Source organism: Trifolium pratense, linkage group LG6, assembly GCF_020283565.1.
Source record: "Trifolium pratense cultivar HEN17-A07 linkage group LG6, ARS_RC_1.1, whole genome shotgun sequence".
Lineage (NCBI taxonomy): Eukaryota > Viridiplantae > Streptophyta > Magnoliopsida > Fabales > Fabaceae > Trifolium > Trifolium pratense.
Window position 1 is genome coordinate 26,386,672 of NC_060064.1, and position 72,089 is coordinate 26,458,760.

Consider the following 72,089-nt stretch of genomic DNA (forward strand, 5'->3'; position numbering starts at 1 on the left):
TCGTGTTTATCAGGTGAAGCTCCGCTCTGATTGAGACACGGGAAAAGAGGTTTTATAATGTTTATAGAGTTCCCTAGTCTTAGTCATTTTGTATAACGAATGATGCAATATTGATTCAAAATTTGTATAAACAGGTAGTCTTACTAATTAATTAAATTAGTATTATTTTAATGAAGAATATAATACTCGAACCATGACTTTTATAATATCAAACATTACTTTTCCGTTGCGTATTTTGAAAAAGATTCTACTAAAGGTAGAAATATATTAAATAATAGGTTTGGATATTACAGATTGAACCTTGAACCAGTAAGCATGCCGGTTCAATGACCGGTCCGGTTTGACAACCTTGCTTGTTATTGATTCTTGATGATTTTTATGCTCATGTTATTGTAGTAAAACCTTGAGGAAGATATTTACTTGATTAATTAAATTATGACAAATGTTGATAATGGTGTATAATGCTATTTGGTGATGAATTTGGTTTGATTTGATTGACACATTTTTTGGTTTGAAGTGTCAAATCAATATGTGTGCTATGTGAATCTCATACATTCATGGTCGAGTCTATTGGTCAGGTCAAGTCAAGTTGTTATGTTGATGTTATTTATTAGTGTCTGATATTCCTTATATTAAGTCATTGTTATGAGTTTATTCTTACCATCTATTTTGTGTATGTGTTGGGTTCTTGGGAGCTCATATTCTCAGGTTGTGTGTTTCTTGATGTTTCAGTTATTTGGTGAAATTTCGTTCTGATTGTGACACTAGGGAAGAGTTCATGGATTCTTTCTTTCTGTTGTTTTATTTAATTAAAAATCGATGTATTATTTTAGAAAATGATTTTTATAGAAGTGATGTTTACTAATTAATTATATTAGTAATGTATATAGAAGAATGTAATACTTTGAACCAATAATTTTATACTTCTAGTCTTAATTTTTTTTTTTATCTGGGTTTAAGGTGTTACGGTCCCCAAACGAGACAATCTCCGCGTGATTCCCAATTATGGATGAAATTTACATCCCTAATCCCTAATGATGTAAAAAGGTATGACATGAATAAAATGGAAGTAACAATTAAGTAGTGAACTACTGCAAAAAATCAGCAACTATTCTATTATTCTATTAATTATAAAGCTCTCAAGCAGCACTTGTTCAATAGCATAAAATTAATCATTATATAAAGATCATAATTACTATCCTACAACATATAATCTGGATAACAAATTTGTTAATAACAACATAAATGTAAATAGATAAAACTTTCTAACAAATTTGGTAACAAAATGTAACAAACTTGTAACTAGTGGGCTTAACATATTGGATTGGTTCAAATATCTAAGTAAAAATTAATATGAAACGAGAGTGTGCTCTCTAGTCTCATGCTCTTTACTCATATTTTTTTATTATAATTTATTCGACTAGTTGGCTACCAGTGGCCATACGGATTAGCCCATATTTAAAATGGGTTGGGCTAAAAAGTTCTTAAAAAATTTGGGATGAAAATTTAAGGCCCAAGCCCTATGTTTTTTTCGGGTTTAGCATGTCAGCGCATGCGACTAGCCCATCTTAACAACTCTAAACATTGTCCTTGGACTTCAACAATAAAATTTTATTGGTAATTTTTAACTAGGTCTCTCCTTCTAACCATATTTTATTTAACAACAAGATACAAATATGAGACCATTAAGATATGTGGATCGAGTTCTGCTAATACCAATACATGATTTTTTTTCCCTCTCTATTACGAAAGGCTAAATATAAGAGATAAAAATAATAATAATGAAAGGCTGGTAAAACAAAAACGAACTCCACAATTACATATATAGTCATTCAGTGAGATCTATTTTATGAGCTAAAAGGACAAATATTATTCATATTGTACTTTAGAGATATTCGATAATTATTATTATTTAAAAAGAACTTATTGTAACAATATCATCATTAAAAATGATGTAACCATATCAAGAGGTTTTTACTATATAAAGTACTTAAACCATTATATATTTTTGTGTAAAAAAAACCATTTTATGTTTTTTACATGCAAAGGTGAAAAAAATGGCTCACACTCTCAAATTTGTTTATATTGTGATCTTTTTTGTTTCTCTTTTTATCATTGCGGTCGTTGGTCAAAGTAAGTTCATTCTCTTAATATTTTTTGTTTATTTTATACACAACCTTTCACCCATTTTTTAGTAATATTTCCTTATACCTTATTGTACATTACAGCAAAGTGTGATACCGACTACGACTGCTATAAATTAGATCCAAGTGAGCCTCATGGATCATTGACGTGCTATGGAGGTTATTGTATAAGCCTGATAGAGTAAATCTTATTTCTCTATTTTGACATTCCATTTTGTTTGCTTATCATATTGTTGTTACTCTTATAACTTCTTTATCCTTTCATATAATATATTAATAAATGATAAAAATAGGCAATCCAACGGATGCAACAATAAGTAGAAGAATATTTAATACTCCCTTCGTTCCAAATCTTTGCTCATTTTATTAATCTTTATCATTTCTTAATCTGCGTGCAAAACTCCATGTTGTGAATTCGATTAAATCACACTAATAATAATCTTGATGTGTGGAGCAAATACGATTAAGCAATCAAAATAAGTGAACGGCAATAATAATCACAAATAATAATAAACGGCGAGAAAGAAAATGACACAATAAATTGTTTACCCAGTTCAGTCAATGTGACCTACTTTGGAGGAGAGAGCAGCTCTCCGTTCCACTATCAAACTTTGTTCCTTGATTACAATGAGATTCTCGAAAGAGTTACAAGAAAATAGAGTTATCCTATTTCTACCCTTTTCCCAAATCTCTTCCCATGACCAAAAGATTTCAATGAAAGTGTTTCCCAAGGTGATAGAATGATTACCCAACCCTAGAGTCTTCACAAGATGTTTCTCTTATAACCCTAGTCTGTTTGTTGGCCTTAGAAACCCTAAAAATCTTTTTAAAAAAAAATCAGAAAACGCTTAACATATATATAGGCTCGCAGGCGCTACGTCTGGGCGCAGCCTCCCACGTCTGGGCGTGAGCAAGCAGAGTTCAACCCAGTTTTTCACGCCAGGGCGCCAGTTCCCATGCCTGGGCATGAGCAGGCAGAATCTACCAAAACATAATTTTCTGATTTTTACATTATTTCAAGGCAATTACAACATACTAATATTTTGGGATAGAGTGAGTAAATTATGAAATGTTTGTTATCATTATTTGTTAGGGAATTAATGACGTAGATATTTTTAAAGATAAATTTGATCTATTGAGTTATAGAGTTCAAAAGAGGATAGAAAATGATTGACCTTTACATTTTAGGGTATTATCTCGATGATGTCTTGGTACAACTATCAGCTAATAACATTATAATATCATCATAGTGAAGACGTGCTAATTTCTATAAAAAAACATAATAATATCACCCTCTTTGAAAAGTACATAGGAAATTACAATTTTAAAATATACATTTTATAAAAAACATATAGGTGTTTGCATATCCTGTGTGGATACCGTGTAATGTTATACTGTGGAAGGAAGTTATAATTTAAACTTTTTTTCATAATTTTCTTTTTTGGTTAGAAATATAATATTTCAGATATAATCCAGCACTTTATTTTATTTCATATAAACATTATTAAATTTTTAATAATTCCCTCTTTGACAAAATATAAGATTCATTGCATAATTGATGTATCTTTGACAAAATATAATATTTGAGATATTTGAGAGTTTCTATCAAAATTATCTTTTTTTTTAAAATATTCTCTCAACTCCCTTCCTGTCCATTTACTTCGAACCAAATAGATCCTTAATTACTATGTCATCCTAGTATAATATCATGAGTTTGAATTATTGGTACAACATATTTTGTACAACTGTATGTTCAAACCTTACATGGTTTGGATTTTAAAATAGACTTTTGTGTGTTTGTTTCAATCCATTATAACTGTTATACCACTTGAAGTGATTTGATTTGTAACTTATCTCAGACCATGTTTTCTAATCATTTATCTTTAATGAATAATATGCAGTTTAGAGTGAGATTGAGTAGTAGTATCAAGGTGGTTGTTCATGGGAATAAAGTGGAGCATTATTCTCTCAGCATATGCTAGGGTGTTCTATAAAGTTTGTTGGTCTCAAAAATAATAGTGGGATGCTATACAGATTTCCCACTAATATATGTAATGTTTTTTTTTACGAATAAATTTTGTCTTTTGTTTGACCACTGCACTCTTTTTCCCTTACCTGATATTCTTCTTTGAGATTTACAAGATTTTTAATGAAGCAGTTGTCTTTTTTTTAGGTACTACTGGGATTTTGGCCTAATCCCACAAGTTTTGTATTCCAGATTTTAATTTTATGTTATTGTGAGTTAACTTGTTTTTTAAGTTGATCGAAGGATTTTCAACCTATATATTTTATTAGTTTATGTTGTATTTATGTGACTATAGATGACTGTTAAGCGTAAGTTGTAACACCCAAATCCGTTATTTAAGTTTTTTTTTGTTTTTTTTGGTAGAATTATTTATTTCTACTTTTAAATACGCAACGGAAAATCAAGCTTTGATATTATAAAATCATGGTTCAAGACTCGTTTAATTACATAAGTCAAGTTTATACAAAATAATGATATTAGTATAAAATCATGATATTCTTCTTCATAATGATACTAGTATAATTAATTAGTAAGACTCGTTTATACAAAATAAATCCTCTTATAAAAGATACATTTTTCAATTTAAATACATAAGTCACGAACGACTCAATGTACTAAATACAACCCTTTTTCCCGTGTCACATTCAGAGCGGAGTTTCACCGACGACTCGACATCGATAAATAGTGACAAGCGATGAATTAATACGAATAATCTCAACAGTATAAATTCGAAACAGAATAATTAAGCATCATTGAGAATCAAAATTCATACAGATTATAGAGAAACAAAATTGACACAAGAAGGAAATAAACATATAAACGAAATTGCTATTAAGAATTGAACCTCAAGAAGTCATGAACGATGTTTCCGTATGCCAATGGATCAACCTAGGATTTAGCTCTCCATGAGAATGAAGCAGCCTTTGTTTTCTATTTTGCGTGAATCAGCCATATCAGACCTAGGCTGTGTTTTGCTATTTATATTACATAGGAAAATTGGACCGTTAAAGAATCGGGCCGAAAAACAATGTTTAACCCGATATTAATTATTATTATAAGTCTGGAATAAAAACGTAAATAAATGACTCCTTTGTGCTCCGAACTGGCTTCTGACCTTAACATGAAAGTTGTAGATCTTTCTCTTAGCTTTCTAACGCATATTCGCACACTTCAATTCGATACCCGTAGCTCAAGTTATGACCTGTAGAGTGAGAAGGATCAATATGCAATTAAATCCGAAAATTAATCAAAGAAATACATTAGAGCTCAATTATGACCCAAAGTTTAGAAACATGGTAAAAAGTTAATATTAAGCTAGAAAAGCTTCCAATATATCAAAGTACAAAGCCATAAAATATATGTGCCAAAATGCACTGATCATACAACTCATAGATTATATATGTAACCAACCCAATACTGACAACAACTTGTGATTCATAAGGCATGGAGTCTATGTTAGTGCTAGAGTCAGGTTGACTCTGCTAGGATATTAAGCAAGAATATAATTTTTCATGGTAGCTTACTAGGTATAGTTATTCTGTATCGATGCAAAAAAATCTCTTTGTAGATATCTTGATCATTGTAGTCTGATGATATTATTACAGTGACTTGAATTCCTTTGATGGATAGAGGGCAAAATCACTCTATATGGGGTGCAATGCAGTAGCTAAATATTTTGATGGTGAACTAGTATAAAAATTATCGTATCTTGCTTTTTCCTCTATACTATTTATATCTTACTATGTTGATATTCTTTAACTCTTGTGTTTTAAATGTTTTGCTAAACAACATTTTATTAACCCCCTACTTGTGTTTCATCACCAACTCTAGTTCTAATTTTGAACCTTCATAGAGATGAAAGCATCATTTCTCATAACACTAGCTCGCATTGTGACTTGTCTTGCCGCGTTGTAAGCCCGACCGACAAAAATGCATTCGCAACTAGTTTAACTCCATTTAGACATCAATAATTCTAGACGTATATATTGAATTGAATGTTTCACACTCTCTCTTGGAAGATACTATTAATGGTTTGTCCAAAGTGCATAATACTAAGGATTAATGATTTTTTGTCCAAAGTAAAAAGATACATATCGATAATTTTGTCAACACTCTTCACTGTAATTTATCTTTTATGATTTGTCTTGTCTTTTTTCTTCATCTTGATACAAGTGAAAAGTATTTGTCATTCATTAAGGATTAATGTCAACTAAAGAATCATATTGTCAATCTTTAATCGGGTCTCCCATGTCTTAGTTAAGGAAAATGTTAACATGTGCACCAAAGGCACATGTTAAGGAAGTAAAAGTAGAAATAATATATTGAAATATGTGCATTTAACTTCTTAAGCATTAAATTTTTTTCTAACATTAAATGTAATTTTCTATATTTAGAACCTTAACATGTGTCTTTTATGCACATGTTAACATGACCCTTTATTTAATTACAAGATTCAAATGTGGGTCGAGTTCCTCTAATTCTAATACTTGAAATAATTTTGGTTTTATACCAAAAGAAAAATGGTTTTCCTCTCACCCTCTCTCACTATTATGAAAGGCTTGATAAAAAATAATAAACTCTATAATTACAAGCAAAGTTATTTTGTGGTATCTATTCGATGAGCTAAAAGGGCAAATATTATTCATCAATGTACATTAAATTTTTTTAATAATTATTCTAATTTTAAAGGACTTGTTGCAAAAACATATATAATCATTAAAAACTATTTATTTGATGCAAACATATAGCAAGGGGTTTAACTATATAAAGTCACCAAACCAATTTATATTTGTACATGCAAACATAAAAAATAAATGGCTGAAACTCTCAAGTTTGTTTATATTATGATACTTTTTGTTTCCCTTTTTATCGTTGTAGTTGTTGGTCAAAGTAAGCTCATTATCATAATATTTGTTGTTTATTTTACACAATTTTTCGCCCACTTTAGTAATATTCTTTATTCTTATTGTACAATAAAGGAAAGTGCAATACTGATGAAGAATGCTATAAAAAATATCCAGATGCTGCTCCTGGGACAATGACGTGCTTTGGAGGTTATTGTAGAAGCCTAACATCGTAAATCTTATTTCTCTATTATCATTTACCATTTACGTTGCTGATCTTAATATTACTCTTATAATAATTTCTCATATACTTTCATTTATTTCTCCGATCTTGTAATTTCTTTGACAACCTTAAAAATATATGTGAACTTGCTAATTTAGACTCACTTAAAAGAAGTTGAAGAACTAACCTTGTTCCAACAGGAATTAAAACTACAAGCATAAAATTTTTATAGGACCATAACATATATGCCCCTTTTTATTAGGACAAAAAACAAAATTTGGTAATTTTATAGGGACTACAATGGATGTCCACGAGTGCGGGTTTGAAACTACCCAAACCCACACCCGAAATCACCACTCGAACCCAAACTCAAATGTTGTTCGGGTAGGAAAATAAAATTGACACTGATACCCGATGGATTCAGGTTTTTTCACCCAAACATGCATAATTGATTATCTGCTCAAACCCGACCCGAATTATATTTGATAAAATACAAAATGTAGCATAGTTTGATAATATAGTTTGCAAATCATTTTAATCCTAAAATTTTATAGATTATTTTCACTAGACTTCTATATTGAATTAAATCATTTTATCGATGGGTATAATGTTTTTTTTTTTTTTTACAATATTGATGGTCGTGAGTGGAGGGATTGGCCTTGAGATTTGCGTTTATAAAATGGGTTATGTTAACTTGTGTCCTAAGGGCACATGTTAAACTACCTAAAAATAAAAATATAGCATTTATGATAGAAAAAATTTAATGTTTAGAAAATTGAATACACCACAAGTTCAATAAATTTTTTCCACATTTATCTCCTTAACATGTGCCCTTAAGGACACAAATTAACATTCTCCTTATAAAATATGGTTGGTTTATACATTTAATGGAGCCCCTAAATTAAGCACAAGGCCTCTATGGGTTGCTAGTTACTAAATTCACTTAGTTGTATACTTATTATATATTATTATATTATTATAATATTATTTTTATTTTTGTTTGGTACATTATTATTATTATTATTAATTAATTGTTAGTTTTATATTCTATAATTAAACGATTAATAGGAATAAGAGAGAAAAAAGTAGAATAGGTACTTGATATTTTAACGAGGACTGTTCAATTGTAGTTGTTAGTAAAAGAATTGAATCACCATTTTGATGTAATTAAAAGGTTTCCCTTAAGGATATATGTGTTGTGTATAATTTTATACGAACAATATTGAGACCAATCACCATGCTTAAGAGAGTCGTGGATGGTTCTCTAATGATACTTTATTTATGACTTACCTAGCTTGTGAAGGTGGGCAGTGGCGGAGCCAGCAAGGTGGGGGTGATATTATCTTTTTACAAGAATTATATGATGATTTTTGTTTATATGCTTCGGTATGAAAACCTTAAAATTAGTCATGTCGATCCTTCGTTGTTATGACATATTTATAAAGTCGGAAAACTCTAATTAATCACCTAACAATATCATAGAAGTGAACGTGTGATGTACACTTAAATTAACCTAAAAGTGTGTTATTCTTCTTCTAATTACTAAGAGGGTCTGTTTGGCAAACCAAAAAAGTTAGTTTTTAGTTTTTGTCTTATGGCTTATGAGCTAAAAGATCTGTTTGTTAACAGTCTTTTTAGAAAGTGTTTTTAGCTTATTTTACTGATTTTTAGCTTCTTTTTCAGAAGATATTTCAAGTAGCTTACGAGCTTATAACTTTTCATTTTTTCTTCCTCTTTTACCCTTGCTATTTTAACTAAAATCCACATTTACCCTTTATAATTTGTTATCATTAGAATTTAAAATAAAATAAGTAAATACATGTTTTAACGTTGCTTTTTTTAAAATCACATGTATATAGTATGTTTTAATGTTGTCTTATTATCTATTATCAAATATGAAGACTGAAGCATATTTTTTTATTTATCATTTCATAGGTACATACATTACTATAATTTTTTTGAAACAATGTACCTTACTATAGTTAACCATTATACTATATTGTGAATATATTTTGTTGTTATTTTTTCATAAAGCATATCAACCGAAATGAAAATAATATTTTTTTTTAAAATTCAACATATAAAAATTAGTTTAATAATAATATTTGAAAGATATATTTATTGAATTAATAAACTTAAAATATTGTACCAAAAACATAAAATAAACTTAAAAGATTAAATTCTAAATATCTTAAATAGTATTAATTTGATAAAAAAAATTATTGAATTAAAGATGTCCTTTTTATATGTCATTTTATATATATCAGTCAGTTGAACCGTTAATTTTACCAAATACTTCAATCAGCTTATCAGCTAGAAGCTATCAACCATCAGTCATCAGTAATCAACTAGCTTATCAGCCAAAAGCTATTTTTGGTACAACTGTTGTAATTTATGAGCATTAATTACAAAGAGTATGTTCAAAATGACAAGAAAGTGAAAGTGAGGAAATGCTAGTGTTTTTGAATTTTGAATTTGAAAGTTGCAACACTTCATGAATTGTTGCAGAATGAAAACATGCAACTATTGGATATGTTGCTATTGCCAAACATTATAACTTTTGGTAAAAGGAATTGTTTCACCAAGGGTCGCTACCTTGTGAAACAACACCAATGTAACCTATAAATAATTCATTCCGAATTCAGAAATTCATCAACAAAATGACAAATCCTCTAGAACACAATTCCAAAACACTCAGAGATGTGCAAACTCGAAAAAGCTGAATTATCCTGAATATTCATTAAAGTTTATTGGATTATTTTTATGTTTAAATTGAGTTGTAAGGATTGGATATTTTGACATTAAATTCAGGTTTAATAATATGGTCTTGAATTATATTGTTGGATCGTGAAAAAATATCATGTAAGTTATTTTGTTAAGAAATTAATTGTAAGGCTCTATGAAGTCAATACATTTTATTTTAAATTATGACATGGAATTTCGATTTGTGATGATGATGTGATATTTCATAATACATGACTTTTTTTTTTTTGGTTACTAATACATGACATTTATTTATGCTCATATGAAAAGAAAAAAAATACCCTAAGTTTGTTACTAAAAGTCCTAATTATAAGAAAGAAATAAAAGGATGAAGTAGAGATATGGTTTTGTCCGATGCCTCAATAAAATATACATATATATACCCCATTTATTTGGTCTCAAACATTTCATCTTCTAGTCCTCATACATGCCCATGTCCAAAAGAGGTATTTTCAATATAGAATTATCTCTTTTGTTACTTTAACTAGTTCTAGAGGCACTAGTTTGTAGACCCCAAAAAATTAGCTAGGGGATAGACTTCCACTGCTCACCTTTCAAGTCTCACCATGTGTGAAAAGGAGAAGAATTTTCCCTTCAAAACATAAAATTTAAAATAAAATGCTACCGCAAATTGTGGAAATAACCACCATTTGAGAAGAGAGAGAGAGAGAGAGAGAGATTTCAGTGAAATGTATGTGAAATTGTTTCTCTCTCAATAATCATCCAACGTGCCAAATGGGAAAATAGTGTATTCATCCCCAACAGCTACAATAGGTCTGAAGTAACAATTGACTCATCCAACGGTTGTGATTGGCCCCGAATCAACCCGCCACTTCATTAAGATAAATGGGATAGAGATATTCTTAGAGGATCATGTGACCAAAAAATTTACCAAGTGTGACCAAATGTAAATCTAACAATGGTAATTGTTTGTAATTCAAAGTAAAATATGTTCTTCTTAAAATTATTTTCTATTATTTTCTATAATTTTTAATCCGAAACATGCCACATTTATAAAATGATTTTGTCACTACCAACATCACTCACATGCCAAACAATTAATACTGAAACAAATTTAAGAACTTTGTTATTTGAACATATCCTTTTTATACTCTCCGGCACGGTATTGTATTTTTGTCTATGAAAATGTGTTCTCATAACATTATTGCAAATTTAATTACAACTATCTCAGTTAAAGATATTTTCCATAACAATAACATCATTCCAAAAATGAAGGGAACATAATAACCTTAAATAAAACCCTAAGCTAATCTTGAAAGACTAAAGCGGGGATGACTTGGTACCAAGGACTTAAAGTCGGTCATGGTATCATAACAAGAGGGGCGGAGCACTCATTCGAGAAGAGAGAGATTTTGGAGGAATTAGGTATGAAAGGAATTGTGAATGAGCTAATTTTTTTTGAAAAGGTTGTGAGAGGCAAGATGTGAAAGAATGCCTAAAAATCTAACTTGGAACCTACTCAATGACTTCATAACTTTGACTACGGCCTAATCTTCATTTTTATATACTCCCTCCGTCCCAAAATATAAGAAAAAATTGGTCAAAGAAAGTTAATGTATTTGGTTAAGAATTTGGACTAATTACATCAACTTTGTTTGACTAATTTTCCCTTATATTTTGGGACGGAGGGAGTATGGTCCAAATGCATGAATAAGTTGAATTGTGTACTTTTAAAGCCCATTTTGATGACTTTGGCTAAGGCATTGCATGAAGACATTGGGACATTCTTCATGAGTTGCTGGTGGAAATTCATTGCATATATGATATATTCGTGATTTATGGCAAAAGAACCATTATTAAAGGCTTAAAAATGTGAAGAGACAAAGTTTCAGCACGACCGTGCCTGGTTGGCCACGACCGTGGCACCCTATGCTGAAACGAAAAATCAGTTTTGGCTTTTTCTTTTCCCACAATCGTGCCTGGTTGGCCACTATAAATTGCACTTACTCCCTTGCCTATCCATTTCCACGAAAGTTCCAGATGTTATGCCTATATAAAGCCCCCTTTTTCTCTTGTAAAAGCATCAAGCTTTCATTGTAACAAATTCCTACTTATCAATAAAATTATTCTTAGTTATTTTTCTGTTTTTGCTCTTTGTTCATAGTTAAGATTAGTTTAAAGGTTGCTCTTGCTGTCTAGGTGTGAGTAGTTCACTATACCTTGAGGTTATGGAGAGTAGTCCATAGAATAACCTTTTCATTCCTTTCTTGTGTGTATTTGTTGATTGTGATTACTAGCAAGTATATACCATATGTTCGTAGATGTTCTTATTGCTTATTACGTTACTAGGTTGGAGAAGTCAATGTCTCGATCCTCTATAACTATGGCCAGCGTATTTCGTTAATCGTGTGTCTAGAGGTAAGCGAGAGCGTTGTGTTGCAGTCAAGAAATCCGTATTAAATACTTGTTGTGAGTGACTGGTTGTTCCATGGCGTCACATTGTCTATATCTTGCTTTCACTACATGAAAATAAGCACTTTGTGATGGTTAAAATTGCAATTTGCAATAGTTGAAAGTGTCTCAATTCCACATCTGAGATGGTTGCCCAACAGTTGATGATTTGTGTGTCGCAAGAGAACTCTGCGACAATTTTGAAAACCGTTATAACAACTGTCGCAGTTGCAGTTGTCAATTTTCCTGTTCTATGAATTGTGTTGGGATCTGGGAATTTGCCTATGGCGTTAGTTCAAGTGTCTGGGTGTAGCTGGTGTGTGTTTTCTTCTGGTTTGCTCAACATCAGGGGCCTTCCGTTTGGTTTTAGCCTGCGGTTTTGTTTGTTTTGGTGGTAGCAGATTTTTCTGCTGGTTTTTAGTCATCTTTCAGTTTCAGGTTGGGTGTGTGGTGGGGTTTTGGTGTTGCATCAGTCTTTTGGCCTTTGTGTGTCCTTGTAATTATCCTAAAGTACTTCTTGTACTTTCCCTTTCTAATAATATTAGGCATAAAAAAAAATCATAAATTTGAGCTCATGTTGAAGTTTTTTTTATGAAAAAGACTAAATTTTATTATAATCAAAGTAGAGTACAAGGGCACCAATACAATGGACGCTCAAAAATCAAAAGAACAGCAACAAAATCAAAAGCACCAAGAAGAGGTTGAGGTTCCAAAATCAGAAAAGCAGAAACAGCAAACTAGATGAAAGCAATGAACCTGAGATGAGAGCAACGAACTAACTCTTCTTAACATGAGAGATTAGAGCAACGGAACTGAACCTTGGATGAAAAAACAACTCGTTTGAACACTTGCGATTTAGGGGGATTTAGCAAATTAGGGAATGAAGAATTGATTTAGGGTTTAGGGTTGATGAAGAAAAGGAGTTAGGGATTAAAATTGTGATAGGAATCTGTGATGAAGAGATGGGTTAGGGTCAATGGTCGGTGAAGGAAACAGAGGTGATGGAAACGGCGGTGACAAGGGAGATCGCTTTTGTGTTTTCTGACAAACAAAGAGGTGTTTTTCAATTTTTTAGAGTGTTTATCATTATTGGTAGTGCCTTTGTCTGAGTGGGGTTCCAATTTTTTTATTTTTTGGAAACAAAGGGATTACATTTTGACAAGGCGCTAAGATGAAAATTTTCCTGCATAGATAACAAAACACCGGTTATAGAAACCTTTGCAAATATCGTTAAAAAATCACATTGCGACAGTTTTGTTTAAAGTGTTGCAATAGAAGTGTCGTAAAGTGCATATTTTCTTGTAGTGTTTTTTAAAAAGAGGTTTTACATGACAAAGGTATTTTTGGAAGGGGTTGGTATTTTGTGCTTGTGATGAAATTCATAACTTTGGGGTAATTTATATTATAAGTATATCTTGTGTTGCTTGCTTGATCAAATCTTCATGAAACCAAGAACACATCTCCAAATATTCTCTAAATTTTTATTATATATATTTCGCTAATCTTGTTATGTCTTTTAAGTAAAGTTCAACCTATCTCTTATTAGTCCCTGTGGATTCGATATTCTTTTTATTATAATGACATACTCGTGCACTCGCAAGCGTGTCAGTTAGTACAATACGGTGAAAGGACAAATGGTAATAAGTTGGAACAAAATTGGATTTGTTAATCACTCTGAGGATTTTGATGATAACAAAGTATTAAAAGAACAATTGGTATTACTAATGTATGCTCAAGTGTGCAGGACTAAAAGATAAAATTTATGTTCACTATAAACATGCCTAAGAGAAGCTAAACTGAAATCTGAACATAACAACCTCTGCAGTGTTTTAGAAGTTACAAGCTTCAGATGCTGAAGAGCATCAGAAGTTGCCATCTTCAGATTCTGGGATAGTCAGACTTTGGACAAGTGTTGACTAATAGGAAAGGATAAATGACCGGCCCTTGGCAATTGTCGTAAAAGATAGGTTTTGAAAATATTGTGAAAGAATAAGATGAGAAAATAGGTTAGGAATTTTGAATCCCTCCCCTACTCCTGCTTGATAATTTGGCGTTATATCTCTACAATTATTTCTACTATCTTGGTGGATTAACTCCTAAGTAGTGAAATATGCTCTCGCATACTAAAATCATCCTACGCAATTGAAGACATCTGCCACTAACACCAGCTGGAAATCATGGAAGCATTAATTATTTATCTGAACGTTAATCCTATAGCCATCTCGCCTCAGGTTCTTGATGAGTTACCTTCCCCATGCTGACAAGACTAAGTATTCTGGTTCCAGCCCTAGGACTCTGTCACGACGACACCTAAGTCTTATGAGCAATTCATAAATACTTCTACTTAAAAATTGTAATGTAAAACAAGATAATAAAATTAGAAATAATAGAGCTCCTTTCCCTAGAGAGCTTCTTTCTCTCCTCTTTGTTGCTCCTCCCTGCTCCTTGCCTTGAGAGGTTGCTGAATATTTTGTAATAAAAAATTGTAGTTGAGAAGGGCTGTATTTATAGCATTTTTCTTGGACTTGGACTTTTCCATTGTGGCACGATGGCTCCTATCGTGGTACGATGGATAAGATTTTATTCATAACTTCGCAGATTTTCTTCAAATATATAACTTATCCATCGTGGCACGATATATGAGTGAACTTTCTTCAATTTTATGCTCCTTTTGTGTAATTTCTTTTATTCTTTACTTCTTGATCAAGTAATTTCACTTCTAAGGTCTTTGACTTGCATTTGGTCTTGAAAACTACTAAAATTAATAAAAACTAACCTAGCCAAAAATATCATATAAATTCCTTTCATCATAACCCCAAACTTAAATCGTTGAATGTCCTCAATTAACATTTGTAACGACCCAATTTTTATTTATTCATTTTTGTGTGTTTAAAATGTTTATTGACGTGGCATTTTATTAAGTTAGTAACTTTAGTAAGTTTATCGAATATTTTAGTTATTAAACGAGTATGTGTGAGATTAATGTGGGTGGACCGAGCAATTGAGTTTGAGGTCCAATGGGCCTTGTGGACATGAAGGGGGGCGCCCATTTGGCTAGTAGAGAGAGAAAAAGTTCATTCTTCTTGTTTCTTTTGGAGAGATAGAAAGAAGTGAAGAGGAAGAGAGCTAGGGCAAGAGAAAAAGTGAAGATCCAAGAGTAATTCTCCGAGATTTTCGTCGCTGAAGGTAAGAGAGTTAGATTTCCATAATCATGAGTGATTCCAAAGAGGGGAGGATGTTGATTCCTTCGTTTCCAACTCTTTCACTCATTTTCGTTTTTGGGTTGTGGAATTTTTCTCAAGGAAAATGAAATCTATGGATTATAACATGCTAGATAAACTATACCATTTGTATGAACGAATTTGGGCAGTTTTAGATGGGAATTTGTAGATGTTTTAGCCAAGAACTTGTGGATTATGTGTTTGTGTATAAATATGTCAAAAACCATGATATAAGTGATTATTTATGTTAATAAGTTGCTTTTAAGTATTTTTGAGCATGTATGATCATAATCTATGCTTGGTATGTTTTTTGGAAGTAACATAAGTGATTTTGGGTCGAAATAAGTGAGTTTCATGTAAAATCGCGTTTTGACAGCTTTCTGAACTGTCTCATGCGCCATGCGCAGCCCACCTGTGCCATGCGCAATTATGCAGGAATTCTTTTTGTGGCTTATGCGCCATGCGCACCCCAGTCTACGCCATGCTCATCAGTCAACATACCGTAAAGTCAATAGTTGACCTCAGGGTTGACTTTTTGACGGTTTATTCGTGAGATAATGCATGCTTAATACAATTGGCTTATGTTTTTGGTATTGTGTTAAAATGAAAAGTGAATACATTTGATGTGATATTCAATATATGTTGATAGTATGATTTAATTGTGTTCGTATGCAATTATTAATGGTTGTTGATGTTGTTTGATGATGTAAAGGAAGTATATTAAGATAGAAGTATCTTAATAAAGACGTAAGTTGAATTATGTGAGTGTGAATTCATGAATTACATACATGCATTCATGAATTGTTGATGTATATTGGATATTTCAATAAAAATGGATATCGGATTATATTTATCCGATAAAGACGAATATTAAAGGTGAGATACTCTAATAAAAACAAAACAGTACCACATGCATTAGATATGTCTATGGTGGCATAGCATGAAGTTGAAGTATTAGAATGCATTAGGATATGTGTTCATTTATGTGATAATTGTTATGTGATACATAGTTTGATTGTGTGATAAATGATGATTGATAAATGATGTTTAATTTAAACTTATTATCAAATGAGATCGTTAAAGTATATTGATGAGATAGAAATGCATGATACGATGATGTAGTGTAAGTATATTTATTAGTACACTTGTATATTTGTGGGTTATGATTTTTAACTCTCTGTTTTGTGTTATGTGTTGGACCTTTGGGGGTTCATATACCCAGGTTTCGGATCCTGCTCAGGACTAGAGATCTTGCATGTGCATCTTTGCACACTTTTTGGTGAGGAGTTTAGCTATGCTACTCCATAGTTAGCGTGATGGGTTGTATAGTCTAGTGTTGCATTGATAGTTGTAACATCGAGTCGAGTATTTGCTTAAACTTGTTGGATGACCGTATTAATAACCATTTGACCTTGCTAACTTGTATAATTGTGATACTCATGTTGATGATACGGCTATATATATTTATTTTGATGCCTTGGATAAATATGACTTAGCTTTTGATGATCTATATGTGTTAAAAGGAATGATTGCATGTTTGAATTTCATTTTCGCTTGTCGCAAAGTACTTATAAGCCGGTTGAATGTCCTTTTCCTTTTGTATGTTTGTTTTTAATAACATGTAATGCCTTAATTGTCTTAAGTGTTTTATTTATTTATATTCAATAAATATGCGTTAAGGGGTTAGAGTGTTACAACATTCCTTTCGAACAAAATCGTCAATGAATTAAAAATTAAACTTAGATGATAGCAATTTCACAACCTTGTCTTTTTGTTGGTAATCGTACCACAGATTTCACTACAGTGATCATACTCAATAAACACTTGACTCAAGAGATGTAAATAATAGCAAGTTCAAAAGTTGTTCGCAAGAGGCCATAATTTTTGCTCTCTCTCTCTCTCTCTCTCTCTCTCTCTCTCTCTCTCTCTCTCTCTCTCTCTCTCTCTCTCTCTCTCTCTCTCTCTCTCTCTCTCTCCTCTCTCTCTCTCTCTCTCTCTCTCTCTCCTCTCTCTCTCTCTCTCTCTCCTCTCTCCTCTCTCTCTCTCTCTCTCTCTCCTCTCTCTCTCTCTCTCTGACATACACAATTACGTTCAATATTGAAAGGATGTTCTCTCAATCAACGTGTAACATGTCATTTTACCATATGCTTGAAAGAATACTAAGTGACTGATCAAAGTTAAAAACATACACGCATTTTTGGAGGTATTTCAGGGTTGTAACATGACTTAGGTAAAAGTATGATATATTTGGGAAAGTAGGCTAAAAGTGGAGTTAGGTAGTCACTAATCTTCCATAAGATTGTAACCTTTTACTTGGGTACCTTTGATATTGATGGTGCAAGAGAAATTTTCTTCACATTGATGAAGGAACATGTACTTAAACATGTAGTGAGAATGGATTAAACATGTACTTGAATCCTATGGTACGTGGTTTGATTCCCACGAAAGGAAAAAAAACTCTACTAGAGAGGGGGGTAAGAGAAGATCGTGAGATACAACGTCGAGATTGCCTACTAGATACGTAGAAAAGGGGTCCGATCTGTTATAAAAATTCAGCTTAATTGGTAGTGGGAATGAATTGAACACATACTTGAACCCTAGGGTACGTGGTTCGATTTCCCTGGAAAGCAAAAACTCTACCAGAGAGAAGGTAGAGAAGATTGTTAGATGCAACGTCGGAATTGCCTACTAAATATGTAGAAAATGGGTCATGGTTGTTACATGATCCATCAACCGTAGAATCTTATTAACAATCTTAAATGGGAGTCTCCTGTTCTACACCATATTTTATTTAACCAGAAGATTCGAATATGATACATTGAAGATTTGTGCGTCTAATTCCACTCATACCGACATAATATAATATTAGTTTTCCGCTTTTTATTATGAAAGGGTAGATAGGAAATAAAAAATAATAATGAAAGGTTGGTAAACAAAAATGAACTTTAATAACGCACAAAATTATTTTGTGAAATCTATTCTATGAGCTTAAGGGACAAATATGATTCATCATTGTACTTTAATGATATTTAATAATTATCTAATTTTAAATAAGTCAAGAACATAATTATTAAAAAATAGTTAATTGATGTAAACATAGCAAGAGGATTTTAACATATAAATTGATCAAATCAGTTTATATTTTTACATTCAAAGGTGAAAAAAAATGGGCGAAACTTTTAAATTTATTTACATTATGATACTTTGTGTTTCTCTATTTACCGTTGAAGTCGTTGGTCAAGGTAAGTTGTTCATTCTCACAGTTTTTATTTATTTATTTTATACACAATCCTTCGTACCATTTTAGTAATATTTGTATTTTATATTACAGTAAGGTGTAAAACAGACGAAGATTGTGATTGTGTAAAAGTTTTGACTCCTCCTGGATTAACATGTATGTGCGATGGTGGTGAATGTGGATTCTTTAGGTAAGACATTTATCTATATTATTATCTATAAGCCAAACTTTTTTAATACACCATCGTTGCTCATAATAATAATCTTACACTTTTATAGCGTGTGTATATATATATATATATATATATATATATATCTATATATATATATATATATGGGACATATTAAGTAGAGGAGTGAGTTACGATGAGATGAGAGGAGATAATAGGAACCATTTGATCAAAATAAATCATTAAGATTAAATTTGCCCTGCCAAATAAAACAAGCATTCAAGCAAATTATTTCTAATGGATTTTTAAAAGAAATTCTTATTTCACCACTTTCATCTTCCTAAGCATTGTTTTCTGCTGCGTTATGTCAATTATTTCCTCTGGTTCCTTTTGATAGACTTATTTATACTTATTATGTCTTAGTTATCGGTACTTGAAGCATAAGGTGTACAAGTGCATGAATATTGCATTTGAGATACATATATACATTGTATAGTTATATCTACACCTTAGATAGTTTGGTGTTTAATTCGAATGTATGTTTTGTTTTTGTTTCATCCTTTGCAATTTTTATACTACTTTATGTGATTTGGAATTTATCTTACCCCAAATTTTTGACATGGTTCTCTTTTATGAATTATATATACAGGGCAACTTGGGGGTGACGACGATCACTATCCCCATTTTCCTTGATATCTAGATGCTCTTAATTTATCAAAAAATAAATAAAATGGAGAATTATTCTCATATTTATGATACTGTGTTATTTAAAGTTTGTTGGATTACATTTTATTTTTACGTTGGGTTGTAAGGCTCTGATATTGAGTCATACATTAATGTCATCTTAAATAATATGGTCATGATTTATTTTGTTGGATCTTGAAAAGTTATGTATGTTATTTTATTACAAGAATAATTGTAAGGCTCTTTGAAAGCCAATATATATATTTTTATTTTAAATTATGAAATTGAGTTGTTATTTCTAGTGATGATGATGTCATATTCCGAACGTTTATTTATTCTATGCAATTTTTTATTACAACTCTTAATTGTATTAAAATGTAATCTGATTTTTATACATAATGTCTATAATAATTATTTTAAAATGAGTATTGTAAGTGGTATTAAAGCTTCGTCTGTCTGTCAAGCCGGTATGTGTTAACTCGCTTAATTAGTTGTTATTTCTAGTGAAGGTCTGAAAAACACAAGAAGTGGGTTGAATTGTGTTTTGAAAAAATAAAGTTTTTTTCAGATTTTGCAATCCAAAAACTCTTTATGCAGCGGATAAATCAACACAATAAAAAAGATAAGGGATAGAAGATGAACACACATAAATTTATATTGGTTCCTCTCACAAATCGAGAGTACTCCAGTCCCCTTACACTTCCAAAGGAAGTTCACTATAAAATTACTAAGGGTCTGTTTGGTTCGAAGTAGATGGAGGCGAGGGGATGGGAGGCGAGGGGATAATCTTGACAAAAAAATGTTTCTTATTATTAAAATTTTTTTAATAAAAAAAAAAACATTTTTTATTCTTGAAAAAAAAAATTAAAAACAAAAACAAAAAGTTTCAATTATTAGAGAGATTTGATTGGTTAAAAAAAAATTCTTTGACTTCATATGCACAAGTTTCAAGTAACAAGAGTCTTCTTCAAAACTTACAAAAAAATAAAATAATGAATGTAAGATTAACACTTTGAATAATCAAAAGTGTTATACAAATATCTAAGCTTTTCTAAAACTCAAATAACACTAAAACAGAGTGAAGTGTGTATGAAAATGTTTCAGAGCTTCAAAGCTTGTGTTCACATATAGCTTAGAGTATTGTAAGGTGTAGCAACCAAAACTCTTGATAAAATCCTCCTTATATAGACAGAGAGAATTATGATCATTGGAGATAAGGCCGTTGGAGAAGATTCTAGATGGACAACTGTGAATCATAATCCTTGAGGTGCAAAATTGAATTTCTAAACCAAAAGAAGTAATTCAATTCCACTACCTCGTCCATAGAGAGAACGCTCCACCATTTGGAGTAAGAATAGTACAATAGTACAATTAAGCTTCATTTGCTGATAAAGTTGATGATAAGGATGTTGTACTATTTGATTATTCCTCAATCATGAGCTATCATCATATAAAGAATGTCCTTCAATCATCAGAGAATCTATTTTGAATGCATACTTGACAATATTGCAGATTCTGGATTTAGCAGATCTTCTGAAGGTCTTCAATTTCTCAGACTAGAAAGATGTTATGACTGATCTTCAGAACATGAGATCTTCTTCAGAGCTTCTGTATCTTTCAGAATTTGAAATCACTTCATAACTTGATTCTTCAGGATTTGAAATCTTCTCTTCTTTTATAAAACTTGATAATAGCACATATAAATTTTAACTTATAAACCTGCACACTAGATCAAATTTTAGTACTACCAATTGTCGAGTAAACTACCACTTTAGTCCCTGAAAGTGTCGTTCGCTATCAAACAAGTCCCTGAATTAACGAAAATTTAAAAAAACTCCCTGAATGTTAAGTTCGTTAGTCGGTTTAGTCCAAAACGTCAAATAACTGTTAACCTCTGATGATGTGTCTTGTAATACGCTGATGTGGCATTTTGACTAGGATATTTTGATGCTTTGTTGGATTTTTTTTAGTCTATTTTAACTTTTATTTTAATTAACATTAATTAAAAAAAGAAAACATAAATTAAATATAACAACTTAAACAAACTCATGCTCAAATCTCTCACCTTCAAATTTGGAAGGGAAATCATTCTCATCTTCAAAATTGGAATCTGCTAACTTAAAAAAACAAAATCTATCCCTAAAAAAATTTAACAATAGCACAACAGCATGGAAATAGAAACTCTTCTCATCTTCAAACCCAACCCTTCCTTTCATCATCATCACTAAAAAAAAAATCATAAATGAAGCAGATAGAGAATGAGGTTGAAGTGAATGAGTGTCAATACCTCCTCCATTATCTCCAGCTGGTCACCATCATCGACATTTCCGTCACTGTCGACTACCTCTCCGGTTAACATCTTTCATGTGGTTGTTCTATCTATACTCGAATCCAACGACCCAGAAGCTATCTCCCTTCAACCACAGATTGTGCCCAGATTCGTAGTGAAAGATATAGGCTCCGTCCTCACTCCTCATGGCTTGGTTGAAGCGTTTTTCTTTGTTCTGTAAAAAATAGTGAATGTGAGACGTTGGTTGGATAACTGAACAAAGTTATTCGTTAATATTTAAGAAAATGGGTAGAATTAATAGTTTATTGAGTTGATTTGATACACAATCACCTCTTGCATAACAATGGAAATGGTGTTCCTTTTTTTCTTCAGATGTGGAAAAATGGTTTTTGCTTCACATGAAGATTTTAAGGTGAGAGGGGGATTTGATATGAATTTGTTTTTATTTTTTTAAAAAATTAATGTTTTGATAGATGAATTCTGGCCAGAGAGATTGGAGATGAGTTTATTGATTTTGGTTGAATTTTTAGTTTTTCTAAAATTTTATTGTATTTTTTTACTTATAAATATTTGATTTTGAGTGTCAATTTCGTCCTTGCTTAAGTGGCTTTTAAAATTGAATAAAATAATGCCACATGTCGGTCAATGAGTCAAACTTTGGGACACATCACCTAAAATAAATGGAAAGATAATCTTAGGGATGATTTTGACTAACGGAGTTTCGATTCAGAGACTTTTAAATGTTTTTCATTGATTCGAGGACTACTGTGACGGCGAGTGACACTTTCAGGGACGAAAGTGACTGTTTACTCACCAATTGTCTATTTAATACTTTGTTATCATCAAAACTTCATAGAGTTTTAACATGAACACATTTTGTTCCAACAACAAGTTTTGCCAGCGGGTTTTTCTTCTTCTTTTCTTTCAATTTTTTTAAATAAAATAAAAATTGGATATTAAATTGAGGTATGAGGAGTCAAATCCACTATTTTTTTCTCTTTACAAGTAAAAAACTGATCTTTTCCTCTTTCTCGCTTTTGGTGTTATGAGTGCAGCTTTGCTCCTTTTCAAGAGGCTCCTTTTATTCCTTTCCCTTGCATAGATGATTGACATGTGGCAGTTAAATATTCAATGGTTGTGATTAAAAACCTCACAACAGTGTTACGCTGGTAACCAAGGTTTATGCACTTACGCTGGTAAAAAAAACTATCCCTGATGAACCGCCGACTCCCATCACCGTCATGTCCACCGCTCCATCACAGTGCCTCCAACACAACTGTGTTCTTGTTCAGTTGTTCTCTTCTCTCTCTCTCAAGGAACAGAGAGAGGGGCGCGAGATGAAGAGAGACGAAGGAGAGAGAGAGCAATACGATTTTCAGAGATTGATTTTTTCTCGCGCAATTTGTAGATGAGGCGAGACATGGCGGTGACGACGACGATAATCTGCGACGGAGATACGCCACGACGGCGGCCGGTGCATCGTGAGAAAGTGGAGAGGCGTCGAGGAGAAAGAAGAAGATGGAGCGTGTTTTTTACTCAGTTCCCAATTCTTGTAGTTTTGCTTTTCTGTAGTTTTGATTCTTGCTATCTTTTGATCTCAGCCATTTGATATATTTTTGCCACATGTCAATGATCTGCGTAGTGAAAAGGAATAAAAGGAGCTTTAAGAAAAGGAGCAAAGCTGCACTCTGGTGTTATAGTTAAGATTTTCCCCTTTCTCGCTTTTGGTGCTATAATTCTTTGTAAGGATATTTAATTAAGGTTAAATATATGTTTGATCCCGTAAAATTACTAAATTTTATTATTGATCTCTATAAAAATATGGCATAGAATTTTTGTAGCGAACAAAACATATGTCAATTTTTTAGTGGCCCCCCTCGAAAAAATTTCCGGCTCCGCCACTGATCACCGATAAATATTACAATTATAACTATTATCATACACCAGACAACAATCTTGCAATGACGAGAAATTTTGTAAAGGAACTAATTTCACACTATATAATATTCATTCTACATTATAAAAAAATCAAGGATAGTCTATATAAATCCTAGCTCAACTGGCAGGAATGCCGAAATTGCTAGTGTCGAAGTCAAGACTAGGGTTTGAACGCCGATCACTCTTTGTGTTATACTAGTTTGATAGGCCATGTCTATGGTGCAACACTGAACTACGTCTTTCATGGTACACAACTTCTTTTTATTGTTAGATTGAATAGTTACATATGATTTTATGGTGGACCTTCCACAGCATATTTCCCCCTTCTCTCACACTTGATTTTTTTTTTTTAAAAAAAAAACAGTTTTCTTTTTCTTTTTTCTTAATTTCTTTTTTCAGTTAATTTTTCTTTTTTAATCGTTGTCGATGCCGCTCCGATCAATGAATTTCCTGTCTGGACGTTCTGTAACCATCACTACAAGAAAATTAGGCCTTTGCGACTGTGGAAATTGCAGTTTGCAACGGTTGAAACCGTCACAATTTGACATTTGCGACAGTTAGTGAACCGTTGCTGATTTCAGTGTCGCAACAACACTTTGCGACGGTTCTAAAAACCGTCGTTACATCAATTTTGCAACGGTTACAAGCCGTCCTTATATCCTTTTTGCACGTAGCTCTGAAATTAGTAATAGGGCTGCAACGGTTTTGAAAACCGTCGCAAATGTATTTTTTTTTTTTAAAAAAAATTAATTTAAAACATTTTATCTTCATTTTGATGGCTTATTAAATAACAATTAAAACAATAAATAATTAATTGAAATATCCATACAATAGTAAGAAAATTAAAATGCACAAATATATAAATACTATTACTAAAAATATGAACTAATCCATAAACAAAAATATGAATTTCATATAAATACAACATATACAAATGATACAAAAAGGTTTCTTGAGTTCCATGAAAATTAAATCAATTATCTGGATGGTCCATCACAAGAAAATTACTTGATCATCCCGAGGTAAATGACTAGAATCAAAAGAATGTCGTACATAGTTTAGTAATTCCAAGTCTTCCACCTAAAAATAAAAACAAATTATATAAGAACCCCTAATTAAGAAAAAATAAGCAATATAGTCACTAATGACTACTGATATGCAGTTAAAATAGAAAAAGTTAAAAATAGGATCACAGCCTGCCATATCGAACTGGAGAAATATTGATTTACAAAATAATCACTCATAAGCAATAAAATACTCTTCTACAAGTGTTAAACAATAGCATAGCAGTAAGCATCAAGCTAAAATATTGGCTATAGTTCTTTTGCTCAATATAGTTGTAGCATCATAAAGAATGGTTTAAGGTATGTGCTTTTTTCAAGTTCTCATGTATCAATTAACAACAGACACACACCCCATCATATAGTATTAATCAATAAAATACAATGCATATGTACAAATAAGTTTTAATAGACAAGCACTTTAACTAAGTCACTACCACTTTAAAATACAAATTACACAGATTTCATACCATAATATCACACACCAACAAGGTATGTCATTACCACTTTAACTAAAAATATTTCTAAACATAAAAAATACGTCAGTTACTGATTAGGAATGAGTGTACTAACCTTTTTTAATCTAACAATATTTGGATGCTTCAAGGATCTATTGTTTGTGATTTTCTCTTGACATGTTTATCAATCTGCATACACACATCTCATACTAGGAAGTTAATTGTCAATCAATTTAGTACCTACACAACCACATGATTTTTTAAAATGTTACAAGACATTATCTAGTCTCCATATTTTGTTAGCTCTGGTTCAAACATACAAAAGAATAGTATGCAGTAGCAAGAATATTGGTAACATCACTAACTACAAATTAATTACTAACTACTTACAATTCTAACACACACACAATAGCAAAATAATGCATCACTGTAAGTCTTTGAACAAAATAATACAACAAGTCTTGAACAAAATAAAAATAAAAAACCTTGTGTAGAAAGAAGGATGAGAGCTCATATATAACAAGCTACACTGCTGATAATAACCCATATTCATATCCCCTTCTCAATGAGTTTGGACAATAGCATATTAGTAACACTGTAATCTTACCTGGACAAAAAGAATAAAAAATGAGGGGTGCTAGTGTCACACACTCTTTTAAAGATGAAGACGAAGCTCACAATAAAGATGAAAGACGACAACATCCACCGGAACACATTATAGGTCCGACGATTACCAGAACACGTGATATAGACGGCGACTAAATAAGACTGCAATTAAGACGATGGACGGCGTCAAGTGGCGTGACCTTAGCATTACTCATAAAAAATTGAAGCTTAGATCATTTCAACATTGGCCATAATAGTGTCACTAAGAAAAACCAAACCAAATACAAAAACTTTAACAAAATTTAGGCACAAACTTAATTGGTACCACAAACTCAAGGTGAGCCTGGATATCACAAAAGGAAGGCAATAATGTTACAGCTGATGCATAACACTAATGTTTGCGAGCCTGGATATCACAAAAGAAGTACAAGGCATTGCAATAGCAGTTTGAAACACAAACACTGCCAGTGCCATGCACCGCTACCACTACTGCCAAGAAAACTATACGCCCACCACTAAACAGAAATTACTACAAAACAACACCAAATAAAAGCTGGAACTAAAACCATCACCTTACCCAAACCAAAAACAGATACTCAGTCACAAACAAGAGAACCAAAAACCATACTTAAGGGCCAAAAGACTGGACGCCAGGAAACCCAAACCAAAGCATGCTTTCACCAATAACATAAAATCAGAATCCAATCACACAAGAACTGAGCAAGAAAGCACATGAAAACCAGTACCAGAGGCCAAAAAAACCAGCAGCCGCAAGCGGAAAAAGACCAAACCAATGCACACACCAGTTTATCCAAACCAGAACCAAAACCAAAATAATTCATCTACAAACAAAACAAAACAAAACAATGCACTTTGAGTCAAACATTAAAGAATAAAATTGTGAAATATAGTGAATCAACAAAAGAACATAAAGCCATAAGGTGCATAAGAATGGAGAAACTTACAAATTTTGGGTTTTGTTATGGAGAAATAACAGAGGAAGCCGCAATTGAAAGACTTTACTTCCATAAATCATTCAGCTCAATAAATAGAACATAGAGAAACATCAAAATCAAACATCAACAAAAGAAAAAATTGAAAGACTTTAGTTCTTTAATATCGTTAACCTCAATCCTCAAAATACCTAATATTTCAACGCATAGAGATATATTTAAGGGGAAAATAGAGGAGACAAAAAGAGTAATTGGGTTTTTAAGATTCTTACCAACCAGAGAGGCTCGAAGCGCATAGAAAGATGACGAGTGACAGATCAGCGGAGGGAGAACAAGATCTGAGAAGAACGACAGAGAAAATGAAAACAAGCAAAATGAAAACAACAAAATTGAGATGTGAGGCTCAAATGAAATCAATTAACTTTGCTCACCGAGAGACCAACGAACCTGAGATGAAAACAACGAACTCTGCTCAACGAGAGAAAGAAAGGGAAGGTCCGTCACTTGCCGAAGAATGAGAAGCTTTGTCAGAGATTTAAGGATTAGTGATTAGAATTGAATGATGAAAGATTTAGGGGTTTGAATTTGGAAGGAGTTAGGGATTTGAAAACTAGTTCGGGATTTGTAGTTGCAGGAGTTAGGGATTTGAAACCTAGACCGGCGATGCGGTGATGAAAGGGTTTTAACGTTTCAGAAGTGTTTTGCCTTTTAGAAGTGTGTTTTGCTTCTTTTGTCTGGATGTTCAATTTTTTTTTGTTTGGGATTCAATTATTTTGTTTGGGAGCAAAGGATTCTATTTTCACTGGGCGCTGAAGTGAAATTTTTCCCGGTTTTAGACAAAAACACTGCGACGGTTGTCTAAACTGTTGCATAAACCGTTGCAAACTTCATAAAAAAAGCACATTGCGACGGTTATTTTTTAAATGTCGCAATTGAAGTGTCGCAAAATGATAATTTTCTTGTAGTGCATGTCGTCGGAAATTCCATTGTTAGCTCCGATTTGAAGGTAGAGAAAAACGTGATAGCCAGAATAAGCGTATCGTGATTACTGTGTTTGCTTGATGGTAAATGGTAATGGAATACAAAAGTAGGGAATTGAAGAAGAAGCTTGTCCATTTTTATTTTTTTCCAGTAGAGAGAAGGTGGAAAAACAGTAACTTTGAGAGAGAAGGTAAAGATCCCATGTAACATGGCTCACCGAAAATTTATTAACACTTTTTAATCAAATGGTAAATATTTGTTGTGCATGGTGCAAGACCTACCAAGTTAGTGCACATTAGACAAAGCCGGATTGATATACATCTCTTGCACAAATATATATGTTAGCTTACTGGATTTCACATGTTATAGTGACTAATACAAAAAATAATGTTATTCAAACATAAATATCAAACAAATATACAACATTTATATATTTTTAATTATTTTTAATATTTTTTACATATTTCGAATTGCGTGCTGTGAGGAAAAAGAGAGAATGTGTTGTATTTTTGTCTACAAATTTGTGTTGATATATCACTCCTCTACAAAAAAATTGTACAATTGCGAGGACTAAAGTAGCTGACTAAAGTAATATTTAATTCTATCTTTATGTGTTATTCATCGATGTTATTTTACCACTTTAAGTGACACGGATTGTATCAATGAATAACAGTGGGTCCAAAATCTATTTAATTTTATAAAGTTTTATTCATTGGTAGTAACATCCGTTCAATTTTAGGTACGAAGTAAATTTCAAAACAAGGAACGCAAGAGTTGTCCCAAACTTTTTTGATTTTGTCAAAGCATAATCGAATTAGTTAATAATATTTGTTTCTATTTAATTTTTTTTTAGATGAGCTGGTAATCCACTTAAACTAAATTTACATAATTGTGAGATCCCGGGTTCGAACCCGGATAACGACGACTGACCTAACAATTTTGAAATTTTTTGCCAGTTGAACTAGGACTTATGAGATATATTTAATTTCATTTACAAAATAATTATTGGTGCAATAGAAGCAAGAACATAGATTCTCTCCAATCAACCTTAGAGAATTGAGAGAAAATCAGAGAGTAAAGAGGAAAGGAGAGATAGATGGAATATTAGATTTAATCAAATTTCATTGAGGATTGAATAGGGATTAATTACAACAGTTTATATAGCACTAACTTGTATAACAAGTAACTACACTTGGTAACTTTAACTACCACTACAAAAATTAATACTTAAATTTATTGGCAGATTTAATTTTTACTTATTGACGGTTTTAACCCCAATAAGTGAGAGAAAAAAAACCCACACAATATTAAAAAATGTTTTCCCTAAAAAATGATTTCTCTAAAAAATGTTTTCAGTAAATAATTATGATTCATCATTATAATTAATTTACTGATATTTAATAATACATAATCATTAAAAAATAGTTAATCGATGTAAACATAGCAAGAGGCTTTTAACATATAAAGTGATCAAATCATTTTATATTTTTATATATAAAGGTGAAAAAAATGACCGAAACTCTCAAATTTATTTATATCATGATGCTTTTTGTTTCTCTATTTACCGTTGCAGTCACTGGTCTAAGTAAGTTTTTCATCCTCAAAATTATTATTTTTTATTTAATACACAATCTTTCACTATTTTAATAAATTTTTTTTAGTAAAATTACAATAAATGATACAAAACTTGGAGTGTGGTTAATCCTACTAAGGATAAATTAGTATATTTGGTAGAAATCAATTTTATTATAATAGGAGTAGATGTATAAGTCAAACGTTTTTTAATACACAATCTTTGCTGCGTCAAAAAAAAAAAAATACACAATCTTTGCTCATCATAATATCATACACTTTTATACTACCCTCGTTCCTAATTATAAGACCATATTTGACCACTGCATGTACGTCAATGCACAATTTTGATCACTAATATCTTTAATTGTCTATTAGTAAAAATTATAAAAATTTAATATTTACTTTCATATATTATTAAAAAAATACAGTCATGACAAGATAAATGAATAGTACAGTTTTGTCAAACAGGGTCTTATAATTAGGGACGGAGGTAGTAGCATACTTATAAGAAACACTTTGAAAAAATGACACTGCAGACCAAGGAAACACATTGTAAATGGTTATTTTCATTTAATACTCTTAAAAATTTAAATTTATTTCATATATACTCTTATTTAATTACTCTTAATTCAACTAACTTACTTACTTTTAAATTCTCTCTCATAATAAATAAGAGTATAAGTGATATTGAATATTTCAAACATTTAAAAATTAGTCAAAATTTATTATAAAAATGACCAAATTTTTTCTCAAAGTGTTACTTTATAAAAGGACCGGAGGCAGTATTTAAACAAAATTGAATAACAATTCTAAACCTGAAAATTAATGTTCCTAATTCAGGCAGTGATTTACCTGAACATAAACACACTTTTTCATTTCTATTAATCAATATCACCAATTTTAATATTTGCATCTTCGTCTTCTTTTTTTCAGGTACTATCTAGAAGATAGAGTCAAAAAAAGGTACTACTACAATTCATTTATCTATTTGATATATTTATTTTTGAATAGGGATGGTAATTTGACTCATACCCAGTGGGCACCCGCAAAAAATACTCATAACGGATACGGTAAAAACTCGCATTTTGGGTACGGGCACGGGTATGAGTAATTATCCGCAAAAATCAACGGGTATGGGTGCGGGTACGGGTACCTTAGTACCCACCCCGCCCCATGCCCGCATAATATATAATTATTTATTTTATATATATTATTATATAATTACGTATGTATATCAATTTTAAAAAATACAATACTATTAACCTGTTACAAATTTTTAATAAAAAAGTTTACTTATAACATAATAAAAACACAATGTGAATATGTCAAGAAAGAATGAACTTTAACATGAGATTAGTAAAATTTTTGTTTATAATTTTGACTGAGTCAACATTAAAATCTTTTAAAAAAATTAATTATATTAAAACGATATGATATTTTATAATTGATCAATTTATTTTTAATAAAATTGCGGATAACGGGTATGGGTACCTAAATACCCGTAGGATATGGGGACGGGTATAAAGGTTGTTACCCATGCGGGTATGGGGATGAGTACAGGTATTTTTTTCAAACTACAGATATGAGGATTGGTACTATAGTACCCTACCCATACCCTACCCATTGTCATCCCTATTTTAGAATGCTCAAAATAATTGGCGCTGTCGGAGCTTGAAAAATATGGCCCATGCAAACAATAGCTTGATCAATGAAGCAGACAATTGCTTGAGTCGACATCGATTGAATATTCCGTGCTATTGTTCCTTAATCCTTACCCCAATGAAATAAAAAAATCAAACTTGATTCCAAAACTAGTATACAATACGTGATTGCACTACTGGATTGAAAGGATCAACGGGATGTATGTGTTTATGGTAGTGAAGAACTAAACATTCTGGACGGCACTCATGCTAGCTAGAAACCCTAGCAGAGCCAAAAGGCATGTTTTTCCATGTTTGTTGGTGTTCATTTGATTTCTATTGAAATATCAGCTTCAGTCAATTACAGATTCAACTAATGATTTGGACATCAACGCAACAGATCCGGAGGCATGGATACTACGGTGACTTTAACTTTATCTTATTATTTGTTGTAGGTTTTTTGCCGTTGTATGCTATTAACTTGGATGCTTTAAGTTTTGTTCATAGATCCATCCTTTATGTTTTTAGCAATGTTGATTATGTGATTGTATTTATCTATTTGATGTATTCTATCAATTTGAGTGAATGAATTTCATTTTGTTTTTGTCAAAAAAAAATAATAGCCTTTAGATTAAAATGAAAGTTGGTATTATCAACAAAAAAAATATATGAAGGTTGGCGATTTAAACACCAATTAAAATATCATTTGACATGCTCGCTTACTCTATTCTCTCTCCAATTTTTTTGTGACTGAATTGTTCATCTTCAACGCAAAAAACGCAAAATCATGAAAAAAAACGCAAAAACATCACGACACGGTAAAGAAAACACAAAAAAAACATTTGTCTCCCTGCCATGGACAACATCATGACACCGCCACCACAACCACAACAACTACCAACGATGATGCTGCAACTGCCAAACCCACCACTATTGCAGAATCTTTTTGGTTGAGACAACCACCATCGGTGTAGGAGGTATTGATTTATAATCGATTTCAGAATCTAATCTTTTAAGAGGATCAATTGGGGCGTTCCTGGTTTCAATCGTTAGTTGGTTCAGTGGTGATTGATGTTGAACTTGGTAGGGATGACCACAGTTCGATCCCACATAAACGCGATCAGGAAGGGACTGGAACCACTTGATGTTGGAACTGAACCCGAACCAGATTAAACTGGTGGTGAAAAACAAAAAAAATTGGGGCTTTCCTGGTGCTAGGTAGATCAAAAAATCATGACTTAAAAAATAATTGGGTGAAATGTTAGATAAGAAATAAACAAATAATTAATAGTTGTTAAACAAAATTGAACTCTAATTAGAAGCATTGTTTTTTTTTAATCTATTCTAGGAGCTAAAGGGACAAATTTGATACATTTATTTACTTTAAGAAACATTTAATAATTATTCTAATTTTAGCAAAGGATTTCTTGCATCGGTATGTTTAATAAATAATATTTAATTGACATAAAACATTGCATGAAATTTTTTACTATATAAAGTGATCAAACACTTTTATATTTGTTACAAGCAGAAAAATGGCTGTATTTCTAAAATGTTTTTTTACAATGATCTTTTTTGTGTCTCTGTTTCTAGTTGTAGTCAAAGGTGGTGAAGGTACGTAAGCTCATTCTAATTTCTTTTATTTTTTGTCTTATACACAATCTTTCACCCCTTTTTAGTAATATTTATGTATTGTTATTTGTTTACATTGCAGTTGCACAAATAGAATGTGTTACTAAAGAAGATTGTTATAAAAAACTACCGGATCTTCGTCGTATAAAAATGATTTGCGTCGCTGGTTTTTGTAAATACATAATACCTTAGAGCTAGGTTGAGGTAAAATATTATTTCTCTATCATGTTTAAGCATTTTTTTTTGTCATTATAATGTTTTAATTAATATAGCCTTATAAGAATGTTAAATATTTTTTAAAGATGTATTTTTTTAAAAAAAATATATTTTTGGTAGAGATATGCTCTAATATATATTTTGACTTATTTTAGGATATGTTTTGGAAACATATTTTACAAAGATATATTTTTAATCTTAGAAACAAAATAATAGATTTTCATGAAAAATAATGAGATGAGAATTTTTAGAAAAATAACAATTAAAAAGAGTTTGAAAATAAATTAGGATTTTAGCAAAATTGAAAAAAGAGCACAATGAAGGTAAGGGGGTGGGTAAATAACAATAACACCATAGCATCAACAACATCGAACCTTAGGGAATTTCTGCACAATGAAGGTAAGGGGGTGGGTAAATTCACGGCTAATAGTGTGTCAAATATGAGTTGTGTTTGTTATTTCAATTCATATTATGTTACATTACTGCTTTCATGTGTTGTGTTTTCGATTTGAAGTTCGTAGTGTGTTTTCAGTTAATGATATGCCTAATGATGGGTGTTAATGATGAGTTTCAATGAAGTGATTAATGACGTGTTCCAATTATGTGTTAGTAATGAGTTAGATTCCCAAAGGTGTCTTTGTTTTGTAATTGATGCATTCATACATTTATTAGTCCATTTCAATGATGTGTTAATGATGAGTTGCGTCGTTATTCAATAACATAAGATGATACCCATGAATTATGTGTAGGTTTGGTATCACATGCATATAGGTCGGGTCCTAGGTGCATTACATATGATTTTAAAATCTTATGCGTCTTGATCATATTATTGTTCGCTTTTACTTCTTCTATTGCATTATTATTCCTATGAATTGTTTCTCACCCTTCTTGTTTTTCTTTCTGTCTTGGTCCTACGATCTGCAATCGTAAATTTTCAGGTGATGTTGGATCTTAGAGATTGTTTATTCAACATTTAATAAGGAGTTGCTCTGCTAGGAAGTCGTCGGAAGAACCATTTACTTTGAAATTATTTTACTTTAATTTGCATGACTAGACAACGTTTCCTTTCTAAGTTTGTTATTACTTGAAAAACCAAATGTTTTAATTCGTCAAATTTAAGACATATTTTAATTATTTCAAGTTTTTTTTATGTTTCCGGTAGCTGCATATTCTTAAATAGTTAGTAGTATGTTTTTAGATGAGAATTCGTGACACTCTTTCTGGGAACAAATTAATTAACTTTTTATAAATAAATCAAGGGGAATTTAGGTGTTACAGTACAACCTAATGATTTGGTCGTGAGTAAATTTAATATCGAATATCAGATTCAAATAAAAAAATGTGGGTTATCATGATATTGGTACGAAGTTTTCATCGCCGTTAACGATGATTAATCTTCTTTCGGGAACCTGTGAGGCACACAAGGTGGATCCTCCCCACCCAACTGAAGTTTCTCGATATGCATGGGCAATGAATCGAACCCTGATGACAGTCAATTATATGATGTTTTTAGTAGTAATTTAGGGTAGTTTTAATAGTAATTGAAGTCCAAAAGCAAGCAAATACCTGAAAAAGTGAAGTTACTTGGCCCAGAAGAAAGAAAAGTGGAAAAAGCATCAAAAAAGGGGCAAAAACGTCAAAAATAGCACAAGCCATCACAGCAACGATGAGACCCAACGTGGTGCGATGGAGGCGGTGAAGAAAAACATAAAATCCTGATCAAATCTTTCATTGTGCCATGATATGACCCATCGTAGCCACAATGAAGCGAAATTGAACGTCATCGTGGCCATGATGGTTACGATGAGTGCGCAGAAAAAGCCCAAATCCAGCTGAATTAAAGTAGCAGACAAGATCTTCAATGACCATGTTTTTGGCTTGAGTGAGTCTGTGGTGGATTGTATGAAGTTCAACATGAAGAATGTCATATGTCACTTTGATGAAACCCGAGAATCCCAAAAGAAAATATCCTAAATTATTTCTTATAATTCCTCCAAAATCCGCTCTAACTAGAGAGCCAAGACAATTACCATCAACGTTAAGGATAATGCACATAATGAGAAATAAATAATACTAATAATAAGTTAGTTGGGGAAGAGTGTGTTACATTTATTTTTTAAATCAAAATAAATAATAAAAAAATGTTTTTAATGTGTTGGTATAAAAAACTTATAAGTGAGCTATGATGTGACAGTCCATATAAATTAAATTCCGTAAAAAATCCAATATATCACTGCAACGTCACGTGGCCAATTGTTAGTCAAACCAACAGATATTTTAACATCGGGGACAAAAACCAAAACAAAAGAAAAAAATAAAAGATTAATTTTATTTTATAGGGATGAAAACAAAAATTAATGGCGAAAAAGATATTTTACTTTTTTTTTTTTTATTTTATAATTTGAACATATTTAACTTGTACAGTATTTAATAAATTATTAAAACAGAGAAATTTATTAATTTCGTTAACCATATTACACTATGCACGCGAAAAACAAACAAACAAACACCACCACATGATGTTGGCCGTCCATCTCCGAAAAACCCTAATTCAAATTCTCAATCTTTCCGTTCTTCTTAAACCTTATTTCAATCGCTTTTTACTTTTTACTCTTTCACTTTTTCTCTTCACAATTTCCTTCCTTTTTCTCTGATTCCTTCACCCATTCTATTCATAAGAACGAAAATTAATTTGGGGTTCTAACAATGGCGACGGTAGTTGAAGGAGGACAGAGAGTTTTGAATAATCAACAATCACAGAGTGGAACGGTTTCTCAGCTTCTTGCTGGTGGTGTTGCTGGTGCTTTTGCAAAATCCTGCACTGCTCCTCTTGCTCGACTCACCATTCTTTTTCAGGTTTTTATTTTTAGTAATTATAGAAATTGTTGTTATGTTTCTAACATTTAAATGTGTGTTTGTTTAGTTTTATGGTAATGGAAATTAATTTTTAATTTTATTAATTTTGTAAAATTGATTTTATTGTTAAAAAGTGAGGTGAATGTAATATTTGGACATGTTTATATAGTTTGACAATAATTTTAAGGTTAAAAATCATGTTTGTTGGGACTCTGAGTTTAGCTCGGATATCACATTTGTATATGCAGGAGTCTGACTTCGAACCCATACTCCCCGCCTATTCGGTGGAATTCTAGTCACTAGGCTACTTTGACAAAAAAAACATAAAAAGGAAGTAAATTAACAGAATGCAATATCTGACTCAGGATGACCCTGTAAATTATCAGCAAGTAATTTTGGCACTGATTCATTTAATGTGTTGAAACTTCATTTTCGATAATGAGGTTATTCTGAAGGCTAATGTTTAGTTTATTTATTAATTTGTTGAAAAATTGAATTGATTGTCAGCTGTTAATCATGATTGCATATTATAACTTCGGTTCTTTATGTTTAATGACATTTCATATTACAAAAATTTCATGTGAGTTGATTGTCTCATTACGAAGATTTGTTTATCTGAATAATTTGTGTGCCTGAACTTTATCAGGTGCAAGGTATGTATTTTGATGTGGGCCATGTCGCAGCACTGAGAAAACCTAGCCTTTTGTACGAGGCTCAACGTATTGTCCATGAAGAAGGATTTCGAGCATTTTGGAAAGGAAATTTGGTGACAATAGCTCATCGTCTCCCTTATTCCGCAGTCAATTTCTATACCTACGAATGCTACAAGAATGTATGCTTTGATGCTCTTAATGTGTGTAGTTCAGAATTTGCTGCTTGTGTTCCTCATTTTTAAATCAATCTTATCTTATTTTGTTTTCTTTTAGCTATTGCATTCTGCTTTGGGGGAGAATCATAGATCAAAGGCTAGTAGTGATGTCTTTGTGCATTTTGTTAGTGGTGGTTTGTCAGGCATGACAGCTGCTTCAGCCTTGTATCCTTTGGATTTAGTTAGAACACGACTTGCAGCACAGGTAATTGCGACTTTCTTATTGAACTTTTTTAGACTATTTTAAAGCCCTCGATGGTTTGTAATAACTAATAACTATTGTCTTTAGTATATTTTAACTTGCACTTATCCAATTGGTAATATCTCTTCTGTTTGAGTTTATTTTTACCAATAGTTGAGACAGTTATTCTACGTTTTCAATGCAGAGAAATGTCATATACTACAGGGGAATCTCACATGCATTTAGTACCATTTGCAGAGAAGAAGGGTTCTTTGGAATGTATAAGGGACTTGGTGCAACATTGTTGGTGTGTTCCTGATGCATATTTAGCTGTTCTGTTTTGTTTCATTATGTTGATCCCTGCTTTACCTTACAATTGACATTAACACTTAATTTGTATCGTGCAGGGTGTTGGGCCTAGCCTAGCTCTAAGTTTCTCCGTTTACGAGAGCATGCATTCTTTTTGGAAGTCTCAAAGGTGAATATATGTACTTGCACTGAATTGCGATGCTCTTTATGCTAAAAGATACTTCTTCTGACTTGGTGCATATGGTTTTGTCAATATTTATGGTCGACTCTTTTTATTTGTGATTTAGGCCGAATGATTCTCCTGCCATGGTTAGTCTCGCTTGTGGAAGTCTTTCGGGCTTTGTATCATCAACAGGTGGGTACATTTTGGCTGTTGAGACTTGTCCTTTCTTTTGCCAAGTGAACCATGCTAACTAATACTACTCTAATAAGATTTGCTTAGCTTATCATAGCAATTTCATGTGACTGTTGAATACTTGTTTTGTGCTGTGGAAGTTGCCTACTTGGTGACTTGATGCAGTGCATTTTATCACGTAAGCTGACTTTCTTGCATGATGCACATGTGTGCAATTAAGATTTAAGAAACTTTTGGAAAGATAAAAAAGAAGACTCCAAATATAGATGCTACATAAAAGAATAGCCATCAAGAAACATGTACAAATCAGGAAAAAAACAAAACAACTAGTAGACTATAGAATATGCTATTCAATTGTTTAGTGGCGTTGGCTTGGGTCCTTGGAGTATGCTCCTCTCAAGGTCTCAGGTTCGATTCCCTCTGGTGCCAATTTCGGTGGGCTAAATCCATACAGAGCAAAAAACTCTTGGCTTTAAATGGGGCCCCCGCAAGTGGGCGGTGGGATTGGTCTTGGTCGGTCCTAGTGCCGGATACCATGTTTTAAAAAAAAAAATGCTATTCAATAGTTTTGTTTCGCTTTGAAATTTCCCATGATTGGCGTGGAAACATTTGATGTTGAAGTGCCCTCGTTTTAAACACATTATGCTTTAGTAGTCTTCAGCATGAATATCTTAGCTAGTGTAAGATTTTGTTGTCCATATTGATTTTCTTTTCCCAAAGAAGACATACTATATAAACTTTTGTGATTAATTGTCTCTTGCAATGCCCGCATTTCCATGATTTATTCTTACTCAAGATTATGTCATTAACTGTCTATTACAACTTGCAGCCACATTTCCACTGGACCTTGTAAGGCGAAGGATGCAGTTAGAAGGGGTTGGTGGTCGAGCACGTGTCTACAATACTAGTTTGTTCGGGACATTTGGTCACATATTTCGTAATGAAGGGATACGAGGATTATATCGAGGCATTTTGCCCGAGTACTACAAGGTTGTTCCCGGCGTTGGCATTGTCTTTATGACTTATGAGACATTGAAGTCCCTTCTAAACAGCTTTCAAAGTCGTTAGCACACAGCATTTTCCGTCATATATGATAGGCATCACCTATGAAGCACGCACACTTCTCGGATTACGTGTGTCGCAGTGTCTGACATGCTTCGGTGTCCTACATTGACACATAAAATTACATTGAATTATGACATTTTTTTCAAATTATTATCGGTGTTGATGTGTCGATGTCTGTGTATGTGCTTCATAGGGCATCACTTCAGTTATATACTTGGTAGGAAATTTTGTAGTGTTGGATTCCATATTTTGTAGCCAGTCACATTTTTGTCCACGTATAGTTAGTTTTAACTGAGAGTGAGCAAGATCAATTGTACCAAAGAAAAGTTTAAGATGAAAATCTTTGTAGTTCATGATAATGAAAGGTTAGTAGCTGCAATTTATACCAATTTATATCAAAATGGCCCGTTTATGTGGTCTGTTCTAGTGGAATCATAATGTTTTCAGGATGGGAGTTATATTTTCATGAATGTTTCTCCAATGGAATCGGATTAAAACTAATTTTATACATGTTGTACACTACTTTGATCTATCATGATGACAATTTTGTCTTCCATGCTTTGTTTGCTATATTGGACAAATATTTGTTATACACCCCAAAAAATGAAAGAGCGATTTGATTGGATGTCTATGTAAAAATGTTTGACACTTTCTGCATATATAAATTAAATTCAAAAAATTTATTACATATTATGTTATTTTAATTAATTTTTTAATTTATTATTAATAATAGTCGTGGTGATGGGAGGCTACCGAAGCTCTTCTAACGACCACCATAAGTTTGTAAAATTAATGTTCCCTTTATCTTACACTTATTTTTAATCCAGGTGAAATTATCAAATGAGTTAATCATTGTAGAACGAAATGAGTAATATATTAGTTGATTCTGTCTTAAATAATGAGCATTACCTAAGAGTACTTGTATGAGATGATTTGAGTCTATTTATGCTTAATCTAAAGGTCTTGAGTTTGAATCTAGTCCTAAGAATATAGCAACATTAAAACTCTTGATCTAGTTGTCCATTGCGGTTTTATCCGGCTCGAGCAATGAGTGTTTATAGTTGTGAACAGAGAATGTCTGATATACGTCCAAAAAAAATTGTCATGAATTTATTCTTTTTTGTTGTAAATTAGTAGTGAGAACAAAATGGTCCTCCTACATGCTCAGACAATTATGGGCTAGTCCTCAACATATTGAGATATTCTATGCCATTCAAATTAACTTAAAAAAATAACTCTCTGAATGGTCCTCAAGTATAGAACATCTGTAAAAAGTATTAGATTTATTGGTATCTGTTCTTTGTGAAATGAAGTGTTTCCATGAAGCTAGCTAATCACCTTACAGCCTTGTGGCTCTGCATCTGCAGGTATCTATTCTGATAGAAAAAAAGACAGAAATTTCAGTATAAGCCTACATATTGAATGTGACATTTTGTCATGAACAAATGATCTAAATACTTTTCAAGAAAGCAGTCAAGTTAAGAATCATAGAAAGAAATGATTGGCTAAACCAATCTTAATCGAATATATTTGAAAGACATTATAAATTCCTTCAAGCTTCCCCTTAGATTATTATCTCATGTTCTTTCTTCCATTCTCATTTGCTTATAATACTACTTGCAATTGGAGTTTGTGTTAATATATTATTGGATGAAAAAAGTGTAAAGATCGATGTTTCCTTAATATATTGGGTAAGGAAGGGATAATCTGCATCCTGAGGTTCAGAACAACAGTCTCGTAATTGTATCTAAGCCTTGGTTTGCCGATTATCTCTTCCTCATCACCAATGCAAAACTATGAAATCAACATGATAGTTTCCATTTTCCACTAGCGGAGTGATGCTTCATGGTGGAGTCGGTATAAATATTGGGTAAGGATTAGATAATTTGCATCCTGAGGTTTAGAGCAACAGTCTCGTAATTGTATCTAAACCTTGGTTTGCAGATTATCTCTTCTCATCACCAATGCAGTACTATGAAATCAACTTGATAGTTTCCATTTTCCACAATGTTGCTTCATGGTGCAGTCGGTATAATATTGGGTAAGGATTAGATAATCTGCATCCTGAGGTTTAGAACAACAATCTCTTAATTGTATCTAAGCCTTGGTTTGCAGATTATCTCTTCCTCATCATCAATGCATAACTATGGAATCCACTTGATAGTTTCCATTTTCCACCGGTGGAATGTTGCTTCATGGTGGAGTCGGCATAAATATTGGGTAAGGATTAGATAATCTGCATCCTGAGGTTTACAGAAATATGTTAGTTGACTTTAATCCTTGGAATGCAGATTATCCCTTCTTTATCGCCAATCCAAAATAGTTTAATCAATCTGATGTTTTTAATGTTGTAAAAGTCATACAATGTCGCTTCTTCCACAAACCGTAGACAAACATTCTACAAACCGTGGACACATTCTCACTGATGCTCACTTTGTAAGTTCACTCACAAACTTTGTGAACACTTATGTTGTTGGCAAGCTGTTGCTTTGATTCCAAAATGTAGGACAGGAAAAAGTAATGTTTGCATATGCTGTCTTCTTTTTTCAACTTAAGTTTTTCATACTAATTTCATATTTTCTATAGTATATAGTATATATAACCAATGAGCCAATGACAACTCTGTGAAATAGATTATAGATACTAATTTTGAAGATTTTGAATGGCAGGGTGTTAAATGAATCAAGAGATGCCAATGAATAAGTGAAAGAACTTAATCAAAAGAGGTAACTTACAGCACAAGCTACTGAGACAGTTAGATCGCTTACTCAACAAATTCAGTTAGAGTGATAATGACTCAGCATTTCATTTGTAACTAGTTATAGTTGATCTATGTAAATAGATCATTGTACTCTTTTTTCTCAATAAACAAGTGAACATAAAAGATTATTCCCTTCTTGTCATTACCTTTGTAGTATCTAACTATCTATTTCTCTCTAAGAGACCGAAACTATATAATTAAACATTTTTTTTTCCGATGGTTACTCTTTTTTCTCTAGGATTTTCTATGATTACTATGTCCTGTTGTAATTGATCTCAGTCATTCGATCTAAAATTGGTGGCTGAGATTGTTTCAATCATAAAATTGTGTGTAACACCACTACTTTCTTGATATTAAATGAATGGTTGAGATTTAAAAGTAATGTCTTAAAGTGTGTGAAAAATTTACAGTAGTAAATCTTTTGGTGGTGTAAATTATTTTAAAAAAATAACTTTAATACTATAAATCTTACGTTAAAATAATTTTCAATAAATATTTTTTTTGGTTAAATATGTTTTGGTATCTATAAAATTATCAAATTTTATTTTTAGTCTCTATAAAATAATTTGCATGTTTTAGTCCTTGCTATTTTAGTCGTTGCTATCTTAAAATTTAAAATTTTTTGAATAATTTTTTTCAACATTGTTTAGAATACTATAAAAGGTTTCTTTACAAAAATTTAGAATTTTTGAAAATAAAAAGAATTAAATATGAATTTTTAAATTTAAAGGATAAAGATAAAAGTAACAAAAATTTCGACAAAGAAATCAAATTTTATGTTTTTTCTTTGTTTTCGGAAAACTTTTTATAATGTTCTTAACATTGTCTTCAAAATAATTATTTAAAAAATATACATTAATTTAACAAAAAGACTAAAGTTACATGCATAATAACTTCGAACGTGAGGTCATATATTCCACCTAAAATTCTAGCATGAAACTTTACAGAATCATCATGTTTGATTTGTGATATGGTATCATGATTCATGACGTGAGCAATATGAATCTTTTGTACTCCCTCCGTCCCAAAATAATTGTCACATTTTACTTCTGCACACTTGTCGATACACAATTTTGATATTTTAATAGTACTTATCGAGACAAAATATGGTCAAAGTAGCTTGTAAGTCAAATTGTAATTGATCGTACCTGGTGATCAGAATAGGTTCGAAGGCCGGTCCGTTGAGCAAGCTTCCACACCGAAGGGGGGGTTTGTACCTGCAGGTGCTCCGATGCCTAAGTCAGCAAGGTGAACAAGAGAGATACAAAGAAGAGAGAGAAAGTATGGTATAGAATGAATTAGAATACCTGGCTCTCCTGTCTAGGAGAGCTTATATAGTGCCCCCAGCGCTGGGCCAAAGGTTGGTCTATTGGGCCTGGATAACCGGCCCAATAGACTCAACTGCCAAGATAGTCCCTGTATCGTAGGGGAAGGCCGTTATTTGCCTCTATCTTGGTTGGAGCCGTTCCGCTATTCGCGGGTAAGGGATAGGCTCGATGACAGATGCAGTTGGATAATGGAGCACGGGTTAAGCGTGCAGCTTAGCTGTTAAGCTAAGGCTGAATGAGTTATTATGCTCGGATAGTCGAGCACGTGATTAGCGTGAAGCTAATCTGTTATGTCGAGCAGAACACGTCAAGGCTGACGTGTCGGGGAAACCTCCCCTTATTGGGCTGTGCCCCAAATGTCGGGCATAAGTGATTGGGCCAGCTCTTGGCCCAGTCCAGAACAGGAGCCCCCCAAGTCGTTGCTCCTAGCTATAGGAGTAATGACTTAAGGTACATGCCCGTATGTCGAGGAGAGTTCATATGTTGTTAATAAATTTCTCAATAGTATGACGAGGAGGATTTTACAAAGGGGAAGTTTCTCTTTGCCCGTAACACGCGTGCCACGATGTACGAGGAGAGGATTTTACCCTTTTCTTTGTCGAGGGCATATTGTGGTAATTGTATGTTTGTTAATGCTGCGCGTTTTAGCGGGCACATTTTGTGGCGTTTGTTTCACTTGTCCGTAACTCGCGTTTGCTCCTTGTGTCGAGGAGACAATTACGTTGGTGATAACGATGAGCCCCTCGAGAGACGCGTGGTCTGTTCGATGGGATGTGAAAGGACAGACGTTTCGTCTGATGTTGCCACGTGTGTGGGTTATCAACAGACGCAATGATGACATTGGGAGTATGCGTTTTTTGCTTCGTTTTCCGAGGAGGTTTATTAGCCATTGGATTCATCGTGTCGTTTGGTTTATAGTGAGATTCAATCAGAGCCATTTGATGCTTTTAATCGGGACCGTTGAATTTTAATCAACGGTTGTGACACGATGGGGTGTATCCCTTTGCAATGCAGGTGAAGAGACCTGGACAGATTATAAATAGAGGAGGAAGGGCTCACTTTCAAAGTTTCCAATTTCCCTTCCCTCTATTGCGTTGTTGCTGCTGCTTCCAAAGGTTTTAGGCCCTAAGTTCAAACTTCAAGGTTCCAGATCTCCATTCAAAGGCTCTTCATTTTTACTTAAGACAGGTAAACACCTTTTCTCTTTGTCTTGATTTCGTTTGAGTTATGCTTTCAATTTGTACCCATTTTGTTTGTGTTATTTGGGTTTTTGCATTCCTGTACTGTGTTGGTTTGAGGATGTTTTAGTTTAGGCTTTGTGTTTAATCACTGTATTTAGTGTGATTTGGTGTTTATTTGCGGTAAAATCACCCCCAAAGACCCATTTTGTGCTCTGATTTTGAGCCTTTTCGCTGTGTTTTGGTCATTTTTTCTGGAAAAATGATGAATGTTGCTATGGAGATGATGATTTTCTGGAAAAAATTATGAATATGATGATGAACGCGATGAAGGTGATGAATTTCTGGAATTCTATGCGTTTTGTGTCGGGGAGGAGAATGCTGTTTCCTCTCCCCGTTTATTGTAGCAAAAAGCTAGGCTATTTGAACCTTATGTCGGGGAGCTTCTCCCCGTTTTCGCCTTCGCGAATAGCTTAAGTGTCTTTTGCGAATTTTATGAATGTCGGGGAGCTTCTCCCCGTTTTTAACTTAAGAATTTAGCTGGAAAATGAGTTTGTAAAGACTCTGTGTCGGGGACCTTCTCCCCGTTTTTAACTTGGGATTTTATCCAAACTAGTGTTTGGTTTCAAGTGTCGAGCCATGTCTTGTGTCGGGGACCTTCTCCCCGTTTTTAGGCTTTGTTTAGTGGTTTTCCCCGGTTTCTCTGTTTTGTTTGCCATTTTGATAAGGGCTTTTGGTCGGGGACAGCGTCCTCGTCCTAATTTACGCCCTTTCACTTGATTTGCGGTGAAAGGGTGGATTTGATTACTGTCGAATTCACTTTGTTTTCGCTGCTTTTCAGGTACTCAAAATGTCCGACGTGGAGGAAGTAACGGGGAGCCAAGCCACGTCGAAACACAAGCTGGTCGACACTATTACTGACCCAGAGCTGGCTTGGGTTGCGCCCGAGCCCCGGGGGATTGCTTCGACGATTACCGCGCAGGATCCGCGGCTTTTTACTGTCGTCGAGGAGGCTGGTTCGGAGAGCTGGGAGGTTCGCACGCCTGCTGAGGGGGAGCGGGTTTGCTCGTCGTACACGGGGTGCAGCTTCACCATGTACGAGATGGCGTTCAAGGAGTTGGGGTTTCGGCTGCCCTTCAACGATCTCGAAGCCGGAATTTTTGGTCGGCTAAGAGTGGCTCCTTCCCAGCTTCACCCGAATTCATTGGCATTCATCCGGGCATACCAGATCCTATGTCGGTATCTGGAGGTAGAGGCTACCGTTGCCTTATTTTTCTATATCTTTCAAATCCAACGTCAGAAAGTCGGGGATCGGCAGGGTTGGATTTCCTTGAAGCATCAGTCGAGCAAGATATTTAGGATGTTCGTTGAGTCTGCTCGGGGCTTCAAGGAGAGATATTATGTGGTGAGGCCGTTGACGGAGTTTGCCGAAGATTCCCTCCACATGGAGAAGCCTGTATTCAACGAGGACGGGACTCCTCAGTTAGACGAGGAAGGGGGACAGGTAACGGAGTGGGTTCTCCGGTTTCCATTATCATGGTCGTCGGAGCATTTTGATTTGCGGACCGACGAGTATCTAACTGCTGCCGAGGATCTTACCCCGGCCGAAATGGCGGGCTTTCAAAAGCTCCAAACATATGTGGATGGTTTTAAGCCTTGCAAGGTCATGACCAGCTTAGGGGAGGTCGCTTTGGACAAGCATGGTAAACCGAGGATCGAGCCTCGTTTTGTTAATACCAAGCTATTGTTGTCGTGCAAGACTGTTTTGGCCGAGGACACTCTGCTGGGTATCTGTTTTTCTGCATGCCCGTCTTTTACTTGTAATAAATTTCAGTATTTTATGTTTGATTTCTCCCTGTGATTCTGACCACGTTTTTAACTTTGCAGGTAGGATGGCAGATCTTGCTAGTGAGCTTGTCAGGATAGCTGCTGAACAGAAAGGGGAGAAGGCTAGGAAAAAGGCGAGGAGGGCCAAGCCAACCATTTTGATGGGCGATCAGGGTGCTTCGGGGAGCGTCTCCCAATCTTCCCCGGTAGGAAGTTCAGCTGGGACTCCGGGTGGTCGTTCGAAGAGGCATCGGGAGGAGCAGATGACGCCCATCGTCGACTTGTCAGAGGGGGACGGTGGCTTTGTCCTCCCCGCGTGTTTGAGCAACCGGTGCTTTTTTGACAAAAATCCCCTCCAGGTGCCTGCATCGGAGAAAAAGTATATATTGGGCGCTTCTGCATCTGCCCGACAGAAGCAGCTCAACGAGGATGTTGCTGCTGTCATCCGTCTGGCGGAGACAGCCTTGGTGCTGAATGAAGGGGGACCAACTCACGAGGTGGAGAAGTTGGCCGCTCGGAATGCCAAGCTGGAGGGGAAAATTGTGCTGATGGAGGGTGAGCTGATCGACCTGAGGGGAAAGCAAGAGAATTACGGTCAGCTGTTGGAAGATGTTAGGGTAAGCCGGGACGAGTTGGAGCTTGCCAAGAAAAACCTCGAGGAGGTGGAGGCCCGGAGTGCCGAGGAGAAAAGGCAGTTGGAAGGGGTGATAGCTGACCTACAGTCCAAGCTGGCTCCTGCTGCCGATGAGGGTGCTGAGATTTCCAAGATGGTTAGTCGGGCTGACCTAGTCAAGGAGATCAAGAGGCAGCGTGGTCTGATGTTGGCGAGCATGGTCCACGGATGGAAGAATGCGATCGCCCAACTTAGGGTTGTGAATGCCGAGCGTGACTTGATTACTGAAGGTATTCACAAACTCAAACGGGTTGAGAACGGGCAGCTCGTCATTCCGGAAGAGTACAGGGAAATGGAGCTGGAGGAGGAGAAGTTGGATGAGGAGGCTGTTGATGATGAGGACGAGGAGGATGAGGAAGTCGAAGAGGAAGTTGTCGGGGAGGAGAGGGCACCGGAGGGCAACCCAGAGGGTCATGATGAAAGCTCCTGATCTCCCCGGTTTTTTATTTGGGCCTGCGCGCCAATGACTTGTAATTTATTTGCTTTTCTGATAATTTATTTTTGGGGGCCTGCGTGCCCGGTTTTTGTAATATTTGACAAATGGGTTTTTGTGCCCGGTAATTTATAACAATGATGCCCGTTTTATTCATCCTGCTCGTCCATTTTGTGCTCCTCGTTTGTATGTTTTAAATTATTGCTCTTTGTTTTTGCTAAGTTATGCCTGTTCGTATGTGCATGTCTTTATGCTTGCTCGTTTTTAACTTAACAAATTTTTGGTTTTGATATTTGTATATTTGCTCGACATTGTTGTATGCCTGCTCGACAAAACCTTTATTATATTTGCAAGTTTTTTGTTGCGAGCGCGTTTCATCGAGGAGCTCGTCCTCGGATTTAACTTAGAAAGTTTAGGGAACTGACTAAGCGCCTAGAGTTGTTTTCTGAGGCTAATACGGAGGCCGACACGTTGTTGTGCCCGTCCCCGCGGCTTGAACTTCCCATCGCGAGCTGGGCGTTAAGCCTTGGCACGAAAGACGAGGAGCTTGTCTTAAAGGTTATCCTTGTCGGGGAGATGCTATGCCCTTCCTGAGCCAAAGTATCTCCTTTTCAATAACTGGATCGAGCACGTGTGCCCGCGTGCTCTCCGTTGTCTTGCTGTCGGGCTCGTTGCTTGAGGATCCGAGCAGCCTCCTTTGAGGGTATGTTTTTTAGTTCGGCAATAACTTAGCTGTAATATTGTTTTAGTTTTTGGGCGTTCCAAGGTCGGGGAAGTTTCTTTCCTCGAAGATCCTCGAGATAATACGCGCCATTTTCTGTTTTGTCAATGACGCGATACGGTCCTTCCCAGTTGGCCGCCAATTTACCATCCTGGGAGTCCTTAGCATTTCGTCTTAAGACGAGGCTGCCCACTTCAAATTCTCTTTTGATGACTTTGACGTCATGTCGGGCAGCTATTTTTTGTTTAAGGGTGGCTTCTCGAAGAGATGCCCCCGTGCGAATTTCCTCGACGAGATCTAGCTCTTCGCGAAGAGCTTCGTCGTTCATTTCTTCTTCGAGCGGTTGCTCGGTTCGGCGAGATGGCTCGCCCACCTCCACGGGGATGACTGCTTCTGTTCCATACACCATTCTAAATGGAGTCTCCCCGGTTGTGGAGTGTGGTGTTGTGCGATAGGCCCAAAGGACGCTTTCGAGCTCCTCGACCCATTTCTTTTTATTTTGGTCCAATCTTCGTCTTAGGCCGCGCAGGATCACTCTGTTGGCGGCCTCGGCTTGCCCGTTAGTTTGGGGATGCTCCACGGAAGTGAAATGTTGCTTGGTCCCCAGGGCAGCGAGGAAGTCTTGGAATCCTTTGTCCGTGAATTGTGTCCCGTTGTCCGTGACGACGGCTTGTGGTATTCCAAACCGGCAGAGTACGTCGCGTTTGAAGAAACGGAGTATCCTGAACGACGTTATGTCGGAGAGAGGTTCAGCCTCTACCCATTTGGTGAAGTAGTCCACGGCGACTATCAGAAATTTATTTTGGTGGAGTCCCTTTGTGAAGGGGCCAAGTATGTCCATGCCCCACCAAGCGAAGGGCCATGGTGACGACAAAGATTTGAGTTCGTGGGGAGGAGCTAGGTGCATGTCCCCATGTCGTTGACATTTGTCGCATTTCTTCACATGGTCCTTTGCGTCTTGCTGCATGGTGGGCCAGTAGTATCCTGCTCGAAGAGCTTTCCTGGCCAGCGATCTTCCTCCCAGATGCTGGGCGTTGATTCCCTCGTGTACCTCGCGCAAAATATAGTCGACCGTTTCCTCGTCGACACATTTAAGGAGTGGGATTGAGAATCCTCTTCTATATAACTTTCCGTCGAGGATGACATATGCGCATGCTCGACGTCTAATTATTGCTGCCTCTTTCTGATCGTCAGGGAGGGTTCCATTCGCGAGGAAGTTGTACACGGGGGTCATCCAGCAATTTTGGTCGCCAACGACATTTATGTCGAGGACGTTGCTCGCCTTCTCGATGCTGGGTCGGGGGAGTACTTCCTGAATGACGGATTTGTTTCCGCCTTTCTTTTTCGTGCTCGCCAGTTTGGACAGGATATCTGCCCGTTTGTTGTGCTCGCGTGGGACGTGTTGCACCTCCACGGATTCGAACTTAGTGATTTTTTCCTTCACTAATGCTAGATATTCAGAGAGATTATCATTTTTGGCTTGATATTCCCCCAATACTTGTGAGGCAACAAGTTGTGAATCTGTGAAAATTTTTACCTCTTTTGCCTCCATGTCCTCGGCCAACCGTAGCCCTGCTAGGAAGGCTTCGTATTCTGCTTGGTTATTTGATGTCGGGAAGGATAGTGCTAGGGATACTTCAATGATGATCCCATTTTCGTTTTCTAGGATAATTCCTGCTCCTGCTCCCGTGGAGCTTGACGCTCCGTCGACGAATATTGTCCATTTGTCTGCCTCGCTTGTCGAGGAGGCTGGACTCGTCATTTCGGCCACAAAGTCTGCTAGGACTTGTGATTTTAGCGCTTTCCTGCTTTCGTAACGAATGTCGAATTCGGAAAGCTCGAGGGACCATTTGAGCATCCTGCCCGCCATGTCTGGTCGACCAAGCAATGATTTGATTGGTTGGTCGGTTCGGACTACGATTGTGTGTGCTAGGAAGTAGTGACGTAGTCTTCTCGCTGCGTTGATCAAGGCAAGGGCCACCTTTTCGATTTGTGTATATCTGAGTTCGGGCCCCTGTAGAGCCTTGCTCGTGAAGTACACTGGTTTTTGTCCTTCCGTTGTTTCGCGGACAAGGGCTGCGCTGACGGCCTCGGATGCGACGGAGAGGTAGATGTATAACACTTCCTCGACATCCGGGCGCGAGAGGACTGGAGGTTCGGACAGGGCCTTCTTTAGATGTTGGAGGGCCTGCTCGCACTCGTCCGTCCATTCGAACACAGCTTCTTTCCTTAGTAATTTGAAGAGGGGCAATGCGTGTTGAGCAGATTTTGCTACGAAGCGAGACAATGAGGTCAGCATTCCGTTCAGGGTTTGTATGGATTTTTTGTTGCTCGGAGTTGGGAGCTCCGTAAAGGCACGACATTTGTCGGGGTTGGCTTCGATTCCTCGTTCTGTTAGGTAAAAACCGAGGAATTTTCCTGCCCGTACCCCAAAGGTGCATTTTTCTGGGTTAAACCGCATATTATGTTTTCTGGCCTGCTCGAAGACCTTACGTAAGTGGGCGGTATGGTCGATTTCCTCATGGGATTTTACGATCATGTCGTCCATGTAGACTTCGAGCATGTCGCCTATTTCTGCCCGGAATACCTTGTTCATCATCCGCTGGTATGTAGCACCAGCGTTTTTTAGACCGAAGGGCATTACGTTGTAGTAATAGTTGCCCGACTCAGTCATGAAAGCTGTTTTTCCCCTGTCGGCCACAGCCATTGGGATTTGGTTGTATCCTGAATATGCATCCATAAAAGACAATAATTTAAAGCCAGAAGAATTATCGACTAATTTATCAATGCAAGGTAAAGGATAGGAATCTTTAGGGCAAGCCCTATTGAGATCGGTATAGTCAACACACATGCGCCATTTTCCATTAGATTTTTTAACTAGTACAACGTTTGACAACCAGGTAGTGTATCTGGCTTCAGAAATAAAATTTGCCTCTAGGAGGTCTTTTACAGCTTTTTCAGCAGCCTCCGCTTTTTCGGGAGACTGCCTACGCCTACGTTGCACTACGGCACTAGCAAGTGGGTCGACAGTAAGTTGATGACAAGCGATGTTTGGATCCAGCCCGGGCATGTCGGCAGCGTGCCATGCGAACAAGTCAGCATTTTCTCTAAGGCAGGCTTTCAGCTGCTTCCTCGCCAACTCGGGGAGCCCTGTCCCAATCTTGACTCCTTTTTCTGGATCCTCGCCAAACTGGACTATCTCGAAGTCTCCATCTGGAATGGGGCGATAATGTTCTTTGCTCGCCTCGTCGTCCTCTTTCTCCTCCTTCTTCAGCTTTTTCTCCTCCTTATGCTCTTTCTTGGAGGTGCGGCTGTCAAGATCAACAGAGCTCACACTTGGACCGGGCAGACTTGGTGGTGCTTCCGGGGATGGCTTTGGTGGTGTTTCCGAGGAAGGCTTTGGCTTCTTTGCTTCAGGAGCTTTGCCAATGAAGTTGTTGCCTTTGGATGCTGCGTCAAAGCACCTCCTCGCGGCTTCGATGTCCCCGTGCAGAGTAGCAACCTGCCCCTTATGAGTGTAATACTTCATCTTCAGGTGGGCGGTGGAAGGGACAGCAACCAGGTCTGCTATGGCCGTCCTGCCGATGATGCACTGGTAGAGGCAAGGGCAGTCCACGACCAAGAATTTCACCCTGATCGACTTGGCAGTCTCTTCGGAGCCAAAGGTGACGATCAGGTCGACATAACCCCAAGGCTTAGTAGTTGCTCCATTGAATCCTGTGAGATCTGAGCCCAAGTATGGGGTGAGATGTGTCTCGTCCAGCTGTAAGGTCCTGAACAAACTGGCGTACATGATGTCGCAGGAGCTTCCCGGGTCGATGAGGACCCGACGAACGTCCATGTTGGCCATGTCTGCCCGGACGAGGAGGGGAATTTGGAAATTGGCTGTCCCACCGGGCAGCTCTTCTCGATAGAAGGCTAAAGGCATTGATCGCCCCTTCGCCTTGTCCAGCGTTGCGTTCATATTCGAGGACGTGTTGATGAGATCCTCGAATTTTCTTTTTATTGATCCGACGGTGTGCTTGTCCATGTGACCGCCGGATATGACGAGTGAGTCTGTGAAGTAGTCCCCCGTGCTAAGCGTAGGACCAGTATAGGTGTCCTCAAAATCGCTGGGGATAGCCAAATCTTCTGGCCGGGATATGCTCATAGCTATCTGCTTGGCGTTTTTCTGCCCGGCTGGCTGTGGAGGGACCTCCTCGACCGCGCGAGTCTCCGCGGTTTCTGGTCGGGGATCATTGTTTCTTCTTACGAACTGTCTTAGTTGTCCGTTTCTGATCATGATTTCAATAGCATCCTTCAGTTGGATGCAGTCGTCGGTCCTGTGACCATAACTCTTGTGGTATCTGCAATACCTATTTTTGTCTTGGCCGGGCTTTAGGGGGGTTGGCTTTGGTTGCTTCACATTTGCTCTGTCGAACTCAGAGATGTGAACCTCAGCGAATATCTCTCCCCGTGATTTGACGAGTTGGGTGTAGGTGGCGAATGTGCTTGGCGGGCCGCGAGGCTCTCGTCTTTCACCCCTCCTTCTGTCTCTGCCCCTCTCGCCACCCCGATCGCCGCCTCTATCGTGTCCCCTGTCGCCACCCCTGTCGTCGTTCCTGTGGGTGGATTCGTGGGCAGGGTGGCTGCTCCCAGGTCGGGCGAGGCGAGCGACATCAGCTGCCTGGACCTCCTCGTAGTCGATGTATTTTTGAGCTTTTAGGAGGAGGTCGTCCCAGGTGGGTGGTTTTTCTATGCCCACAGCTTTAGCAAAATCGCTGCCCGGGCGAAGGCCCCTCTGCAGCAAGTATTTCTTCATGTCGTCGGTCGTTTCGACCTGCACAGCCTCTTTGTTGAATCTCTCGACGAAGTTGCGGAGAGTTTCGTCTTCGGCTTGGTATATGGCCTCCAAGGCGTGCACAGTCTTTGGGTGCTTGCGGGAAGCAGTGAAGTGTCTAGAAAACTGTTCAGTAAGATCCCTCCATGAATGGATGGATTGAGGGGGCAGGCTTTGGTACCATGCCATTGCTCCCTTCCTCAGCGTGGTTGGGAACAGTCTGCACCTAATGGCACCGCTAATGTTCCTGAAATCCAGGTTCGCGTTGACATTGGCTATGTGATCGTCGGGGTCGGTCAAACCATCATACGCGGGGAGCGTAGGAGGTCTCTCGAAACCCTTTGGGACGCGCTTCCTTAGAATGTCTGCGGACAGGGGGCATCGGGGATCGCCCTCGTCACTCCCGTTGGGAGAATGGTCCTCGGAAGACCGGGGAGAGTAGTCGCCGGGCATGGGCGTTGGACTGCGAGATTTGCGAGGACGGTAGCTGCCCGACGCGCCATGCTTGGCCATGTTCGCCAATCCTTGAGGTGAATGGCGGCGCGGAGCTTCGTGTTTTCCTTTCTTGCCCGGGGAGAGCCTACCCTCGCGATGTGGAGGAGTGCGGTCCTTCTTCCGAGGAGTAACTTCGACCCTCTCTAAGTCGGGGCGTCGATGTTTGACGACCGCCGGTCGAGGAGGGGAAGGAGTAGCCTGGTGTCTCCGCGGGGGAGAGTTGGTCTTTCTGCGACGCCGGCCTTTCTCCAGCGCGGCGATTCTTTCGCTCTGCTCGTCAAGTCGACGATTTTGAGCCTGCATGGCCTCCGTTGTTTGTTTGAGGGCAGCGATCAAGGCTGCGACCTCAGAGTTGGCCAAGACGGTGGGCTGTTCGGCGTTGTTTGCCGGAGCTTCTTGTTTCAATTGCGGGCGTTTGCCCATCCGACGATCGGTTAGGATCTCGACGTCCTCTTCATCGGAAGAGAGTGAGGCCTCCCGTCCGTCGCGGGAGTCGGTTTCTGGACCGCGTGTCACGGTGGTATCGTCACGCACCGGTGATAGGACGGTGTTATGTTGCGGCGGCGGAGAGGATGGAACGTTGAGGACGTTGTCGTCGCCGGCGTCGGTGTTGAGTTGCTGTGATGAACTAGCCATGATGAAAGTTGTTGAGAGAATCGGTTTTGATCTTTGTTTCTTTAGGAAAGATTAAAGAAGGGGAGGAACTCAGTTCCCACAGACGGCGCCACTGATCGTACCTGGTGATCAGAATAGGTTCGAAGGCCGGTCCGTTGAGCAAGCTTCCACACCGAAGGGGGGGTTTGTACCTGCAGGTGCTCCGATGCCTAAGTCAGCAAGGTGAACAAGAGAGATACAAAGAAGAGAGAGAAAGTATGGTATAGAATGAATTAGAATACCTGGCTCTCCTGTCTAGGAGAGCTTATATAGTGCCCCCAGCGCTGGGCCAAAGGTTGGTCTATTGGGCCTGGATAACCGGCCCAATAGACTCAACTGCCAAGATAGTCCCTGTATCGTAGGGGAAGGCCGTTATTTGCCTCTATCTTGGTTGGAGCCGTTCCGCTATTCGCGGGTAAGGGATAGGCTCGATGACAGATGCAGTTGGATAATGGAGCACGGGTTAAACGTGCAGCTTAGCTGTTAAGCTAAGGCTGAATGAGTTATTATGCTCGGATAGTCGAGCACGTGATTAGCGTGAAGCTAATCTGTTATGTCGAGCAGAACACGTCAAGGCTGACGTGTCGGGGAAACCTCCCCTTATTGGGCTGTGCCCCAAATGTCGGGCATAAGTGATTGGGCCAGCTCTTGGCCCAGTCCAGAACAGTAATAATTATTTTGGGACGGAGGGAGTATATTTTTTTTGTTTTTATTCAATTACGTAAGATTTTGCTTTCTTTTTTTGACACAAGTAATATTTTGCTGTGAAACATTAAAGCATGCCATTGATGGTTATTTGGGGTTTTCATCGTGCAAGACTGTTTTTTATAAAATTATGTGAGAAGCCGTAATAACTTGTATATTTTATTTCATGGAAATTTTAAAATTTAAATACTTATATTTACATTGAAAACTTCACATATAGCATCAAAATTTAAGATTTTAATTTAACACAAAAGTTTTAAACTACATTAATATCATAAAATTTAAAATGTTACATATTTTTTATCAGGGCCGTTTCTGAGTATTTAGAGGTCCAGGGCAAAAAATAAAAATGGACCCCTTATAAAAATATAATATATCTAAATTGTAAACAATTTCAATAACATAAAAAATAATCATTCATTATTTAGTAATAGACTATTAGCACAAATAACCTCATGTTCAACAATTTTCGTAAAAAAAAAAAAAAAAAACCTCATGTTCAACAACAATAACATCATCATCAACAACAATTATGATATGAACTATCCTTTCCTAATAATGAACAAAGAAGAAATTAACAATTTAAAAACAAAAACAATTGATCAATTAAATACTAACCTTGAATTTTGATTTTTTTCTTAGGGTTATGATTTTCCCCTTTAGTTTCATTGAGAGAGATCGAGAAAGAGAGGAGAAGGGAGGACGAAAAATTCCCCTTTAGTTTCACGGTGCGGTGACGAAATTGGTGATTCGGTGAAGGGAGGAATCGGAGGATGAGGAAGTGAAAGACGCTGAAGTTGATCAAGGGTGAAGAAGGGGTGAAAGAGAAAGTGTTTAGACGCAATATACCACTTTTCTAATTATGTTTTTTTTTTTTTGAAATATATTTTTGTTTTTTTTTTTAATCTAATTATGAAATATATTTTTGTTTTTTTTTTTAATCTAATTATGTTTTTTTTTTTAAATACATTTATGTTTTGTTGGGCCATAAATGTTGCTGGGCCACTATTGTTGCTATTTAAACCCCCCCAATATTACTACCTATTACCATTTTTTTTGTGGCCCCCTTATTTTTTGTGGCCCTGGGCTGGAGGCCTGGAAGCCCAGGCCCAAAACCGGCCCTGTTTTTTATAAAGGTTGGTTCTGATTAGACTGGAATTTAAAGGTGTTCAAATAAAATGTGGACAATTCGTGAACACCCATAACTACACAATATCGATTATTCATAGGTTAATTTAAAAACTTATAGTATAGATTATTTTGTAAAAAATAAAATAAATATAAGTGATATATTAGCTGATCCTATCTAAAATAATACTCATGAACTCAATTGCACACTTCCTTATACGAGATGACTCAGATCTTTTCCAACTTACTCACAGGGAGCCATCCATTATATATGGTCCTATCGATTCAATCGAATAATTAGGCTTCGTAATTGTGTGAGGAGAATATCAATTTTACACCCAAAAAATGATCATGACTTTATTCTTTTTTGTTGTAAATTAGCAATGAGAACTAAATGGTCCTCCTATATGCTCAACATTTATGGGCTTGTCCTAAAAATATGAAATTCTATACCATTCAAATGAACTTCAAGAATAACACTCCGAATGGTCCTTAAGTATAGAACATCTGCTTAAAGTATTAGATTTGTTGATATCTATTCTTTGTAGATTGAAGTGTTTCCAAGAAGCAAGGTAATTTCATTAGTGTAGTGTTATGCAAGGTGGTGCAGCCTTGTGGCTCTGCATCTAGTGGTATCTATTCTGAATGAAAAAAGAGACAGAAATTTCAGTATATGCCTAACATATTGAATGTGAAATTGATAGAATTTGGGTTGGGCCTAACTAAATATTACTAAACTTATTTTTAGGTCATCTCTCATTCAATGTGAGATACTAAGACTCAAACTCGTAACACATTGAATGTGACATTTTGTTTTTGTTGGAGATTTGTGTTGGTCTCATTTTGCTAAAACAAATATTCAAGCTAGATGTTGGACTGAATGTTTCAACATCAGGTACAAGCAAGATGTTGGCTAGTATTGGGTTTTTGTGATTGGCTACATTTTGCAAAAGCCAATTCTAGCCAGATGCTGGACAAGATGCTGCAAGCATTCGCGTACAGCATTATCCGCTCTGTTTTGCGCAGAATTTTATATCATATCAAAGACAAGATTTGTTTCGATTATATATGCAAGCTTATGCGCCAAGCCAAAATGAGTCTTGTTCTCCAAGTTTCTTGAAGGCAGTTTAAGTATTATTATTTAAAACAAAAATATAACATGTTATTTTTTTGCGTGAAATAAAACTTGGTTATATTTTTTAAAATAATTTATGGCTGGCCGCAATTCTTACAGTTATGTGTGTCTGAAAACCTAGCTTGCACATCAAGACAATTAAAGACTATATATATATATATATATATATATATATATATATATATATATATATATATATATATATATATATATATATATATATGTGAAGCCTCAGGCCTATTCAACGTGTATTTTCTAAACCGTGTTCACTAAAAGTGTGTGTTTTAGGGTTTAGTGTTTTGTGTTAATTATGAGTCTTTCTTGTGTCACTTTGATGCAAGTTTAGGACCGTGTCTTGGGTTTTAATTGTAAACTACTCCTAAGCTTTGAAGCACAGAGTTAGTGTGTATGTTTCACTCGAGAGCTTTTAAGCGAGAGTGGAATCTAGTTTCTTAGGAGGTTGTCTCAATCTTTGATCGTTATAAAGTTGACAGCAACACAGTACGTGTTGTTAGAGGGAATTGGGACGGGGTCTCATATCTAGGAGGTTCCTAGGTAGGATTGCACGGGTAGTGTCTAGGCGATAAGTCAAGTACCGGGTGTTGGTCGAGGGCTTTGAACTAGAGCTATTATAGTGGATTCATTCTTGGATTGGTATCCCCCTAGAGTAGCTGACGTTGCACAGAACTGAGTTAACAAACAATCTGTGTTATTTATTTTTTCTGCTGTTTATCGCTTTATTATATTCAGCGTTTATATTGCTACAACAATTGCTGTAGCATCTTGCGTAACATCTGTTCACTGCGTGCTAGATTTCAGATAGAATGCTTCAACATTGGATACAACATCCAGCGGGCCGGGCCTTGCGTTTTCTTAATCTCGCGCCTTATTCTATTTATGGAATCCACGTTATTTTTCTTGTGCGCCAAGTAGCGCCTTTCCTAATGTTCTAGAAGGTGGCCATGACCTAGTTTTGTTTCAGAATGTATCAACTATTTTAGGAAACAAAACATTTGATTCAGGAATATTCCTAGAAGGAACTTTCGAACCTGCTGCGTTATTGAAGCCCAATTGAAGACCTAGCCCGTGCTAGCTCAGGTTATATAAAGGAAGACTGAACCCTTGTGCAAATCACTGAAGCCGCAATTGTGTTTTACAAAGCGTGTGTTTAGAGTTTTAGTATTGTTCATTGTGAGCGTTTTCTTGTAATGCATTGATTCAAGACTAAGGACTGTGTGTTATTGAGTTGTAATATCTCCAAAGTTTTTAAGCAAGGAGATTAGTTGTGTGAACCATTCCTAAGCTTTGAAGTACGGAGTTGGTGTATGTTTAAGAAGTGTGTCTTCATTACAAGCTGTAACGTTTATGATCACAGGGGCTGTGATTAAGAGGAGGTGAGTTGGGACCTTATACCTAGGTGTGTCGTAGGCAGAGTATAGCACAGGTAGTGATTAGGTGATAAGTCATAAACAGGGCGTTTAATTAAGGCTTTGAACTAATACTATCATAGTGAATTCACTCCTGGATTGATATCCCCCAGAGTAGGCTGTTATGCTGAACTGGATTAACAAATAACTGTGTTATTTAGTTTCTTGTTATTTACATTTACTCTTGTTCATCTAGTACTGTGTTGAAGTAGTGTTGGATCATCGGATCAAACATCACAATCTCATTACAGTGTTGGAGCATCACATTCAATATCGGGATACTAGTGTGCCAGAATTATTCAATGATTGTAGAGCCTATGCTTGATACATGTATATGCTGCAAATCTGCAATCACCTAATATAATTTGTATCTATCCACGGCTGATGTAGCCTGGATATATATGAGATTATGATATGAGATTATGATATGAGATATAAAGATGAGAAGCTGTCACAAAGCAAAATAGTTGGTAACAAGATACAACAAACAAAATGCCGCAAATATAATGTACCACGAACTCAAATAGCGTACCGACTATGTATACTCCTAACGTACCGAATACTTTGAGGGTCGTGTACCGCGTTCCAGAATGCGTACCACAAAGTGATTTGCGAACCATGTGACTACGGGCAAATTAACCTTTTGAGAGTGAGTTCTAAAGTATTGCACGGATAAGATGGATCTATAATAAAGCAGATTCTTTTGTTACACATTGCTATAAGTGATCTAAATACTTTTCAAAAAAGCGCATTCAAAGAAAGAATCTTTAAAAAAATATGATTGGCTCCCAAATTTTGTCGAATATGTTTGAGGAAAACTATAAATTCCTATAATCGCCCAGATGTTTCATAATCAAACATAATTCAGCATTCTTCTCCTAGTCTCATTTGCTTAATACAACCAATTGGGGTCGGTGTTAATTGGGTGAGGATAGTGTAATCTCTGCATCCTAAGGTTTAAAACAATGTTTGTGTTGTATCTACTTAGGATGCATATTACATATTCCTTAATATCAATGTAAATTATACCTATTAAATGCATATTGGGTGAGGATGGGATAATCTGCATCCTGAGGTTTAGAAGAGCAGTCGCATAATTGTAACTAAACCTTGGATTGCAGATTATCTCTTCCTCATAACCAATGCAGAACTATGGAGTCAGCTTAATAGTTTCCATCTTCCAATGGTGGAATTTTCCTTCATGGTGGAGTCAGTATAAATATTGTGTAGGGATTAGATAATCTGCATCCTGAGGTTTACAACAGCTATATTTTAGTTGTCTTTAATCCTCAGAATGCAGATTACCGCATCCTTATTGTCACTCATGCTAATTCTTATGGTTTGCAACTTTCGTTCTTTGTAGCTTAAATTTGTGCCACATATCTTGTGATGTAAAACTTCCAAATACCAATAGTTGGTTTCTCTGTTATTACAATGCAAAACTTCCTTCTTATTTTCACAAATATGAAGCTTGTACTTATTTTTCTAGCCCTCTAAGAAGGTTTTATTAGGATTTTCTCTTGAACAGAAAAGAACATACGTTTTTCCATTTTTGTTAAAATTTTCTCCTTTTAATTTTCTGCATGTCAATTCACTATCAAACCTTGTGAACATTATGCTATTGGCAAGCTATTGCTTTGATTCCAGAATATAGTATTGTTGTTTGCATATGCTATCCTCTTTTTTCTACTTAAGATTTTCATACTAATTTCATATTTTCTATAGTATATAGTATTAACCAATGAGCCAATGACAAATCTGTGAAATAGATTTTAGATACTAATTTTGAAGATTTTGAATGGCAGGGTGTTACATGAATCAAGAGATGCCATGAATCAGTGAAAGAACTTAATCAAAAGGGGTAAATTAGTAATGAGAACAAAATGGTCCTCCTATATATATGCTCAACAATTATGGGCTTGTCCTAAAAAAATTGAAATTCTATACCATTCAAATGAACTTCAAGAATAACACTCTGAATTAATGGTCCTTAAGTATAGAACATCTGCATAAAGTATTAGATTTGTTGATATCTATTCTTTGTAGATTGAAGTGTTTCCAAGAAGCAAGGTAATCTCATTAGTGTAGTGTTATGCAAGGTGGTGCAGCCTTGTGGCTCTGCAACTAGTGTTATCTATTCTGAACGAAAAAAGAGACAGAAATTTCAGTATATACCCAACATATTGAATGTGACATTGATAAAATTTGCTTCTCTAGTAGTAATCTACAACCAAAGACATTAACTTTGGACGGAACATCGTTCTTCCGAAGCTTGTTGACAACTAATACTACATTTGAATCAAGAACAATGGGGTTGCAAGACTGTATATAACAACAAAGTATAGTAGTAATTAACAGAAAAGAGACTGACCGAATCCGGAATCCAACGCCATTTATCTTAGGTATTTGATGGGAAAATAGAGCCAACCAATAGATCCTTAAGCTCATCTTGTTGTTGTTCATCATTGTTGGATAATGCTTCAGACCAATGCCAAGACCATGGGAAGCTTCCCGTTCCAACTCAGCCTATCTACAATCATAACATCCTGACGTTCTTCTTTAGCAAATAGATTGGAGAATAAGTCACAAAATGAAACTTTACCAAACCACTTAAACCTCCGGTTGGATATTTGTGTATTGGCCTCATTTTGCTAAAACAAATATACTATTAAGATGTTGGACCAAATGTTTCAACATGTGGGTACAACATCCAGTGTGCCCTATTTCGCGCTTTATTTACACGTCAGATCTTTTGAAGATTATATATGGAAATAACGCACGCTTACTTGTGCGCCAAGACGCGGGTATTCTCGAAACCTAAAGAAGGTGGCATTGCTTTGCTGTCTTCGAAAAATGTTTCAACATTTAAGGAAATAGGTTATTTTGGTTCTAGAATTTGTATGCTGGACATTGCATGGACTAGCTGCGTTTGAAGCCCTATTTGTTGATCAATCCCATGGTTGCTCAGAGTATTTAAAGGAAGACTTAAAACCTGATTTTACTAATGAAGCCGTTATTGAAGAAGAGTGTCTTTAGGGTTTGAGTCTTTTCATTGTTCATTGTTTATTGTGAGCTTCTCTAGTATCACCTTGATGCTAGAGTAGGATTGTGTTATTGAGTTGTAATTTGTGAACTACTCCTAAGTTTTGAAGTACAGAGTTGGTTTGTGTTATTGGAGTTGTCCTCCATCGGATTTTTATTAGTTGTATTCATAGGTTGTGTGATTGAGGGGAAGTGAGATGAGATCTCATATCTAGGAGTTCCTAGGTAGAAGTTAACACGGGTAGTGATTAGGTGAGAAGTCGTAAACTGTGAGTTTGCTGAGGGCTTCAAACTAACACTATTATAGCTTGCGCCTCTAGAGTAAGTGAGTTTACACCAAACTGGGTTAACAAATAACCAGTGTCATTTATTTTTCTGCCTTTATATTTATTTTGTTCATTATGCTATGTGTTAATACCATGTTGGAACATTAGACTCAACATTCGTTCACTATTCTGGTGTTGCAACATCGTGTACAACATCTGTTACTAGCGTGCCATAATTTCACCTCCAAAACCCAATGTTCTTTCCATTACCATCACTACAACTCACGTTAAACCGATCAGCCTCCAACGACCTACCAATGCCTATGACATCCTTCCACCAAATAGACTCCTTACCACCAACCTATGTTGTTACTCTGCTTAATATTTTAGTGGGTAAATGACCGTATCTAAAACACAACAAATCGGCCCACTTTGCATCTTTGTCTACTAAGAATCTCCATTTCCATATGCTTAACAACGCCGCATTGAAGACTTTAAGTTTTTTCACCCCTAAACCTCCTTGATCCTTCAGTTAGTATAGTCTTTTAGATATATATTTGCTTGTAACTTTCATTATGTTATGCCATTGTAACTCCATTGAAACCCTAGCTACCTTTTATCTTTTGGTATATCTCTATTATTAACATATGGTATTAGAGTTCGATTGGGGAGCAATAAGTGAGTGGTGATAAATCATGGATGCAGAGAGACTCATATGAATTCTATCAAAACAGAAAATTATATAGAAAACAATAAAACAAATAGCAGAATACTATTCAATATTTCAAAATTCTAATTTCTACTATATAGTAACTTATTGGCCTTTAAGTCTTACTCCAACTGCCATCCATAATCACATAAGTACAACATAAACTAATAAAATATATTGGTTTGAAATCCTTCGATCAACTTAAAAATCAAGCTAACTCACAATAACATAAAATTAAAATTGAGAATACAAAACTTGGAGGACATCCAAGTTTGGACCTAAAACAAATGACAACTATGCCTCATTAAAAACCTTACCTTTAAATCCTACAGGATAAATCAGGTGAAGGGAAAAAGAGTGCAGTCTCAAAGAAAACTAACATAATCTATATTCAAGAAGAAAAAATTTATTCGTAAAAAAGAAATTACATATATTAGTGGGGAATGGGGGTAGCATCCATTATTTTTGAGAGAATAATCCAACAAACTCTATGGAACACCCTAATGCTCCACTTTATTCTCATGAAAATTTTGGGCCTGCATATAATTCATTAAAGATAAATATGTAAGAAGCATGGGGTGAGATAAGTTATAAATCACTTCAAGTTTTATAACAATTTCAATTGATTGAAACAAATACACAAAAGTACATTTGAAAAACCAAACCGTCAAAGGTGTACATATACTTGTACAAGATATGTATATCAAATGCAAAGTTCATCCACCTCTCCTCCTTTTGCATATTGTACCAATAATTCAAACTCAAGAAAGTATACTAGAGGACATGTCACAAAAAGAGGAACAACACACTTTTGGGTGAATTGAAGTACATCGCACGTTGACTACTATGATATTGTTAGGTGATTAGTCAGGGTTTCACAGCTTTATAATTATGCCCTAACGTCCAAGGATCGACGTGAATAATTGGGGTTTCCATACCGAAGCTTAAACACCTCCAGGCTTAAACAGTGGATTAAACTCCTACAAACTTATATAATGATTAAAGTTAGGTAGCCTAAGTATTAGGAATCAATTGGACCTCAAAAACATGATTTTTCTCGATAGGAAAGTCCCAATAGATTGGGACAGTTACAGGATACTTCCAATCTATTGAAATATGGTTTTTGCCACATGAACAGTGTTTTCAATCTATTGAGGCAGACTGACAGGTTTCTCAATCGATTGGCCCTGTCGAATTTGAAAAACAGTTGCTCAATGCGAAGGTCATAACTTGAGCTATGATTATCCGATTGAGACGAATAAAACGGAGATGAAAAGAGCTACAACTTTCATTCTGACAAAAATAGTTTTTCTGCACTTTTTAAACTATGAATCTCAATTTTCAAACTTCCCAAAACCTCATTTTTGATCCCATAGCACCCAAGAACCTCTCTAATCACTATACACGGTTATGTTTCTGAACTTAGATGCAAAGATAGTTGGTCATGCATTTATAACTAGTGGTGACACTAGTAGAAAAATGACTTTTGGCTAAGAGATTCCACTACTGGTATGTCAATACCAGTAGTTAAAACCATTTGACCAAAGGATTCCACTACTGATATTTGAATATCAGTAGTGAAAAGTTCATAGACAAGGGATTTCACTACTGGTTTTCTTAAATCAGTAGTGAAAAGTGGACACGGTGGCAATGTTGTAATTACGTTGAAATTTGTTTTAATTGTATTTCACTACCGATTTGGTATTCACCCGTAGTGGAATCCCTATTAGTGTTCATTAATTAATTTGTTCATTCTCATTCCATTCCCAATCCCTAACATACGCGAAGCCAAAACTCGCCATCTTCATCGTCCCAAGTTCTTCAAATCGCCAAATCCCTAAATCAAAACACTCCTGCGCCAAATCCCAATCATTCTCCAATCTCTTCTTCGTTTTCATTCGGTTTCATTCTCCAATCATTCCCTTTATCGTCCCATCGAGAGAAGCGATCGAACCCTAGACGGCCGACCCTGCAGAACGCCTAATCGCCTCCAAATTTCTTCGTTTTCATTCGGTAAAGGTATGAATAAATCAAACTTCCTCCAAATTTCATTCGTTTTTGTTTTCATTCTTGTTCATTCGTTTTCATTCGCTTGGGTTAGACATTGTTTTTCGAGATTACGAGAGACCCGAGTAAGAAAATGATGATGAAAGGTAGAGGAATGGGTAGGAATAGGATTAATCCTGTTCAAACAAGTTCAAGTCATATGGGTGATAAGGATAAGATTCAAGGTATTGATTTTGCTTATTGGTTAAAGAGTGTTGTTACAAGTAAAGATTTTGTTGTTGTGAAAATGGATGTTGAAGGTACTGAGTTTCATTTGATACCTAAGTTGATTCAAACTGGTGCTATTTGTTTGATTGATGAGCTTTTTCTTGAGTGTCATTATAATAGATGGCAGAGATGTTGTTCTGGTCAGAGAAGTTCTAAGTTTCAGAAAAGTTATTCTGATTGTTTGGATTTGTTTACTGAACTTAGAGATATTGGTGTTCTTGTTCATCAATGGTGGTGATAATCCATAGTGTACAAACTTGTTTGTATAGGTTTTTTTTATACTAGGGTTTTATATGATTAAATTGATTCTTTTGTAGATTCTTTTTTAGTCAATTGTAGAGTTTAATGAATGAAAGATTTTGTTTATTCTATCGCATTTAAATAATAGTTATTGAAACTCAAGCTATAAAGCGCCGACACAAACATGAACGCCGAATGTGACATAAATACGGACACTAGATACATCTTCAATATAAAGTATCGGTGCTACATAACTCAAGCGTTTGAAAAGAAGCATATCTGGTACTCCAGCAGGCCTCTGGTATGTTATCGTTTATTTGATGAATCTGTCAATTCTATAATAGGCGTTTTTACTAATATGTGTTTGTGGGTGTTAGGAATGGTTAGCTTGTGCCTTAAGAAATGGTTGCAGCCTGAGCCAAGCCATGCCTGCTGGCCTGCAGATGGGCGCGCGCGTGCCAAGCCTGGCCTGCCTTGCCTTGCCTGCAGGCTTGCATAGCCAACTGGTTGGCTTGAGCTGCAAGCTAGTGTACTTTGCCTATGAAAGGCTTTATGATCAATGGAATAAACGAGCTGATTACCCCTAAAAACAACAATTGGTATCAGGTTCTCTCATCTAGGGACCTGAAGAGAGAGAAATTGCAATTTCCTAACCAAATTAGTTGCAACCGTTTTTGCAACCGTTTTCCGTTAGATCATCTTCGTTCTTCCTCGTTCTTTCTCATCTGAAGCCTCTTCTCCTCAGCAATGGCGGAAGCAACGAAGTATAATCACACAAAAGTTCCTAAATTTGATGGCTATTACGAGCATTGGGCAATGCTAATGGAAAATCTCATACGATCGAAGGAACTTTGGAGCCTAATTGAACCAGGCATCACGGTGGCGCCACCTGATGCAACAGCGGAGCAATTGCAAGCAATTGAAGCACTCAAATTGAAAGACTTGAAGGTAAAGAACTACCTCTTTCAATCTATTGATCGTTCCATTATGGAAACGATTCTTGTTCGAACCACATCCAAAGATATTTGGGATGCTATGAAACGCAAGTATCAAGGTTCTACGAAGGTGAAACGAGCTCATCTTCAAGCATTGAAGCGTGAATTTGAGGTTCTTGAAATGAAGGATAATTAATCAGTGGAACAGTATTTCTCAAGAACTCTTGCAATTGCAAATCGCATGAGTGCACAAGGTCAAACTCTGCAAGAAGTTGAAGTTGTTGAAAAGATCTTGCGATCTATGTCTTCAAAATTCAATTATGTGGTTTGCTCCATAGAAGAATCCAATGATGTTACAGCTATGTCCATTGATAGCTTGCAGAGTAGTTTGATTGTGCAAGAACAAAGAATGAAGAGACAGATTGAACTTCCAGATGAACAGGCTTTGAAGGTCTCAAATCCTGAGAAAGGTTATGGTAGAGGGAGAGGAAGAAACAATGGTGGTAGAGGTCGTGGCAGAGAAAGGCAAAACAAAGAGTTTGTTGAATGCTTCAAATGCCACAAGCTTGGACATTATCAGAGTGAATGCCCTGAGTATGAAGGTAATGTTCATTATGCTGAATATAATGGTGAAGAAGAAATGCTGCTTATGTCTAGAACTAGTCAAGAATCAAAGGTTAATGCAATTGAACCTTGGTATCTTGACTCTGGCTGTAGTAATCACATGATAGGTCATCAAGATTGGTTTATTGATTTTGATGATAGCTATAGAGATTCAGTCAAACTTGGAGATGATTCAAGAATGGCTGTGATGGGAAAAGGTAGTGTTAGATTGAAGATTAATGATCTGGTCCATGTGATTACCAATGTATACTTTGTTCCTGGTTTAAAAACCAATCTTATTAGCATAGGACAATTGCAGCAGAAAAGAGTCACAGTTATCTTCAAAGATGATATTTGCAAGATTTATCATGAAGAAAAGGGCTTGTTGTTCTCTAATGCTATGTCTAGCAATAGAATGTATGTGATTTCTGCAACTGTTATCAACTCTAGATGCTTGTTGTCTGCAAAACAAGAGTCAACTGTGCTGTGGCATGGAAGATATGGTCACCTACATTTCAAGGGATTGAATACTCTATCTAAGAAGCAAATGGTTAGGGGACTACCAGAGCTTGAAGAAATAGAAGATAATTGTGTTGATTGCTTGGCTGGTAAGCAATCCAGAGACTCTATCCCAAAACAAGCTAATTGGAGAGCCTCTGCAAAGCTTGAACTGGTTCATTCAGATATCTGTGGCCCTATTACTCCTCAGTCAAATGGAGGAAGCAGGTACTTCATGACATTCACAGATGATTTCAGTAGAAAGACCTGGATTTATGTGTTAAAAGAAAAGTCTCTTGCATTTGAATGTTTTCAATCTTTTAAGGCCCTTGTTGAGAAAGAAGCTAAGTGTGCTATACAATGTCTTAGGACAGATAGAGGTGGTGAATACACCTCTAAAGCCTTTAGTGACTTTTGTAGTAAGGAAGGGATTAAGAGACAATTAACTGCAGCTTATACTCCTCAGCAGAATGGAGTTTCTGAGAGGAAAAATAGAACATTATTGAACATTGTAAGAAGTATGATTCATGCAAAGAATGTGCCTAAAAGATTCTGGCCTGAGGCAGTGAAATGGGCAACATATGTGATGAATAGGAGTCCTACACTCAGTGTGAAAGATATGACACCAGAGGAAGCATGGAGTGGGAGGAAACCATCTGTGAATCACTTTAAAGTCTTTGGATGTGTGGCTCATGTTCATATTCATGACAGTCAAAGAAAGAAGTTGGATGACAAGAGCAAAAAGTGTGTTTTGCTTGGTGTTAGTGAAGAATCTAAAGCATACAAGCTTTATGACCCTATTGAAAATAAGATCATAATCAGTAGAGATGTAATCTTTGAAGAATCAAAGAGCTGGAATTGGAGCAAGCCAAAGAAGGCAGCTAAAACTGGTAATGAATGGGAAGAGATTGATTCAGCAGATGGAAGTAATGATGAGGAACCAGCTTGTACTGATGAACAGGCTACAGCTGTCAACAATGAAAATGTCAACAATGAAAATGTGGTTAATGAGACATCTAGTGATAGTGAAGCTGAGAGAAGTTCACCACTTGGTCCAAGAATAAGAAAACCATCTGTAAGATTGAATGATTATGTAACTGGTCAAGCTGCAGAAGTTGATGAAGATGAGTTGGAACTGCACAATCTTGCAGTGATCAACACTAACAATGATCCAATTTCATACAGTGAAGTAGTGAAACATGAAGTTTGGAGACAAGCAATGGATGTTGAGATGGAGTCGATCAAGAGTAATGACACTTGGGAGCTCACTACTCTACCAGCTGGTTGTAACTCCATTGGTGTGAAATGGATATATAAAACAAAGTTTAATGAAAAGGGAGAAGTAGATAAGTACAAGGCAAGATTAGTAGCTAAAGGCTACACACAGAAGCATGGCATAGACTATCATGAAGTTTTTGCACCAGTGGCAAGATGGGACACTATCAGATCCATTCTAGCAGTTGCAGCTAATAATGGATGGAAGATATTCCAACTGGATGTTAAATCTGCTTTCTTACATGGTGAATTGACAGAAAATATCTATGTAAGTCAGCCATTAGGGTATATCAGCAAAGATAAGTCCATGGTGTATAGATTGAAGAAGGCCTTGTATGGACTAAAGCAAGCTCCAAGGGCTTGGTATAGTAAAATTGAATCTTACTTCAGTGCAGAGAAGTTTGAAAAATGTCCATATAAGCATACCCTATTTGTCAAGTATGGTATGAAGAATGAAATCTTGTTGGTGAGTTTGTATGTAGATGATTTGATCTACACTGGAAACAATCAAGGAATGATGGATGAATTTAAGTCATCTATGAAGAAGAAGTTTGCTATGACTGATTTAGGAAAGATGAGATTCTTCCTTGGTGTGGAAGTTATTCAAAATAGCAATTGAATCTTCATTACTCAGCAGAAGTATGCAGCAGAAGTTTTGTCAAGGTTTGGCATGGAGCACTGTAATCAAGTAAGCAGCCCTATAGTCCCTGGTTGCAAGCTGGTTAGAGATGAAACTGAGCAAGGAACAGATGTAACTGTCTATAAGCAAATGGTAGGGTGTCTAATGTATCTTCTTGCCACAAGGCCTGACTTGGCCTATTCAGTTTGTTTGGTGGCAAGATTCATGGAAAGGCCAACTGAGATGCATGTCATTGCTGTGAAGAGAATCATGAGATATCTGAAAGGTACTTTAGGGTTTGGAATTTTGTACAAGTCTAAATCCAATACAGGTTTGTGCTTGAAAGGGTGGTGTGACTCAGATTATGCTGGTGATTTGGATGATAGGAAAAGCACTACTGGTTTTGTGTTCATGTTGGGAGGTGGTGCTATTTCTTGGTCTTCAAAAAAACAGCCTATTGTGACTTTGTCAACCACTGAAGCAGAATATGTGTCAGCTGCAGCTTGTGCTTGTCAAGGAATTTGGTTGAAGAATGTTCTGAATTACTTAAAGATGAAGCAGTCTGAATGCACTTTGATCTATTGTGACAACAGCTCCTCAATTAAACTTTCAAAGAATCCAATTATGCATGGTAGATCAAAGCACATTGATGTTAGGTTTCATTTCCTTAGAGATCTCACTAAGGATGGAACTATTGAGTTGGTTCACTGCAGAAGTGAAGAGCAGCTAGCAGACCTGCTCACTAAGCCCTTGAAGTTGGAGTCCTTTTGCAAGTTAAGGGAGGGCTTAGGCATGTGTGATGTTAATAGCTTAGTGTATTGAACATTTGTTTTTGTTTTGCTGTGTTTGTTTAGTGTTTGTATATGTTCAATTAAGGGAGGGTATGTTAGGAATGGTTAGCTTGTGCCTTAAGAAATGGCTGCAGCCTGAGCCAAGCCATGCCTGCTGGCCTGCAGATGGGCGCGCGCGTGCCAAGCCTGGCCTGCCTTGCCTTGCCTGCAGGCTTGCATAGCCAACTGGTTGGCTTGAGCTGCAAGCTAGTGTACTTTGCCTATAAAAGGCTTTATGATCAATGGAATAAACGAGCTGATTACCCCTAAAAACAACAGTGGGAACCATGGGAAATAATGGATCTGCTAGTTTATGTAATATATCTTTAACCCTGCACCCATTTATAGTAGGGAAAAATGTGCAAAAGTGAAGTAATTAAGTAAATGTTTCATGTAGAATCACATTCATATTCATTAAGCAAAATGGAAGTCATGTTCTTCATCTGGTCGGCTTGTAATATGATTGTTGGTGTAAATAATGTCAATATGGTAAACAATATTCCATGTTTATTTTGCAGATCCTGCTGCAAGTGCTGATCTAGCCGTGGTGTTAATGCAAGAAGGATTAGCCCATATCCTCCTTGTTGGTAGAAGGTACTATATTAGTAACATTCATTAAATAGGTTTCACTTATCATTTTTATATTAAGATTAAGATGACCATTCGATAGAGTAGTAGGATTGTTGGTGTCGGGTGTGTTTGATTTCTGTGTGGAACCACATACCATGTATATTAAATACTGGTTCTTCTTGTTGATGTATTTATTCATCATCTTATGACTGACATAACAGTATGACTGTTACTCGTTCACGGATAGAAGCTTCAATTCCTCGCAAGCATGGGGCTGCAATTGCTGGTTATGAGAAAGTATGTTCTCTCTGTCTGCCTCTCTTTTAAAATAATAATAGTTACATACTGCTGTGAATGAATTCTATAACATGACTGTTCCAATTCTAAAGCATCGTCCTCCTTTTTGTAGGCTTTGAATAAGTTCTTTGAGAATGTTTTGCAGGTAAATTCTTCCCGAGTACTGGTATTTCTCATGCTTAGCATTTATTCTCATTCGTGATATATATATATATATATATATATATATATATATTCGGAATTATGTCAATTTTTTTGTGCGTTATTAGCTACTAGTAATTTCTATGTTGTATAATTTCTGCGCCGAAAAAGTGTAGGCCATATAATTAATATGGCACAGGAAGCTACAAAACAATGAAAAAAAATAAAACTAACATACCACTACTGATATTTATAATAAACAGACGTGAAAACTACACATACCACTACGGGTAAAGGTAATGACCCGTATGGAATCCCCATTTCTTTAAAAAAAAAACTGGAAACCATACATACCACTATGGATATGCGTAAATACCCGTAGTGGAATCCCCAATTCTTTAAAAAAAAAACTGGAAAACCATCCATACCACTACGGATATGTGTAAATACCCGTAGTGGAATCCCCATGATTTATATTAAAAAAATTTGAAACCATACATACCACTACTGGTATTCATTATAACCGACGTGAAAACCATATATACCACTACGGGTAATTGGAAAAACCGACGTGGAATCCCCATAATTTTAAATAAAAATTACAGAAGAAATTAGGATACCACGTCGGGTATTAAACGACCCGACGTGGAAAGTATAGACTTACAACGACGCCAGCGTTTACTACTGGCCACGGCCAGTAGTGGAAAGTCCCTTTGGCCAGTAGTGGAAACCCCTTTTTGCACTAGTGTGATTCTCATAATGTGGTTGAGTTGTGGGACTTCGAGTGGACCTATTAGCTAGTGACATGAGTTTAGTTGGACTAGTGAACAAGGTTTACTAGGTGTGAGCTGAACTAGAATTGTTGGAGACTAACAATAGCTTGAAGTATGTTTCAGAGGAGTTGGAGAGGTCTTGCGTGTTACAAGGTAGAGATCATGGTGGGTATATTTTGGTGGAAACTCAGTTTGAGGTGGAGTCTTCCATTAGTGGTAGACAGTCAACATTAGCTCTTGGCTATCTAATCGGAGATAAGGAGGAGAGTGGCATTGTTGAACCAAAGGTGGATGACCATGGAGACCTTGTGGGTTATGTTTCAATTGTGGCTGAAGAAGTGCAAGACCATGAGAGGATCTTCAGGGAGACAATAGAAAGAAACGGTGATCATACTATGTAATTTGATGTTGTAGCTTGTTGAACCGCCTAAAATTTCAAGGTTGGTTTGGAGCCAAGCAATACTTCGAGAGGACGGAAGGCATTTCGGGGAGTCGAAGGGTGGTGAAACTTGTTGGGCTATCTAAAATGTTGCTGATAGTGGGGAACAAGTGTTTCTACAGGGAGGTACGGACTTGATCACTCCGGAATCTGAAGAGGGTGCGGTGAATCTTGTGGGTGCTACCAAACATCCTATGGTAGTGGGATGCAAGATCTTCATGAGGGCGGAAGACATTCCGAGGGATGAAGGGGAGGTACAACTTGCGGGAAGCAGGGGGAGGATGGTACCTAGGTCAACGTTCAAGTAGGACTTGTACTTGACCGGTAATCTTGAATGGGAGAGTTCAAGGAGGATGGAGAGCAGCACGGTGGTTGATGGGATCACAATCAATTTAAAGGCAAGGTGGAGAATTGTTGAAATATGCCATGAAATCTCAGTTACAAGAAGTTAGAAAAATCTTTGTTGAATCTTTTTGCATCTTTGCTATTTTGGAGATTTATTGGGAAAAATATATATTTTCTTGAAGTACACTCTGACTTGGATTTGTTTTATTTTAAAATAGATTTGCTACTAGTTTTTTGGCATA

General features: G+C 36.0%; 1 protein-coding gene and 4 long non-coding RNA genes across 10 annotated transcripts; 3 read left to right on the forward strand and 2 right to left on the reverse strand.

Annotated features, from left to right (window-relative positions):
- The first annotated feature begins 1,999 nt into the window (after positions 1–1,999).
- On the forward strand, positions 2,000–4,402 carry LOC123891203. Its single transcript, XR_006803008.1, has 3 exons — positions 2,000–2,133; positions 2,229–2,325; positions 4,046–4,402. It is a non-coding gene; the product is annotated as an uncharacterized LOC123891203 (long non-coding RNA).
- A 14,316-nt stretch (positions 4,403–18,718) lies between these two features.
- On the forward strand, positions 18,719–20,028 carry LOC123890236. Its single transcript, XR_006802795.1, has 3 exons — positions 18,719–18,874; positions 18,964–19,060; positions 19,689–20,028. It is a non-coding gene; the product is annotated as an uncharacterized LOC123890236 (long non-coding RNA).
- A 1,697-nt stretch (positions 20,029–21,725) lies between these two features.
- LOC123892527 lies at positions 21,726–22,525 on the reverse strand. The gene is made up of 2 exons (XR_006803207.1): positions 22,344–22,525; positions 21,726–22,227 (listed from the first exon to the last, which is right to left on the reverse strand). It is a non-coding gene; the product is annotated as an uncharacterized LOC123892527 (long non-coding RNA).
- Positions 22,526–24,793: 2,268 nt separating this feature from the next.
- On the reverse strand, positions 24,794–27,997 carry LOC123890627. Of its 6 annotated transcripts, none has more exons than XR_006802897.1 (5): positions 27,477–27,997; positions 27,302–27,367; positions 27,042–27,116; positions 25,586–26,918; positions 24,794–25,031 (listed from the first exon to the last, which is right to left on the reverse strand). It is a non-coding gene; the product is annotated as an uncharacterized LOC123890627 (long non-coding RNA). The 6 variants fall into 6 exon arrangements; XR_006802898.1 differs by having other exon boundaries at positions 25,586–26,077; positions 26,654–26,918; positions 27,042–27,367; XR_006802899.1 differs by having other exon boundaries at positions 27,461–27,997.
- A 7,543-nt stretch (positions 27,998–35,540) lies between these two features.
- LOC123893030 (mitochondrial substrate carrier family protein B-like) lies at positions 35,541–39,139 on the forward strand. The gene is made up of 7 exons (XM_045942946.1): positions 35,541–35,929; positions 36,576–36,761; positions 36,856–37,002; positions 37,184–37,285; positions 37,386–37,456; positions 37,575–37,642; positions 38,472–39,139. The coding sequence occupies exons 1-7, from the start codon at positions 35,780–35,782 to the stop codon at positions 38,708–38,710; spliced, it is 963 nt and encodes a 320-aa protein (XP_045798902.1). The 5' UTR covers positions 35,541–35,779; the 3' UTR covers positions 38,711–39,139.
- Positions 39,140–72,089: the final 32,950 nt, after the last annotated feature.

Bases quoted from the DNA above. Each gene is read 5' to 3' on its own strand.
- LOC123893030 (XM_045942946.1), top strand. From the start codon at position 35,780: ATGGCGACGGTAGTTGAAGGAGGACAGAGAGTTTTGAATAATCAACAA. The intron at 35,930-36,575 runs GTTTTTATTTTT...GAACTTTATCAG, and splicing joins GACTCACCATTCTTTTTCAG to GTGCAAGGTATGTATTTTGA. The intron at 37,286-37,385 runs GTGTGTTCCTGA...TGTATCGTGCAG, and splicing joins GACTTGGTGCAACATTGTTG to GGTGTTGGGCCTAGCCTAGC.